The sequence below is a fragment of the Rhinoraja longicauda genome, chromosome 19 (assembly GCF_053455715.1).
Source record: "Rhinoraja longicauda isolate Sanriku21f chromosome 19, sRhiLon1.1, whole genome shotgun sequence".
NCBI lineage: Eukaryota > Metazoa > Chordata > Chondrichthyes > Rajiformes > Arhynchobatidae > Rhinoraja > Rhinoraja longicauda.
In genome coordinates, this window is record NC_135971.1 from 11131264 (window position 1) to 11202715 (window position 71452).

The 71452-nt window shown below is 49.6% G+C and overlaps 2 protein-coding genes and 1 pseudogene across 3 annotated transcripts in view; all 3 read right to left on the reverse strand.

Moving 5' to 3' along the window:
• Positions 1–2048: 2048 nt before the first annotated feature.
• On the reverse strand, positions 2049–36551 carry LOC144602832 (uncharacterized). The gene is given in 13 exon segments (XM_078415952.1): positions 2049–3319; positions 6623–6738; positions 6827–6849; positions 10363–10596; positions 10681–10776; positions 11702–12439; positions 22085–22626; positions 24658–24773; positions 27862–27881; positions 31816–32049; positions 32262–32357; positions 36152–36286; positions 36288–36551. Coding segments are annotated over 13 exon segments (3165 nt in total). The 3' UTR covers positions 2049–2768.
• Positions 36552–49037: 12486 nt separating this feature from the next.
• Positions 49038–59665, reverse strand: LOC144602833 (E3 ubiquitin-protein ligase TRIM69-like). The gene is given in 11 exon segments (XM_078415953.1): positions 49038–49386; positions 49388–49734; positions 50703–50821; positions 50909–50931; positions 51593–51685; positions 55926–56452; positions 57521–57639; positions 57727–57749; positions 58099–58332; positions 59190–59285; positions 59376–59665. Coding segments are annotated over 11 exon segments (1800 nt in total). The 5' UTR covers positions 59409–59665; the 3' UTR covers positions 49038–49200.
• Positions 59666–69166: 9501 nt separating this feature from the next.
• LOC144602834 (zinc-binding protein A33-like) overlaps positions 69167–71452 on the reverse strand; it is a 9441-nt pseudogene continuing 7155 nt past the window's right edge. The window contains exon 7 of the transcript XR_013548515.1: positions 69167–69207. The product of XR_013548515.1 is annotated as a zinc-binding protein A33-like (transcript). The remainder of the gene's footprint in view (positions 69208–71452) is intronic.

Sequence of the window (71452 nt, forward strand, 5' to 3'; positions counted from 1 at the left end):
GTTATAAGAACCAAGGTGGGGCAGCGGTAGAGTTGCTGCCTTACAGCGAATGCAGCGCCGGAGACCCGGGTTCGATCCCGACCACGGGCGATGTCCGTACGGAGTTTGTACGTTCTTCCCGTGACCGCGTGGGTTTTCTCCGAGATAGACAATAGACAATAGGTGCAGGAGTAGGACATTCAGCCCTTCGAGCCAGCACCGCCATTCAATGCGATCATGGCTGATCACTCTCAATCAGTACCCCGTTCCTGCCTTCTCCCCATACCCCCTCACTCCGCTATCCTTAAGAGCTCTATCCAGCTCTCTCTTGAAAGCATCCAACGAACTGGCCTCCACTGCCTTCTGAGGCAGAGAATTCCACACCTTCACCACTCTCTGACTGAAAAACTTCTTCCTCATCTCCGTTCTAAATGGCCTACTCCTTATTCTTAAACTGTGGCCCCTTGTTCTGGACTCCCCCAACATTAGGAACATGTTTCCTGCCTCTAATGTGTCCAATCCCCTAATTATCTTATATGTTTCAATAAGATCCCCCCTCATCCTTCTAAATTCCAGTGTATACAAGCCTAATCACTCCAGCCTTTCAACATACGACAGTCCCGCCATTCCGGGAATTAACCTAGTGAACCTACGCTGCACGCCCTCGGTTTCCTCCCACACTCCAAAGACGTACAGGTTATCCAACAAGAAAAGGTTGGCTGGGGTTATACTTGTATCTTGTGGGCATCAGAGAAGTTAGAAATGATTTAATTGAATTGAATTAGGTTAATTGGCTTGGTAAATGTAAAAAGTTGTCCCTAGTGGGTGCAGGATAGTGTTAATGTGCGGGTATCGCTGGTCGGCAGGGACCCGGTGGGCCGAAAGGGCCCGTTTCCGTGCGGTATCTATAAACTAAACCATCCAAGTTTGCATTCATAACCTTTTATTTTCCATGTAGATTAAGTTGTACAACATTGGTCCAGACTTGTACAATAAAGGTGCAGACAGAATAAATTGGCATTAACCTTTTGGTACATTGTTCAATTCCACAAAATGTAAGCAAAAATCATGTGCAATAATGTTCTGATCATAGCTGTGATCTAATCACAGAATGTCACAGCTATGCTTTTGATGGCTTCTTAATCCAATTTTTTTTTTGACACGAGTATCTGCAGATGTTGGTTTACCAAAATAAAAAGACCCAAAGTGCTGGAGTAAGTCCGTTGGCCAGGTAGCAGCTCTGGAGAACATGGATAGGTGACATTTTGGGTCAAGACCCTTCTCTCCACTGGCTCCCAGTACGATGCTGAATTGATTTCAAGCTCCTATTTGCATACAAAGCCCTAAACGGGCTTGCCCCCCACCCCCACCCAACCCATATCAAAAATCTTCTAACCCACCACTCAATCTCCAGGTCCCTCAGGTCGGCCGACTTGGGGCTACTGATTGTCCCGCGGTCTAGGCTTAAGCTCAGGGGTGACCGCGCTTTGTGGTGGCAGCTCCTAGACTGTGGAACAGCATCCCTCTCCCCATCAGAACTGCCCCCTCCATCGACTCCTTTACGTCCAGGCTCAAAACCTATTTATATTCCATGGCGTTTGAGGCCCTCTGAGGGGACGCTGTGAACTGTTTATGTATGTGCTGTTATGTTTGTGTGCCATTGTATGTTTGTTTTTAGTACCCCCACTGATGTACAGCGCTTTGGTCAACGTGGGTTGTGTTTAAATGTGCTATAGTAATAAAATTGACTTGACTTGACATCTTCAGACTCCGTACAGCAGCCGAAGTCAGAATTGAGCCCGGGTCTCTGATGCTAGAAGACAGCAACTCTACTGCTGTGCAACCCATGCCGCCCCACTTAAGCTACCAAAGTGGAAGACGAAGGTATCACAAAATGCTGGAGCAACTCAGCGGGTCAGGCAGCATCTCTGCAGAGAAGGAACCGGTCACCCATTCCCTCTCTCCAAGATGCAGCCTGACCTGCTGAGTTACTCCAGCATTTTGTGATTCCTTGGAGCTGCAAGATCACAACACAAACTGCAGCCACCTCCTTGCCTCTCCACGGACTGATTATATCATATCATGTCATATCATATATATACAGCCGGAAACAGGCCTTTTCGGCCCTCCAAGTCCGTGCCGCCCAGTGATCCCCGCACATTAACACTATCCTACACCCACATTTACCCAGCCAATTAACCTACATACCTGTACGTCTTTGGAGTGTGGGAGGAAACCGAAGATCTCGGAGAAAACCCACGCAGGTCACGGGGAGAACGTACAAACTCCTTACAGTGCAGCACCCGTAGTCAGGATCGAACCTGAGTCTCCGGCGCTGCATTCGCTGTAAAGCAGCAACTCTACCGCTGCGCTACCGTGCCGCCATATTACTCATATTAGTAATATTTAATATGAGAGGGGATCTTATCAAAACATATAAGATTATTAAGGGGTTGGACATGTTAGGGGCAGGAAACATGTTCCCAATGTTGGGGGAGTCCAGAACCAGGGGCCACAGTTTAGGAATAAGGGGTAGCCCATTTAGAACGGACATGAGGAAAAATCTTTTCAGTCAGAGAGTTGTAAATCTGTGGAATTCTCCGCCTCAGAAGGCAGTGGAGGCCAATTCTCTGAATGCATTCAAGAGAGAGCTAGATAGAGCTCTTAAGGATAGCAGAGTCAGGGGGTATGGGGAGAAGGCAGGAACGGGGTACTGATTGAGAATGATCAGCCATGATCACATTGAATGGCGGTGCTGGCTCGATGGGCCGAATGGCCTACTCCTGCACCTATTGTGTATTGTCTATACCACGGATTACCAGGGGTGCCGAGTTTTTCCCATCTTTATTCAACCCAGGGTTAAAAAAGGGAAAGACTCTGCCGTTGAAAGTGTGGTTGAAGGTGTAGAGGTGGGTCATGTTGTCTGCATTGTAAAATGACACTTGCCCGCCCTCGTGGTCCAGGTACACCCCAATTTTACAGGGTCTCGCCCTGGTGACGAGGGGGGTCTTTGGGGAGGTGAGGGCCACATAGGAGTTCCCAAACACAAGGCATATGGTGCAATATCCCGCGGCGGGCCGAAGGTTGACGTGGCCTTTGCGCTCGGCCGATTCCTGGGCCACCCCCAGCTCCCAGCAGGTCTTGCTTCCCACCTCCACCTCCCAGTAGTGTTTCCCCGAGGGGAATCCCTCGGAAGCCAGGACACAGGCCCGGCAGTCGTACCTCCCCGGAGCATCGCGAGTCTCCTTGCCTCGGTCCCCGAGGCTCACGCTGGTCCGGTCCTTGGACAGAACGAGGTAGGGGTGGGCCGTGTCGGCATCCAGAGTCAGGGAAGCGGGAGCTGGCAGAGACATTAAAACAACAGGAGATCGACACAAAAACTCGGCGGGACAGGCAGCATCTCGGGAGAATAGACAATAGGTGCAGGAGTAGGCCATTCGGCCCCCTCGACCCAGCACCGCCATTCAATGTGATCACGGCTGATCATTCTCAATCAGTACCCCGTTCCTGCCTTCTCCCCATACCCCCTGACTCCGCTATCATTAAGAGCTCTATCTAGCTCTCTCTTGAATGCATTCAGAGAATTGGCCTCCACTGCCTTCTGAGGCAGAGAATTCCACAGATTCACAACTCTCTGACTGAAAAAGTTTTTCCTCATCTCAGTTCTAAATGGCCTACCCCTTATTCTTAAACTGTGGCCCCTTGTTCTGGACTCCCCCAACATTGGGAACATGTTTCCTGCCTCAAACGTGTCCAACCCCTTAATAATCTTATATGTTTCGATAAGATCCCCTCTCATCCTTCTAAATTCCTAGTCGTTCCAGTCTTTCAACATATGACAGTCCCGCCATTCCGGGAATCAACCTAGTAAACAAACGCTGCACGCCCTCAATAGCAAGAATATCCTTCCTCAAATTTGGAGACCAAAACTGCACACAGTACTCCAGGTGCGGTCTCACTAGGGCCCTGTACAACTGCAGAAGGTCCTCTTTGCTCCTATACTCAACTCCTCTTGTTATGAAGGCCAACATTCCATTGGCTTTCTTCACTGCCTGCTGTACCTGCATGCTTCCTTTCAGTGACTGATGCACTAGGACACCCAGATCTCGTTGTACGTCCCCTTTTCCTAACTTTAGAATACAATATCTCTTATTGTCATTGTGTGGTACAATGAGATTTTTGAATGTCACTTCCATATCGATGCTATCAAATATATAAACAGATCACAGTGAAAATGAAAACAATAAAGGGGGGGGGAAAGGAAAAAAAGGGAGAACTAGGTAAAGTGCAAAGAAAAATGGTTCATGCAGGGGTCAGTTGTGCTAGGTGACCCTGGGGGCAGAGACAGTTCATGCCGGGCTCTCAGCAGGACCGATTCAGAGCAGTTATAGCTCTCGGGATAAAGCTGCAGGAGGAGGCCATTTGGCCCTTCGAGCCAGCACCGCCATTCATTGTGATCATGGCTGATCGTCCAAGGAGCAAAGAGGTCCTTCTACAGTTGTACCGGGCCCTGGTGAGACCGCACCTGGAGTACTGTGTGCAGTTTTGGTCTCCAAATTTGAGGAAGGATATTCTTGCTATGGAGGGCGTGCAGCGTAGGTTCACTAGGTTAATTCCCGGAATGGCGGGACTGTCGTATGTTGAAAGGCTGGAGCGATTGGGCTTGTATACACTGGAATTTAGAAGGATGAGGGGGGATCTTATTGAAACATATAAGATAATTAGGGGATTGGACACATTAGAGGCAGATAACATGTTCCCAATGTTGGGGGAGTCCAGAACAAGGGGCCACAGTTTAAGAATAAGGGGTAGGCCATTTAGAACGGAGATGAGGAAGAACTTTTTCAGTCAGAGGGTGGTGAAGGTGTGGAATTCTCTGCCTCAGAAGGCAGTGGAGGCCAGTTCGTTGGATGCTTTCAAGAGAGAGCTGGATAGAGCTCTTAAGGATAGCGGAGTGAGGGGGTATGGGGAGAAGGCAGGAACGGGGTACTGATTGAGAGTGATCAGCCATGATCGCATTGAATGGCGGTGCTGGCTCGAAGGGCTGAATGGCCTACTCCTGCACCTATTGTCTATTGTCTATTGTCCACAATCAGTAACCCGTGACTGCATTCTCCCCTTATTCCCTTGATTCCTCTAGCCCCTTGAACTCCATCTCACTCTCTTTTCAATTCAGAAAATCATAGAGAAGGAATGGGTGACCTTTCGGGTCGAGACCCTTCATCAGACTAGTTAGGGATAAAGGGGAACGAGAGAGATAGACGATGATGTGGAGAGATAAGGAACAATGAATGAAAGATGTTTCCAAAATGTAACAACGATAAAGGAAATGGGCCGTTGTTAGCTGTTTGATGGTAAAAACGAGAAGCAGGTACAACTTGGGTGGGGGAGGGATAGAGAGAGAGAGGGGGTTACTTGAAGTTGGAGAAATCAATATTCATACCACTGGGCTGTAAGCTGCCCAAGCGAAATATTGAGATGCTGTTCCTCCAATTTGCGTTTAGCCTCACTCTGGCAATGGAGGAGGTCCAGGACAGAAAGAGAACCCCGTTCCTGCCTTCTCCCCATACCCCCTGACTCCGCTATCCTTAAGAGCTCCATCTAGCTCTCTCTTGAATGCATTCAGAGAATTTGCCTCCACTACCTTCTGAGGCAGAGAATTCCACAGATTTACAACTCTCTGACTGAAAAAGTTTTTCCTCATCTCCGTTCTAAATGGCCTACCCCTTATTCTTACACTGTGGCCCCTTGTTCTGGACTCCACCAACATTGGGAACATGTTTCCTGCCTCTAACGTGTCCAACCCCTTAATTATATTATATGTTTCGATAAGATCCCCTCTAATCCTTCTAAATTCCAGTGTATACAAGCCTAGTCGCTCCAGTCTTTCAACATATGACAGTCCCGCCATTCCGAGAATTAACCTAGTAAACCTACGCTGCACGCCCTCAATAGCAAGAATATCCTTCCTCAAATTTGGAGACCAAAACTCCACACAGTACTCCAGGTGCGGTCTCACTCGGACCCTGTACAACTGCAGAAGGACCTCTTTGCTCCTATACTCAACTCTTCTTGTCACAAAGGCCAACATGTCATTAGCTTTCTTCACTGTGTGTTGTACCTGCATGCTTCCTTTCAGTGACTGATGAACAAGGACAACCAGATCTCGTTGTACGTCCCCTTTTCCTAACTTGACACCATTCAGATAATAATAATAGGAATTCTCTGCCTCAGAAGGCAGTGGAGACCGATTCACTGGATGCGTTCAAGAGAAAGTTAGATAGAGCTCTTAAAGATAGCGGAGTCAAGGGATATGGGGAGTGGGCAGGAACGGGGTACTGATTGTGGATGATCAGCCATGATCACGGTGAATGACGGTGCTGGCTCGAAGGGCCGAATGGCCTCCTCCTGCACCTATTGTCCATTGTCTATACATGCACCTGTATCTTTGAACTGCCTCAGCCTCAGCCACCTGCCTCAGCTACCTGTTCAGGCAGCTCCTTCCACATGCCCTGTGTGAAATGTTGCTCCTCAGGTTCCTATTAAACCTTACCTCTCTCACCTTAAACCAATCTGCCCTGCCCTGCCACTTCTGTGCCCTTTCGAGTGTCAGGGTTGTCGTGTAAAGTACCAAGAGCTTTACCTGGTTTAATAACGTTGCCCATTTCTCTCCAGAGTTTGTACTGTAAAAGACCATCGAGTTTGTCAATAGATAAGGCGGCGTCTACTAATGGTAGTGGTTCATCCCCAGAAATAAACCTGCAAGTTTCAAACAATTAGATATAAGTTCACCATCAATTGCTTTCTGAACTATTTTACCAATGCTTCAATAAAGGACATGTCTTACCTCCTCTTCTGACAGGTTTCCTCCTGAAAGAAATTGGACAGAAAGATGAGTTAATAGATGGATAGAAAATAGGTGCAGGAGGAGGCCATTTGGCGCTTCGAGCCAGCACCGCCATTCATTGTGATCATGGCTGATCGTCCACAATTAGTACCCCGTGCCTGCCTTCTCCCCATATCCCTTGATTCCACTAGCCCGAGAGCTCTATCTAACGCTCTCTTAACAGCTTTGCTTCCTGATTTTGGTGTCGTTAGAAAAACTACTCACTAACCCATCGATACGTACGTGTTGATCATGGAACCAGATGAGGCTTTCCTTTTCTTTAGACAACAAATCTAGCTGTGAGATTTTTTTTGGTTATTGCAAACTTAAAGATACCAAAGACAGACACAAAAAGCTGAAGTACGTAACTCAGCGGGGACAGGCAGCATCGCTGGAGAGAAGGGATGGGTGACGTTTCGGGTCGAGACCCTTCTGATACCACAGGCTGGCATGTTACATTGTCCAGCAAAGTTGCCCAAGTGTCAATAGAAACAAATACTTGTCAATTTCAATGAGTGCCCACAGTGGGACTGACAGGCTGTGTTCTCAAGAGTCAAGAGCATTTTATTGTTATATTAGAGCAAGTGGACCTGTTGGGCCCAGACCTCTCATGTATTGTTGCAGCCCCCTATCCTCCTCTTCCCTCTCACCCTCCCTCTCCCCCTCCCACTTCACCCCCCCCCTCCCATCCCCGCTCCCCCTCCCCCCCTCCCTTCCTCCTCCCTCCCCCTCCCATCCCCTCTCCCCCTCCCCCCCTCCCTTCCTCCTCCCTCCCCCTCCCTGTGAGGATAGATTGAAAAGACTCGGCTTGTATTCACTGGAGTTTTGAAGGATGAGAGGGGATCTTTCAGAGACATATAAAGTTATAAAAGGACTGGACAAGCTAGATGCACGAAAAATGTTCCCAATGTTGGGGGAGTCCAGAACCAGGGGCCATACACACAGTCTTAGAGTAAAGGAGAGGCCATTTAAAGTCTGAGGTGAGAAGGAACTTTTTCACCCAGAGAATTTGTTGTGAATTTGTGGAATTCTCTGCCACAGAGGGCAGTGGAGGCCAATTCACTGGATGAATTTAAGAGAGAGATAGATAGAGCTCTGGGGGCTAGTGGATTCAAGGGATATGGGGAGAGGTTGGGCACAGGTTACTGATTGTGGATGATCAGCCATGATCACAATGAATGGCGGTGCTGGTGCGAAGGGCCGAATGGCCTCCTCCTGCACCTATATTTTCTAAATTTCTGTTTCTAAGTAATGTAAATAGTGGTGCCAAATTCATCACTCGCGTTATGTCTAATTCGTCGGACGGAAACCCGTGGTACAGCAGAGCCACGTGTAGAAACAACGAATTGCAAATGTTGGCTTGCAGCAAAGATAGACACAAAGTGCGGGAGTAACCCAGCGGGTCAGGCAGCAAGTCTGGAGAACATGGATAGGTGACATTTCAGGTCGCGAACCTTCACCACCAACCTCCACCCCTCACTTTCAGTCCGACGAAGGGTCTCGACCCGAAATGTCACCTATCCTCTTTCTCCACAGATGCTGCCCGACTCGTTGAGTTACTCCAGCACTTTGCGGTCCATCTTCAGCAGTACTACTTGTCATGTTTGGAAAGTGACTGATTAGTAAGGGGCCTGCCCACTTAGGCGTTTTTTTTAGGCGGCTGCAATAGTCGCGGCAGTTCGCCAAAAAACGGCCGTTAGTCCGACTGAACGGCCGTTAGTCCACTAGAACGGCCCCTACGACAATGTCTACGACAAGCTACAACAACCTACCACCTAGTCGACGTCAAGCTACGGCCAGCGACCGACAACCCAATCGTCGCGCCCGAGGACGTCCACCTACGACTGCAAGTTCGACAACCTACGACCACACAGGCGGCAACCTACGACAACCGAAGTCAACCCACGTCCACCCGCGACAAGCTACGACCGTGTCGGCGACAACAAAAGACAATTCACGTCATTTTGCCCTCCGGTTTTGACGCCGGTACCTGTCGCCGGTTGACGTAGGTAGTCGCCAATGGAATTCAATGAAGTCAGCACCGACGACAACCTACGTCACCTGGAGACAACCTACGACAGCGCCCACGTCAGGGGACGTCAAGCTACGATCATTGGCGTCAAACCAACAGTCGACAAAAAATTTTAAACATTAAAAAATCCAGCGGCGACCAGAAAAACGCTACGACTCTTCGGAGACGACTCAAGACCGTACAGGTGACACTTTGGCGACCATGTGGCGACCATGTGGCAACAGCCTAGTCGCCTTCAGTCGTCTAAAGAATCGCCTCAGTGAGACAGGGGTTTAAGTGTGTCAGGGGTAATGGGCAGAAGGCAGGAGAAAGATAGATCAGCTACGATCAGTCTGAAGAGGGGTCTCGGCCCCCAAACGTCACCCATTCCTTCTCTCCAGAGATGCTGTCTGTCCCGCTGAGTTACTCCAACATTTTGTGTCCATCAGCCACCATTGAATGGCGGACTAGACGTGATGGGCCGAACGGCCCAATTCTGCTCCTGTAATTTGTGAATCTACGAGCTGCGGGAAGCCACAGGGCCACGGGGCGGATGGGCAAACACCTTGTGGTCGGAATCGGAACCCGGGCCACCGCGTGAAAGCCAAAAACTCGGCAACGCTCCCAACTCTCGTGGGAGAGAGGAGGATGTTGGCAAAGTTATCATCACTGATGGACGACTCCTCCCACCCCATGCAGGACACTGTCACTGCGCTATGTAGCTCCTTCAGTGACAGACTTCTTCACCCCAAGTGTGTGAAAGAGAGATATCGAAGGTCCTTCCTTCCTGCTGCCGCCCAGACTGCACAACCAGCACTGCTCCCAGCAGACCAGTATATAAAGATAATGGCCGTTATTTATTTTTTTAATGAATGCTTATTTATTTTTGCTATACACTTTGCTGCTGTAACCTTGCAAATTTCCCCGTCGTGGACCGAATAAAGTACTTACATAGAAACATGGAAAACAGGGGCAGGAGGAGGCCAATCGGCCCTTCGAGCCAGCACCGCCATTCATTGTGATCATGGCTGATCGACCACAATCAATAACCCGTGCCTGCCTTCTCCCCATATCCCTCGTTTCCACTAGCCCCTGGAGCTCTATCCAACTCTCTTTTAAATCCAACCAGTGATTTGGCTTCCACTGCCCTCTGTGGCAGAGAATTCCACAAATTCACAACAAATTCTCTGGTGAAAAAGTTTTTTCTCACCTCAGCTTAAAATGGCCTCCCCTTTATTCTAACACTGTGTGTCCCCTGGTTCTGGACTCGCCCAACATTGGGAACATTTTTCCTGCATCTAGCTTGTCCAGTCCTTTTATGTCCTTTTATAATTTTATATGTTTCTATAAGATTCCCTCTCATCCTTCTAAAGTCCAGTGAATACAAGCCTCATAATACTTATTATTATTATTAATATTATTATTATTATTATCATTTCCGCGGCCTAAACTTTCAAACTCCTTCCTGATAGTTACAGCGCCTCACCTTGAGAAATTTCACTCCGTCGCTTTCCCCCATTTGTTCAAGCAGCCTGGAGAGCTCTCTCTGAACGGAACTTAAATACTTGTCAATCCCGACGAGATTCCCCTCCATTGTGTCCAGAATCCTCTGCTCCTGTTGCCTGACGTCTCCGTTGAAACGCTGCTCCTTCTCCCGGAGGCTCTGGTAGATTCCCGCGAAATCTGCCGAGACCAGCGACTGCAAACTCCGCGATTCTTCCTGCAAAAAGCGACGGGTTGATTCATGCGACAGCCTGCAGGGTTTGCGGGGGGGGCGAAACTAAAGCAGGACTCCACTGCCTACCTTCACTCCAGATATCCGCTGACCCTGAGCCTGTCTTACCCTCAGCGCCGCCACTTTCTTCACCGTGAGCGAGTCGAAGGACGACCTGACCCGATCCTTGAAAACCAAAAGGATTAACCACACAATACGCCATCAAAACACATCAACGTCATTTATATACTAAAACTCTTGTTTGTTTGTTTGTTCCTGAACTACAGCCAAAACGGTACACGATAGCCCGGCAATTTTAGGCCCACCTTACTCACCGTCGTCCCTTTGGTGCTAATGGAAGAAGTTTCATTGAAATTGGTGTTATATTTTTTAAAGTTATTCACGTTTTAAAGTTTAAATCTATCTCCTACGGAGGGAGGGGGAGGGGTGGAAGTAGGGGGAGGGGAGGGAGGGAGGAGGATAGGGGGGGTTGAGGGGAATGGAGTGGAGGGGGAGGGGGGAGGGGAGGGGGGAGTGAGGGGGGGAGGGAGAGGGGGGGAGGAGGGAGAGAGGGGGAGGAGGGAGAGAGGGGGAGGAGGGAGAGAGGGGGAGGAGGGAGAGAGGGGGAGGAGGGAGAGAGGGGGAGGAGGGAGAGAGGGGGAGGAGGGAGAGAGGGGGAGGAGGGAGAGAGGGGGAGGAGGGAGAGAGGGGGAGGAGGGAGAGAGGGGGAGGAGGGAGAGAGGGGGAGGAGGGAGAGAGGGGGAGGAGGGAGAGAGGGGGAGGAGGGAGGGGGATTGAGGGGAATAGAGTGGAGGGGAGGGAGGGGAGGGGGGGGATGGAGAAGGGGGGATGGAGAAGGGGGGATGGAGAAGGGGGGATGGAGAAGGGGGGATGGAGAAGGGGGGATGGAGAAGGGGGGGAGGAGAAGGGGGGGAGGAGAAGGGGGGAGGGGAAGGGGGAGGGGAAGGGGGAAGGGGGAGGGGAAGGGGGTAGGGGAAGGGGGTAGGGGAAGGGGGGAGGGAGAGGGGGAGGGGGGGAGGGGGTGCTGTACCAATGCAGGAGGTGGTCCTCTTGGTCTAGTCAGATGTTAAAAAACCGGTTTGTTCTTTACCTTGTAGATGACAACAGCCTCTTTGATCGGCATGAAGCTGTGGGACTTGTGTTCCCTCGCGTCTCTGCAGACCAGGCAGATCAGTTCCTGGTCAGTCTCACAGAACAGCTTCAGTTCCTCCTGATGTTCCCCGCAGCGAAGCTGACCCCCCGGCCCGCTGTTGGGCTTCTCGTTCAATTCTCGGGTCTTCTGGGCCAGCTTTGCCAAGGCCCAGTTTATGCTGAGGTTTTTGTCTCGAAACTCCTCCCGACATTCGGGGCAGGCCCTTTTGTCCGACCGTTCCCACGACAGGGTGATGCAGCGGCGGCAGAAGGAGTGGCCACAATCCAGGGACACCGGTTCGGTGAAGAAATCCAGACAGATAGAACAATTTAACTCCTCGGTGAAGCTCTCGGTTTGAAATAGTTGGGAGGCCATACTTGCACTCGCACACGCCACTTCCTGTTGCAGACTACTTTCACTTTGCAGCCTTTTCAGCAGCAACCGGCGGGGGGGGGGGGGGGGGAGGGTTGTTTTATTTGTTCCTTCAGAGTTCAGTACCGTACAGAACTTTATTGTCATTCGGTACAGATACCGAACGAAATTACAGCAGTCACAGAGCACAACAAAAAAAGAAAAGAACACAGGACACACGACCCCAACACAAACATCCATCACAGTGACTCCAAACACCCCCCTCACTGTGATGGAAGGCAACAAAACTTCCACTCTCTTCCCCCCCCCCCCCCCCCCCCCCCCCGCGCCCACGGACAGGCAGCTCGACCCCTACCGAGGCGACCGACCCGCACAGCCCCCGCAAGGGGATGGAAGGCTTTGTGGCCGAGCCGCACCGGGCACTGTTAGGTCCCGCAGCCGAGCCGAGCCGCGCCAGGCGATGGAAGGTCCCGCGGCCGAGCTGCGCCCCGGGGAAGAGACCTAATAAAAGAAAGGCTTCCCACCCCCACCCCCACACCACACACACACACACACAGCCAAAAACAGAAACAAAAACCATCCCAACACCGACACACTAACAAACAAAAAAAGACAAACAGACTGCCAGCGAGCCGCAGTTGTTAGGCGCAGCCACACGTGACTTCCTAAAGCCACTTCATTGCAGGTAGATAGGGTGGCACATCTTCAAGTCAAGTCTATGTGACACCTGCATATGTGACACCTGCATATGTGACACCTGCATATGTGACACCTGCATATGTGACACCTGCATATGTGACACCTGCATATGTGACACCTGCATATGTGACACCTGCATATGTGACACCTGCATATGTGACACCTGCATATGTGACACCTGCATATGTGACACCTGCATATGTGACACCTGCATATGTGACACCTGCATATGTGACACCTGCATATGTGACACCTGCATATGTGACACCTGCATATGTGACACCTGCATATGTGACACCTGCATATGTGACACCTGCATATGTGACACCTGCATACATACATAGTGTAAGAAAATAACTGCAGATGCTGGTACAAATCGAAGGTATTCACAAAATGCTGGAGTAACTCAACGGGACAGCCAGCATCTCAGGAGAGAAGGAATGAAGTCTGAAGAAGGGTCTCGACCCCGAAACATCACCCATTCCTTCTCTCCCGAGATGCTGCCTGACCTGCTGAGTTACTCCATCATTTTGTGAATAAATACATACATACATACATACATACATACATACATACATACATACATACATACATACATACATAGAAGATGTGCAGTGAAATGAAAGTGGCAACGCCTGCGGATTGTGCTAAACTACAAAACAAAATAGAAAAAAAAAAATTTAACACAAAAAAAATGAATACAGTAGATTAAATTAATCCCTGGTGATATGAGAGTTAACAGTCCTGATGGTCTGTGGGAAGAAACTCCGTCTCATCCTCTCTGTTTTCACAGCGTGACAGCGGAGGCGTTTGCCTGACCGTAGCAGCTGGGACAGTCCGTTACTGGGGTGGTACGGGTCCCCCATAATGTTGCTGGCTCTGGATCTGCACCTCCTGATGTATAGGTCCTGCAGGGGGGCGAGTGTAGTTCCCATAGTGCGTTCAGCCGAACGCACTACTCTCCGCAGAGCCTTCCTGTCCTGGGCAGAGCTGTTCCCAAACCAGATTGTGATGTTCCCGGACAAGATGCTTTCTACAGCCCCAGAGTAGAAGCACTGAAGGATCCTCAGAGAGACTCTAAATTTCCTCAACTGTCTGAGGTGGTAAAGGCGCTGCCTTGCCATACTCACCAGTGCGGCAATGTGTGTTGTTCATGTCAGATCATCTGTGATGTTGACTCCCAGGTATTTAAAGCTGCTCACCCTATTCACAGTAGACCCATTTATCTCCAGTGGCGTGTACGTCCTCGGATGTTGAGCCCTTCTAAAGTCCACAATCAGCTCCTTAGTTTTTGTGACATTCAAGAGGAGGCTGTTGTCCTGACACCAGAGTGCCAGATCAGCCACCTCCTCCCGGTAGGCCTTCTCGTCGTTGTCGGAGATCTGGCCCACTACCACAGTGTCATCAGCAAACTTGATGATGGAGTTGGAGCTGAACCTGGCCCCACAGTCATGTGTGTACAGAGAGTACAGTAGGGGGGTAAGGACGCAACCCTGGGGGGGATCCTGTGTTCAGGGTGAGGGGGTTAGAAGTATGTCTCCCCATCTTGAACAATTGGGGCCTGGCGGTGAGAAAGTCCAGGACCCAGGCACACAGAGGGGTGTGCCCCAGTTTCAGCAGATTCTCAGCCAGTCTGGTGGGGACTATTGTATTGAAAGTTGAACTAAAATCAATGAACAGCATCCTCACAAAGCCCACCTTCTGGCTGTCAAGATGCGAGAGAGCGGTGTGCAGAACCTGGGAGACCGCATCATCCGTGGATCGGTTCGGACGGTATGCAAACTGTAGTGGGTCCATATTGCGAGGGAGGAGGGCACTTATGTGGTTCTTGATTAGCCTCTTGAAGCATTTCATGACAACCGAGGTGAGGGCCACCGGTCGGTAGTCATTTAAACAAGCTGGAGAGGTATTCTTTGGCACTGGTACGATGATGGATCTTTTGAAGCACCATGGACTTGGCCAAGGAAAGGTTGAATATTGTGGTGAGCACTGGAGCAAGCTGAGTGGCACAAGACTTTATAACTTGGCACGTTAGCCATTATCATTCAGAATATTGAGTGCAGACTGGGCGATTGTGCCCCTGAATACCTTCGCCCGGTCCGCCTGGACCTACATGATCTCCCGGTTGCCAAACACGTTAACTTCCCCTCCCATTCCCATGTTGGCCTTTCTGTCCTGGGCCTCCTCCACTGTCAGAGTGAGGCCACATGCAAATTAGTTTGGAGATACAGCCCCTTTCGGCGATCCCCGCACATTCAAAGAATCATAGAAAATAGGTGCAGGAGGAGGCCATTCGGCCCTTCGAGCCAGCACCGCCGTTCATTGTGATCATGGCTGATCGTCCACGATCAGTAACCCGGTGCCTGCCTTCTCCCCATATCCCTTGATTCCACTAGCCCCTAGAGCTCTATCTAACTCTCTCTTAAACCCATCCAGTGATTTGGCCTCTACTGCCCTCTGGGGCAGAGAATTGCACAAATTCACAACAAATTTTCTGGGTGAAAAAGTTCCTTCTCACCTCAGTTTAAATGGCCTCCCTTTTATTCTAGTCAAGTCAAGTCAAGTCAATTTTATTCATATAGCACATTTAAAAACAACCCACGTTGACCAAAGTGCTGTACATCAGTTCAGGTACTAAGAACGAACATACAATGGCACACAAACATAACAGCACATACATAAACAGTTCACAGCACTCCCTCAGAGGGCCTCAATGCTAGGGAGTAGGAATAGGTTTTGAGCCTGGACTTAAAGGAGTCGATGGAGGGGGCAGTTCTGATGGGGAGAGGGATGCTGTTCCACAGTCTAGGAGCTGCAACCGCAAAAGCGCGGTCACCCCTGAGCTTAAGCTTAGACCACGGGATAGTGAGTAGCCCCAAGTCGGCCGACCTGAGGAATCTGGAGATAGAGTGGTGGGTTAGAAGATTTTTGATATGGGGGGGGGAGGCCGTTTAGGGCTTTGTGTGTGAATAGGAGGGGGTTAAAGTTGATTCTGTACCGTACTGGGAGCCAGTGGAGAGAGGCCAGAATCGGGGTGATGTGGTCCCTTTTACGGGTACCAGTCAGGAGTCTCGCTGCGGCGTTTTGGACCAATTGAAGGCGGGACAGGGATGATTGGCTGATCCCAGTGTATAGGGAGTTGCAGTAGTCTAGGCGGGAGGAAATGAATGCGTGGAAATGAATGTATTCTAAGACTCTGTGGCCCCTGGTTCTGGACTCCCCCAACATCGGGAACATTTTTCCTGCCTCCAGCTTGTCCAGTCCTTTTATAATTTTATACGTCTCTACAAGATCCCCCTCTCATCCTTCTAATCCCTAGTATCTCTAGTTGCTTTAGAGTCTTTGATTAACACTACCTAGACCCACTTGGTTCAAATTTTACATTTACCAAGCCAATTAACCTACATACCTGTACGTCTTCGGAGTGTGGGAGGAAACCGAAGATCTCGGAGGAAACCCACGCAGGTCACAGGGAGAACGTGCAAACTCCGTACGGACAGCACCCGTAGTCGGGATTGAACCCGGGTCTCCGGCGTTGCATTTGCTGCATGGCAGCAACTCTACCGCTGCGCCACCGTGCTGCCCTTAATTGGAGTAACAGCATCTCATAGTTAGCCTGGGCAGCTTACTACCTACCCGGCGATATACAATACAATACAATACAATACAATACAATATATCTTTATTGTCATTGTACCCAGGGGTACAACGAGATTGGGAATGCGCCTCCCATACGATGCAATAATTTAAGTAATTTAGACAACAGCAACACAAACGAAACGAAACAATTGTAACAGTTTTAGACAGGGTAAAGTGCAAGTTGATCTATGCGTTGTGGCCATCCGGCTCAGCAGGATTGGTTCATAGCAGCTATGGCCCTGGGGATGAAGCTGTTCCTGAGTCTGGAGGTGCGGGCGTAGAAAAGGCCTTGTATCGTCTGCCCGATGGAAGGAGTTCGCACAGACTGTTGCAGGGGTGTGAAGAGTCTTTGTGGATGCTGGTGGCTTTTCTGAGGCATCGTGTGTTGTAGATGCCCTCCAAGTCTGGTAGCTGTGTTCCGATGGCCCTCTGAGCTCTATGGACTACCCGCTGTAGAGCTTTCCTTTCTGCCTCCGTGCAGCTGAGGTACCACACAGGGATGCCATGCGTTAGGATGCTCTCCATGGTGCAGCGGTAGAAGGTCGTCAGCAGCTGTTGGGGTATGAATATTGATGTCTCTAACTTCGAATAACCCTTGCATCCCCGCTCTCTCCGCCACTCCCCAGCACAAGTCGTTCTACTTATTTCACTGTCGTCCTGTTGAGTGAGGTTGAATGTTTTGATCGCTCGTCATGACCTTCCCCACAGCCATCGTTGGCCCATTGTGGGCTCCGCCTGTCCCTTATCATCATTGCTTTATCTGTATCTCTCTCATTTATTTGTTCAAACCACCTTTTCATATCTCTCGTTTCCCTCTCCCCTGACTCTCAGCCTGAAGAAGGGACTCGACTCGAAACATCGCCTATTAGAGTCAAAGAGTTGTAGAGTGATGCAGTGTGGAACCAGGCCCTTCTGCCCAACTTGCCCACACCGGCCAGCATGTCCCAGCTACACCAGTCCCATCTGCCTGCGTTTGGTCAACATCCGTCCAAACCTGTCCTATCCATGCCACACTGTTTCTTAAGCGATGGAATAGTCCCAGCCTCAACTACCTTCTCTGGTGGGTATATGGTTCCATACACCCACCACCCTTTGTGTGAAAGAGTTACCCCTCAGATTCCTGTTAAATCTTTCCCCCTTCATCTTAAACCTATGTCTTCTACTCCTCCATTCACCTACTCTGGGCAAGAGACCCTGTGCGTCTATCCGACGAATTCCTCTCATGATTTTCCCCAGCGATGCTGCCAGACCCGCTGAGCTACTCCAGATTTTTGTGTTTATATTGAGTAGAGAGGTTGGGAGGTCACGTTGCAGTTATTTAAGATGCTGGTGAGGCCACATTTAGAGTATTGTGTTCAGTTCTGCGCACCATGTTAAAGAAAATATGTTGTAACGTTAGAGAGGGTGTGGAGAAGAGTCAGGGGAGAGGGAAACTAGAGGTGTGAAAAGATACCCATGACAAGGGAAATGTTCTGCGCTTTTTCATACCTCTCGTCCTCTCGCCCTGACTCACTCTGAAGAAAGGCCTTGACCCGAAACGTCACCATTTCTTTTGCTCCAGAGCTGCTGCCTGACATACTGAGATACTCCAGCGTTTTGTGTCTTCAGTGTAAATCAGCATCTGCAGTTCCTTCTCACGCATTTTGTCCGCTCCATTGCGAAATCTCCTCAAGGTATGCCTACGCTGAAAGAGCCCTCAACGTCTCTTCGACGAGATTTCCACCGCATCCTCTCTCGCTGCTGTCTGTCGTTTCCGCTCCTTAACCCTCCCGTATCTTGGATAGATTAGGAGAGTGGGCAAATGCATGGCAGATGCAATATAATGTGGATAAATGTGAGGTTATCCACTTTGGCGGCAAGAACAGGAAAGCAGAGTATTACCTGAATGGTGGCCAATTAGGGAAAGGGGAGATGCAACGTGACCTGGGTGTCATGGTGCACCAGTCATTGAAAGCAAGACTGCAGGTGCAGCAGGCAGTGAAGAAAGCGAATGGTATGTTAGCATTCATAGCAAGAGGATTTGAGTATAGGAGCAGGGAGGTTCTGCTGCAGTTGTACAGGGCCTTGGTGAGACCGCACCTGGAGTATTGTGTACAGTTTTGGTCTCCTAATCTGAGGAAAGACATTCTAGCCTTAGAGGGAGTACTGAGAAGGTTCACCAGATTGATCCCTGGGATGGCAGGACTTTCATATGAAGAAAGACTGGATAGACTGGGCTTATACTCGCTGGAATTTAGAAGACTGAGGGGGGATCTTATTGAAACATATAAAATTCTTAAGGGGTTGGAGAGGCTAGATGCGGGAAGATTGTTCCCGATGTTGGGGAAGTCCAGAACCAGGGGTCACAGCTTAAGGATAAGGGGGAAGTCTTTTAGGACCGAGATGAGAAAACATTTCTTCACACAGAGAGTGGTGAGTCTGTGGAATTCTCTGCCGCAGAAGGTAGTTGAGGCCAGTTCATTGGCTATATTTAAGAGGGAGTTAGATGTGGCCCTTATGGCTAAAGGGATCAGGCGGTATGGAGAGAAGGCAGGTACAGGTTACTGAGCTGGATGATCAGCCATGATCATATTGAATGGCGGTGCAGGCTCGAATGGCCGAATGGCCTACTCCTGCACCTATTTTCTATGTTTCTATGTTTCTATGTATCCCTTCCATCACAGTGAGGAGGGGACTGGAAGAGACTCACTGTGATGGATGTTTCTTTTTTTTGGTGTGTTTTGTGTTGGTTGGGGTTGTGTAATTTGCTTATTTTATTGCTCTTATTGTTGGACTGTGGGTGACGAAATCTCGTCCAAAAGACTTGTTTTTTGGATGACAAATAAAGATATCCTGAATCCTGAATCTCTAGTCTCCCTCTCCCCTGACTCTCAGTCTGAAGAAGGGGTCTCGACCCATTCCTTCTCTCCAAAGATGGTGGCTGGAGTTACTCCAGCATTTTGTGTGTGTCCCCTGGAGATGCTGCCCGACCCGCTGAGCGACTCCAGCATTTTGTGTCACCCAGCGTTTGTGAGTGCAAGGTTTTTTTGTTAATCTTACAATCCCTGATAAAAAAGCTGACCCATGGCAACATTCAATGATGTTCATGACTTTATCAATAGTTGCTACAATAAAGTTACATCTGGCAAATTGCTGACGAACCGAAGCTTACCCAAAGCGTCACCCCACGTGTTAAAACAAACAGTTGAATCCTGGACCGATGGGATGCAAGTGGGCGGCCATTCGGCCCATTGACTCTATGGTATGGTATGGTACTTTATTTGACACATGTACCACTGAAATTAACTTTTGTATGCCATTCGGTACAAGTATCACTATACATAAGCACTTAGATACATCTACATACTAAAACTCTCGTTTGTTTGTTTGTTTGTTCCTGAACTACAGCCAAAACGGTACACGATAGCGCGACAATTTTAGGCCCACCTTACTCACCGTCATCCCTTTGGTGCTAATGCAAGAAGTTTCATTGAAATCGGTGTTATATTTTTAAATTTTATTCAAATTTTAAAGTTTAAATCGATCTCCTAGGGAGGGAGGGAGGGAGGAGGGAGGAAGGGAGTGGGGTGGAGGGAGGGGGAAGGAGGAAGGATAGGGGAGTTGAGGGGGATGGAGTGGAGGGGAAGGGGGAGGAGGGGAGGGGAGGGGGAGGGAAGGTGGGAGGGAGAAGAGAGGAAGAGCGGGGAGGGAGGGAGGGGGGAGGAGGGAGGATAAGGGGGGGTGAGGGGGATGGAGTGGGGGGAGGGGAAGGGGAGGGGGAAGAGAGGGGGGTAGGGGAGGGGGAAAGGGAGGAGGGCGGGGAGGGGGAGGGGAGGAAGAGAGGGGGTGTGGGAGAGGGGAGGGGGGAGGAGGGCGGGGGAGGGGGAGTGGAGGAAGAGAGGGGGTGTGGGAGAGGGGAGGGGGGAGGGGGAGGATAAGGGGGGTTGAGGGGGATGGAATGGGGGGTTGAGGGAAGGAGGAGAGGGGGAAGGGAGGAGGGCGGGGGAGGGGGAGTGGAGGAAGAGAGGGGGGTGTGGGAGAGGGGAGGGGAGGGGGGGGGGAGGAGAGGGTGCTGCACCAATGCAGGAGAGGATTGGGCCCAACAGGTCCACTTGGTCTAGTCTTAGATAAGCATCTGAGATATAGTACAAGTGCACAGCAGTAGCACACTGAGACGGTGTGTAGGAAGGAACCGCAGATGCTGGTCAGGGCCTCCAGTTTGGGACCATTTTTCTCACTGCGCCAGCACTTTGATTAGAGTTGATCTGATTTCCCGTCGCCTCAGTTACCCCCGGGCAGCGCGTTATAAGTTACAATAACCGCAGTGATATTGTGCGAGTTACTAAGGTCTCTCGTTGTCCCAGTGATTTGTGAGGTTGTTGAATGTTTGTTTCATGTTAGAGGAGTGGTAGCCAGGAGTGGGACGAGTGTAGCTGGGACACGTTGGCCGGTGTGGGCAGGTTGGGCCGAGGGGCCTGTTTCCGCGCCGTATCGTTCTGTGAGTGTTGTCCGACTGTATTGATCAAACAAAGGGCAAGTCACTGCCTGGGGTAAGACACACACTGGCTACATCGCTCTCTGTTTGCGGCTAGACACAAAAAGGTGGAGTTACTCAGCGGGACAGGCAGCATCTCTGGAGAGGAGGAATGGGTGACTTTTTGGGCGAAACCCTTCTTTCTTCTGAAGTAGGGTCAGCCATTCCTTCTCTCCAGAGACACTGCCTGACCCTTCTTCGGCCTGAAGAAGGGCCTCGACCCAAAACGTCACCCATTCCTTCTCTCCTGAGATGCTGCCTGACCTGCTGAGTTACTCCAGCATTTTGTGTCTTGTGATTGAGAATGATCAGCCATGATCACTTTGAATGGCGGTGCTGGCTCGAAAGGCCGAATGGCCTACAACAGACAATAGGAGCAGGAGGATGCCATTCGGCCCTTCGAGCCAGCACCGCCATTCAATGTGATCATGGCTGATCATTCTCAATCAGTACCCCGTTCCTGCCTTCTCCCCATACCCCCTGACTCCGCTATCCTTAAGAGCTCTATCTAGCTCTCTCTTGAATGCATTCAGAGAATTGGCCTCCACTGCCTTCTGAGGCAGAGAATTCCACAGATTCACAACACTCTGACTGAAAACGTTTTTCCTTGCCTCCGTTCAAAATGGTCTACCCCTTATTCTTAAACTGTGGCCCCTGGTTCTGGACTCCCCCAACATTGGGAACATGTTTCCTGCCTCTAACGTGTCCAACCCCTTAATAATCTTATACGTTTCGATAAGATCTTCTCTCATCCTTCTAAATTCCAGCCTACTCCTGCACCTATTGTCTATTGTGAAATAAATACCAGTTTTTCTGTGTCTATCTTCGGTTTAAACCAGCATCTGCAGTTCCTTCTTACACTGTGTTGGAAGGGGGGTCGCTCGGAGGATAGGCAAGTGGTCAGTGTGAGTTTGGTGTAACGGGAGGGACCAGAGACAAAAGATGTCAGATGAGGGAAAAAAAAGACTGAACTATAAACCCAGTGAGAAATTTACTTTTTACTTTAGAGAAACAAACTCTTCAGCCCACCGACTCCACGCTGACCAGCGATCGGGACCCTCCCCTCCCCTCCCCTCCCCTCCCCTCCCCTCCCCTCCCCTCCCCTCCCTCTAGTGAATCTTAACCCCGCGGATTCTCAGCGGGGCAGAGTTGTCCCCGGCGTCGTTCCGACCCGGACTGAAGATGGGGAAGACCTTGTCGGCGAAGGCGTGGGTGTAGGTGTGGAGGTGGGACAGGTCGTCGGCGTTGTAGAAGGACACCTGGCCCACCTCGAAGTCGAGGAAGACCCCGATCTTCCTGGGGTTGACGGCGGGGGTGAGCGGCCCGCGGGGCGGGAAGGTGAATTCCACGTAGCCCTTCCCGGGGAGCAGGCAGATGGTGAAGAACCCCGTCTCGGGCTTCAGGTCGGCGCTGCCCTTGCGGTTGGCGGACTCCTCCACCACCCCCAGGCCCCACCAGATCTTGTCGCCCACCTCCACCTCCCAGTAGTGGCGTCCCGACACGAAGCCCTCCGACGCCAAGACGTAGGCTCTGCGGTCGAACCGGGCCGGGGTGTCGGGCAGCTCCTGCCGCCTCTCCCCGCATCTCACGCTGGTCCTGTCCTTGGAGACCACGAGCCAAGGGTTGGCCGTCTTCGGGTCCAGAGTCAGAGCGGCCGGGGCTAAAAGAAAATAAATGACACCGTCAATCTTTCCGTGAAGACAATAGGCAATAGGTGCAGGAGGAGGCCTTTCGGCCCTTCGAGCCAGCACCGCCATTCAATGTGATCATGGCTGATCATTCTCAATCAGTGCCCCGTTCCTGCCTTCTCCCCATACCCCCTGACTCCGCTATCCTTAAGAGCTCTATCCAGCTCTCTCTCGAATGCATTCAGAGAATTGGCCTCCACTGCCTTCTGAGGCAGAGAATTCCACAGATTCACAACTCTCTGAAAGAAAATGTTTTTCCTCATCTCAGTTCTATTCTTATTCTTAAACTGTGGCCCCTTGTTCTGGACTCCCCCAACATTGGGAACATGTTTCCTGCCTGTAACGTGTCCAACCCCTTAATAATCTTATACGTTTCGATAAGATCCCCTCTCATCCTTCTAAATTCCAGTGTGTACAAGCCTAGTCGCTCTAGTCTTTCAACATATGACAGTCCCGCCATTCCGGGAATTAACCTAGTAAACCTACGCTGCACGCCCTCAATAGCAAGAATATCCTTCCTCAAATTTGGAGACCAAAATTGCACACAGTACTCCGCCCCTCGATGTAGCCGATCCCCCTTCGCCGGGCTGCTGCCTCACCACGCCAGAGATCCCGACCTCGGGTGCTGTCCGTGCGGAGTTTGCACGTTCTCCCCGCAACACAAAATGCTGGAGTAACTCAGCGGGGACAGGTGGCATCTCTGGATGGAGGGAACGGGCGATGTTTCGGGTCGAGACCCTTCTTCAGGCTGAGAGTCGGAGGGGGGGGGGGGGGGAGGGAGACACAGAGATAAGGACGTACAAGGTGTGAAAACGAGACCTCCGCTCCCCTGACTCTCAGTCTGAAGAAGGGTCTCGACCTCAAACGTCGCCCGTTCCTTCTCTCCAGGGATGCTGCCTGTCCCGCTGAGCTACTCCAGCATTCTGTGTTTCTCTTCCGTGTAAACCAGCACAAAGGGTGGTGGTTGTAAGGAACGGGCTGCCGTAGGAGGTAGTTGAGGCAGGTGCTATCATAACGTTTAAGAGACATTTGGACAGGTACATGGGTAGGATAGGTTTGGAGGGATGTGGGCCAAAAAAAGGTAGGCGGGGCTAGTGCATGTTGGTCATCGTGGGCAAGTTGGGTCGAAGAGCCTGTTTCCTCGCTGTTTGGCTCCATGACTCAACGACACCATCCCAGAAATATCTAACCGCACTGCAGCCACTTCGTACCAAGGATGCTCTCCCTGGAATGCAACCTAATCTGGAATCACATGTAGAGCATTGAGTAGGAAAGAACTGCAGATGCTGGTTTAAATCAAAGGTAGACACAAAATCCTGGAGTAAATCCTGAAGTAACTGTGGCAGAGAATTTGTGGAATTCTCTGCCACAGAGGGCAGTGGAGGCCAAATCACTGGATGGATTTAAGAGAGAGTTAGATACAGCCCTAGGGGCCAGTGGAATCAAGGGATATGGGGAGAAGGCAGGCACGGGTTATTATCATATCATATCATATATATACAGCCGGAAACAGGCCTTTTCGGCCCTCCATGTCCGTGCCACCCAGTGATCCCCGTACATTAACACTATCCGACACCCACTAGGGACAATTTTTTTAAATTTTTTTTTTTTACATTTACCCAGCCAATTAACCTACATACCTGTACGTCTTTGGAGTGTGGGAGGAAACCGAAGATCTCGGAGAAAACCCACGCAGGTCACGGGGAGAACGTACAAACTCCTTACAGTGCAGCACCCGTAGTCAGGATCGAACCTGAGTCTCCGGCGTTGCATTCGCTGTAAAGCAGCAACTCTACCGCTGCGTTACCGTGCCGCCCTATTGATTGTGGACGATCGGCCATGATCACAGTGAATGGCGGCGCTGGCTCGAAGGGCCGAATGGCCTCCTCCTGCACCGATTTTCTATGTTTCTATGTAACTCAGCGGGAGAGGCAGCATCTCTGGAGAGAAGGAATGGGAGGCGTTTCGGGTCGAGAGTGTTGGGTCAAAATCAGGTGCATTACCAGAATTAATGTGATCGATCATCTCTCTCCATGTCATGTACTGTATGGGACCGTTAAATTTTTCAATGGCCAGGCTGACTTCCTCCAACGTTGGTTGAGTGTCCTCTTCGTTAATCCTGCAAACATCAAACAGTCGGTGAACGAATTGACATCAGGACTTTTCTACTGAGCAGACATAAGGCCCTCTCCACTGCTTTCTCTGAACCAGAATCATCGGAGCACAGTAGGTTGAAGGGGCGATCATCTACAGGTGTGTAAAATTACGAGGGGAATAAGCAGGCTGAAAGCATTGGGGTTTTTTTTCCTCAGCTTAGCGGGAATCAGCAACCAGAGAGCATAGCTTTAATGTGAGAGGGGAAAGATTTAATAGGACCCTGAGGGGCTACTTCCGTAGGTCAAATAACGGGGAATACGCCCCGATCTTTATCAACGGGGACAGTGTGGGGAGAGTGTCCAGCTTCAAGTTTCTGGGCACTCACATTTCGGAGGACCTAACATGGTCCAATAACACTGCTGCGCTGGTCAAGAAGGCACAGCAACGACTGTTCTACGTAAGAACACTGAAGAAGTCTGGTCTACCCCAACAGCTGCTGACGACAATAGACAATAGACAATAGACAATAGGTGCAGGAGTAGGCCATTCAGCCCTTCGAGCCAGCACCGCCATTCAATGCGATCATGGCTGATCACTATCAATCAGTACCCCGTTCCTGCCTTCTCCCCATACCCCCTCACTCCGCTATCCTTAAGAGCTCTATCCAGCTCTCTCTTGAAAGCATCCAACGAACTGGCCTCCACTGCCTTCTGAGGCAGAGAATTCCACACCTTCACCACCCTCTGACTGAAAAAGTTCTTCCTCATCTCCGTTCTAAATGGCCTACCCCTTATTCTCAAACTGTGGCCCCTTGTTCTGGACTCCCCCAACATTGGGAACATGTTATCTGCCTCTAATGTGTCCAATCCCCTAATTATCTTATATGTTTCAATAAGATCCCCCCTCATCCTTCTAAATTCCAGTGTATACCGCTGCACCATAGAGAGCATCCTAACACATGGCATCCCTGTGTGGTAACTCAGCTGCACGGAGGCAGAGAGGAAAGCTCTTCAGCGGGTTGTCCATAGAGCTCAGAGGACCATCGGAACACAGCTACCAGTCTTGGAGGGCATCTACAACACACGATGCCTCAGAAAAGCCACCAGCATCCACAAAGACTCTTCACACCCCTGCAACAGTCTGTTCGAACTCCTTCCATCGGGCAGACGATACAAGGCCTTCTACGCCCGCACCTCCAGACTCAGGAACAGCTTCATCCCCAGGGCCATAGCTGCTATGAACCGGTCCTGCTGAGCCGGATGGTCACATCGCACAGTGATCCGGCACAGATCTACTTGCACTTTATTCTGTCTTAAAACTGTTACAATTTGTTTCGTTGGGTTGTTGTTGTTTAAATTAATTAAATTATTGCATCGTATGGGAGGTGCATTCCCAATCTCGTTGTACCCCTGTACAATGACAATAAAGATATATTGTATTGTATTGTATTGTATTCATATGGAGGGTGGTGGGTATGTAGAAGGAACTGTCAGAGGAAATCAATGAGGCAGCTACATAGAAACATAGAAAATAGGTGCAGGAGGAGGCCATTCGGCCCTTTGAGTCAGCGCCACCATTCTTGTGATCAAGGCTGATCATCCAAAATCAGTAACCTGTGCCTGACTTCTCCCCATATCCCCTGATTCCACTACCCCCAGAGCTCTATCTAACTCTCTCTTAAATCCATCCAGTGAATTGGCCTCCACTGCCCTCTGTGGCAGAGAATTCCACAAATTCATAATACTCTGGGTGAAAAAGTTCCTTCACGCCTCAGTTTTAAATGGCCTCCCCTTTATTCTAAGACTGCGTGGCCTCTGGTTCTGGACTCCCCCAACATTGGGAACATTTTTCCTGCATCTAGGTTGTCCAGTCCTTTTATAATTTTATATGTTTCTATAAGATTCCCTCTCATCCTTCAAAACTCCAGTGAATACAAGCCCAGTCTTTCCAATCTTTCCTCATATGACAGTCCCGCCATCCCAGGGATCAACTCTGTACTGCCTCAATTACAAGGATGTCCTTCCGCAAATTAGACCAAAACTGTACACATTACTCCAGATGTGGTCTTACCAGGGCCCTATACAACTGCAGAACCACTTTAATCCTATACTGAAATCCTCTCGTTATGAAGGCCAACATGCCATTAGCTTTCTTCACTGTTTGCTGTACCTGCACGCCAACTTTCAGTGACTGGTGTACAAGGACACCCAGGTCTCACTGCACTTCCCCCTTACCTAAACTGACACCATTGAGACAATAACAACATTTAAAACACATTTGTACCTCTGATGTTCCTCGGACTATCCTTGACTGCCTTTACCTTGCACTAAACGCTATTACCTTATCATGTATCTATAGATATCTATACACTGTAAGTGGATTGATTGTAATCATGTACCGTCTTTCTGCTGACTGGGTAGCAAGCAACAAAAAACTTTTCACTGTACCTCAGTCCACGTGACGATAACCTACACTGAAAGTGAACTGAACTGCAGGGGTACATTTATAGGAAAGGTTTAGAGGGGTACGGGCAAAACTCCGACAAAGGGGACTAGCTTAGTTTGGGGCATCTTGGTCGGCATGGACGAGTTGGGGCGCCGAGCCTGTTTCAGTGCTGCATGACTCAGGGTGGTGCCGCGGTTGAATTGCTGCCTTACAGCACCAGAGACCCTCGTTCAATCCTGACTACGACTGCTGCCAGTACGGAGTTTGTACGTTCTCCCTGTGGCTGCGTGGGTTTTCTCTGGGTACTCCGATTTCCGTCCACATTCCAAACACGTGCAGGTTTGATGGTTAATTGGCTTCGGCAAATTGTAAGTTGTGCCTAGTGTGTAGGACAGTGCAATTGTACGGAGATCGCTGGTCGGCGTGGACTTGGTCGGTCGAAGGGCATGTTTCCATGCTATATGTCAGAAGAAGTGTCTCGACCCGAAAGGTCACCCATTCCTTCTCTCCAGAGATGCTGCCTGTCCCGCTGATTTACTCCGGCTTTTTTGTGTCTCTCTTCGGTGACCAGCATCTGCAATTCCTTCTTACACACATCTCTAAAGTCTGGTCTAAAGTCTAAAGATTTTAAACTTGACAGAGGTTCGGCGAACAGGTTGTCTTACCTCCTCTTCTGAGTTTCCTCCTGCAATAAATAAAACACAAAATAAATATTACACGGAGGGAGATGCTTTGCACACGACAGCAGGAATCACGCTTAATTATTTCCACTTTAGACAATGGACAATAGACAATAGGTGCAGGAGTAGGCCTATCGGCCCATCGAGCCAGCACCGCCATTCAATGTGATCATGGCTGATCATTCTCAATTAGTACCCCGTTCCTGCCTTCTCCCCATACCCCCTGACTCCGCTATCCTTAAGAGCTCTATCTAGCTCTCTCTTGAATGCATTCAGAGAATTGGCCTCCATTGCCTTCTGAGGCAGAGAATTCCACAGATTCACAGGTTTTTCCTTATCTCCGTTCTAAATGGCCTGTCCCTTATTCTTAAACTGTGGGCCCTGGTTCTGGACTCCCCCAACATTGGCAACATGTTTCCTGCCTCTAACGTGTCCAACCCCTTAATAATCTTATATGTTTCGATAAGATCCCCCCTCATCCTTCTAAATTCCAGTGTATACAAGCCGAGTCGCTCCAGTCTTTCAACATACGACAGTCCCGCTATTCCGGGAATTAACCTAGTAAACCTACGCTGCACGCCCTCAATAGCAAGAATATCCTTCCTCAAATTTGGAGACCAAAACTGCACACGATACTCCAGGTGCTGTCTCACCAGGACCCTGTACAACTGCAGAAGGACATCTTTGCTCCGATACTCAACTCCTCTTGTTATGAAGGCCAACATTCCATTGGCTTTCTTCACTGGCTGCTGTACCTGCATGCTTCCTTTCAGTGACTGATGCACTAGGACACCCAGATCTTATTGTATGTCCCCTTTTCCTAACTTGATACCATTCAGATAATACTCTGCCTTCCTGTTCTTACCACCAAAGAAGAAGGGTCCCGACACCGAAACACTCTCCAGGGATGCTGCCTGACCTGCTGAGTCACTCCAGCACATTGTTTCCTTCCTTGATAAACCAACGTCGGCAGTTGCTTGTTCCCACTCTGTGCAGTCGTACGATTTGACTGCGTAGCACACAAACATTTTTTTTCTCACAACACCTCAGTACACGTGACGGCAATAAAACAATGCCGATAAATCCCAAGAGTACAACAACTTTGGCCGAAGATGTCCTGGTTGGGTTTGCTCCTGGGCCGGGCCCAGCTGGCCATCCGTGAGTCACGGCGCCAGGGGGAAGAGGGCTCTGCCCGAGCCGGCTGCCTGCCCCTTTCCCAGGGTTACGTCCGCACCCGGGTGGTACTAGAGTGCTGTCCACGGGCACCCTGGGGGATATCCGGGACCGCTGGCGGGGGGTGGTGGAATGCATCCTTGACAAGGAGTGTAAGATAGTTGTATAATAGTTTATTGTTTGTCTTGTATTATGGTGGTGGGTTCTGTTTTGGTTTTATTGTATTGTATGTATTATTTTAATATTTTAATAAATATTTTTGATTTTTAAAAAAGAGTAAAAAAAGGATTGGACACGTTAGAGGCAGGAAACATGTTCCCAATGTTGGGGGAGTCCAGAACCAAGGGCCACAGTTTAAGAATAAGGGGTAGGCCATTTAGAACGGAGAAGAGGAAAAACTTTTTCAGTCAGAGAGTTGTGAATCTGTGGAATTCTCTGCCTCAGAAGACAGTGGAGGCCAATTCTCTGAATGCATTCAAGAGAGAGCTAGATAGAGCTCTTAAGGATAGCGGAGTCAGGGCGTATGGGGAGAAGGCAGGAACGGGGTACTGATTGAGAATGATCAGCCATGATCACATTGAATGACGGTGCTGGCTCGAAGGGCCGAACAGCCTATTCCTGCACCTATTGTCTATTGTTTATTTTAATATTTGAATAAATATTTTTGATTTTTTTAAAAGAGTAAAAAAAGGACTGGACAAGCTAGATGCATGGAAATTTTTCCCAATGTTGGGGGAGTCCAGAACCAGGGGCCACACCGTCTTAGAATAAAGGGGAGGCCATTTAAAACTGAGATGAGAAGGAAATGTTTCACCCAGAGAATTTGTTGTGAATTTGTGGAATTCTCTGCCACAGAGGGCAGTGGAGGCCAAATCACTGGATGGATTTAAGAGAGAATTAGATAGAGGTCTAGGGGCTAGTGGAATCAAGGGGTATGGGGAGAAGGCAGGCACGGGTTATTGATTGTGGACGATCAGCCATGATCACAATGAATGGCGGTGCTGGCTTGAAGGGCCGAATGGCCACCTCCTGCACCTCTTGTCTATGTTTCTTTTATGTTGCTAGTACAACAATCACTTCCACGTCAGCTGCAGGTATTCCTGGTTTTTTGTAGATATTGTGGTTAATTCATTTTAAAGATGAATCCCTGTTTGCACTGGGTGCAGCGGTAGAGTTGCTGCCTCACGGCGCCGGAGACCCGGGTTCGATCCTGACTACGGGTGCTGTCTGCACAGAGTTTGTACGCTCCCCCGGTGACCTTGTGGGTTTCCTCCGGGTGCTCCAGTTTCTTCCCACATCCCAAAGACATGCAGATTTGGGAAGTGAATTGGCTTCTGCAAAAATGGTCCCTCGTGTGTAGGATAGAACTAGTGACAATAGACAATAGACAATAGACAATAGGTGCAGGAGTAGGCCATTCAGCCCTTCGAGCCAGCACCGCCATTCAATGCGATCATGGCTGATCACTATCAATCAGTACCCCGTTCCTGCCTTCTCCCCATACCCCCTCACTCCGCTATCCTTAAGAGCTCTATCCAGCTCTCTCTTGAAAGCATCCAACGAACTGGCCTCCACTGCCTTCTGAGGCAGAGAATTCCACACCTTCACCACCCTCTGACTGAAAAAGTTCTTCCTCATCTCCGTTCTAAATGGCCTACCCCTTATTCTCAAACTGTGGCCCCTTGTTCTGGACTCCCCCAACATTGGGAACATGTTATCTGCCTCTAATGTGTCCAATCCCCTAATTATCTTATATGTTTCAATAAGATCCCCCCTCATCCTTCTAAATTCCAGTGTATACAAGCCCAATCGCTCCAGCCTTTCAACATACGACAGTCCCGCCATTCCGGGAATTAATCTAGTGAACCTACGCTGCACGCCCTCCATAGCAAGAATATCCTTCCTCAAATTTGGAGACCAAAACTGCACACAGTACTCCAGGTGCGGTCTCACCAGGGCCCGGTACAACTGTAGAAGGACCTCTTTGCTCCTATACTCAACTCCTCTTGTTACGAAGGCCAACATTCCATTGGCTTTCTTCACTGCCTGCTGTACCTGCATGCTTCCTTTCATTGACTGATGCACTAGGACACCCAGATCTCGTTGTACTCCCCCTCCTCCTAACTTGACACCATTCAGATAATAATCTGCCTTTCTATTCTTACTTCCAAAGTGAATAACCTCACACTTATCTACATTAAACTGCATCTGCCATGTATCCGCCCACTCACACAACCTGTCCAGGTCACCCTGCAGCCTTATTGCATCTTCCTCACAATTCACACTACCCCCCAACTTAGTATCATCTGCAAATTTGCTAATGGTACTTTTAATCCCTTCGTCTAAGTGTATAGTGATCAACGGTTGGTGCGGAATCGGTGGGCCGAAGGGCCCGTTTTTGCACCATATCACTAAACAAAACTGATGAGCAATCTACTGGTTGAAGGTATCACAAAATGTTGAAGTAACTCAGCAGGTCAGGCAGCATCTAGGAGAGAAGGAATGGGTGACGTTTTGGGTCGAGACCCTTCTTCAGTCTGAAGAAGGGTCTCAACCCGAAACGTCACCCATTCCTTCTCTCCAGAGATGCTGCCTGACCTGCTGAGTTACTCCAGCATTTTGTGATACCTTCGATTTGTACCAGCATCTGCAGTTATTTTCCTACACATCTATCGGTTGAGTTTCCTTTTGACTAATTACATAAAAGATGCTGCATTCATCTCAAAGTTCATTCGAAAAGGTGCAAAACTAAAACTGGATCCTCACCTTCAGAATTGCAAAACTGTCCTTCAGATACATTCTGTGTTGCAACCGTAATAATTTCTTATCAACAGAACTTAAGTAGCCTTGGATTCCATGAAGATTCTGTTCAATTGTTTCCAGCACAGTCTCCTCTTGTTTCTTAAGCTCACGGACTAAGCGTCGCTCTCTCTCCGTGAGGAACTGATGCATTTTTCCATATTCACTGTTGATGTTGCTCTGCAAGTTCATGGACAGATCCTGCAGATTGAAATGTCAGAACTTACAAACAGAGCGGGGGCAGGGGAAATCTACAGACAACTCATCAGTAATCATCAGTGGGTAGGACAGCTTGGGAGGGGATATGGGCCAAGCGCAGGCAGGTGGGATTAGTGTAGATGGGGCATGCTGGTCAGCGGCGGCAAGTTGGCCAGAGGGCCTATTTCCAAACTGTGAGCGCATCGAGAGCTTACCTTAATTTTGATCAACTTCAATTTCTGCTGCCGCTCCATTTCAAGCATGGTCGATTGCCTCTCTGTCAGCATAGAGAACGATTTTTTCAGCTGATCCTAGGAGTGGCACAAAAACACAGAAGTCCGGTTTAGCAATGGTAAATTGTATTGCCCAGGGGCACAATGGCCGCAGCGGCAGACTTGCTGCCTCATAGCGCCAGAGACCGCACGGAATTTGTACCTTCTCCCTGTGACCCAGGGCCATTTTTACAGCATTATGGGCCCCCGGGCAAAGCAGTGTACTGGGGCCCCTACCGTTACTCTCCCCCACCCCCCTTTCCCTACCAGCCCCCCCCTGTTGTGCTGGCGAAAAGCACTTAACGAAAAGCACTTAGCGATGGACTTAGGGTGCTACATTGTTACGAAAAGCACTTACAGATCGCTGTGAGAAGCACTTAGTGACCGAAAATGGTGCGAAAAAAGCACTTATTGAACCTACATTTTTAAAGTAGTATTTATTTATTGCAAATCACTTAACATACACAGGTCAGCATGAGGCCCCTATGCTCGTGGCCCCCCGGGCAAGTGCCCATCAGGCCCATGCGTTAAGACGGCCCTGCTGTGACCGCGTGGGTTTTCTCCAGGTGCTCCCCTTTCCTCCCACACTCCAAAGGCGTACATATTTGCAGTTTAGTTGCCTTCTGTAAAATGTAAATTGTCCCTCGTGTGTACGACTGTGTTAGTGAATCGCTGACTCGTTTGTTTCCACGCTGTGTCTCCAAAGCCAAGCTAAGCTTGCAAACCGTGCTTACAAAAAACTGACACTTGACACCGAGACGAAATGCAAAGCGCTCCAGTAATTCAGCGGGTGGAACGAATTAAGAGACGATTTTTAAGGTCGTGGCCTTCGACAATAAACAATAGGTGCAGGAGGAGGTCATTCGGCCCTTCGAGCCAGCACCGCCATTCAATGTGATCATGGCTGATCATTCTCAATCAGTACCCCGTTCCTGCCTTCTCCCCATACCCCCTGACTCCGCTATCCTTAAGAGCTCTATCTAGCTCTCTCTTGAATGTATTCAGAGAATTGGCCTCCACTGCCTTCTGAGGCAGAGAATTCCACAGATTCACAACTCTCTGACTGAAAAAGTTTTTCCTCATCTCTGTTCTAAATGGCCTACCCCTTATTCTCAAACTGTGGCCCCTGGTTCTGGACTCCCCCAACATTGGGAACATGTTTCCTGCCTCTAATGTGTCCAACCCCTTAATAATCATACGTTTCGATAAGATCCCCTCTCATCCTTTTAAATTCCAATGTATACAAGCCTAGTCGCTCCAGTCTTTCAACATACGACAGTCCCGCCATTCCGGGAATTAACCTAGTGAACCTACGCTGCACGCCCTCAATAGCAAGAATATCCTTTCTCAAATTTGAGACTGTTCAGAGACATTCAGACTGTTTGTCGTTGGCGGAGAAAGCCGGGCGGGACAGCGCCTGCCAAGTGATAGGTGGAAGACCCAAAATGCTGGAGTAACTCAGCGGGCCAGGCAGCGTCTCTGGAGAGAAGGAATGGGGGACATATTTAAGGCACAGATAGATAGATTCTTGATTAGTATGGGTGTCAGAGGTTATGCTGTGAAGGCAGGAAAATGCGGTTCAGAGGGAGAGATAGATCAGCCTCGATTGAATGGTGGAGTAGACTTGATGGGCCGAATGGCCGTTCTACTCCTATTTCCTATCAACGAGATCTGGGTGTCCTAGTGCATCAGTCAATGAAAGGAAGCATGCAGGTACAGCAGGCAGTGAAGAAAGTCAATGGAATGTTGGCCTTCGTAACAAGAGGAGTTGAGTATAGGAGCAAAGAGGTCCTTCTACAGTTGTACCGGGGCCCTGGTGAGACCGCACCTGGAGTACTGTGTGCAGTTTGGTCTCCAAATTTGAGGAAGGATATTCTTGCTATGGAGGGCGTTGCAGCGTAGGTTCACTAGGTTAATTCCCGGAATGGCGGGACTGTCGTATGTTGAAAGGCTGGAGCGATTTGGCTTGTATACCACTGGATTTAGAAGGATGAGGGGGGATCTTATTGAAACATATAAGATAATTAGGGGATTGGACACATTAGAGGCAGGAAACATGTTCCCAGTGTTGGGGGAGTCCAGAACAAGGGGCCACAGTTTAAGAATAAGGGGTAGGCCATTTAGAACGGAGATGAGGAAGAAGTTTTTCAGTCAGAGAGTGGTGAAGGTGTGGAATTCTCTGCCTCAGAAGGCAAGTGGAGGCCAGTTCGTTGGATGCTTTCAAGAGAGAGCTGGATGGAGCTCTTAAGGATAGCGGAAGTTGAGGGGGGTATGGGGAGAAGGCAGGAACGGGGGGTACTGATTGAGGAGTGATCAGCCATGATCGCATTGAATGGCGGTGCTGGCTCGAAGGGCTGAATGGCCTCCTCCTGCATCTATTGTCTATTGTTTATTGTCTATTGTCCATCTTACGCTCTCATTTCCTCCCCCCTCCCGCCACCCTACACGTCCTACTCATTCCATTATTCGCATCCTTGTGTCTCTTCGTTATCACATCTTCCCCACCAACAATGGGCCATTATGAGCTCCACCTTTCCTGCTCATCTGTTGCCAATCCTGATTTGTTCCGGCCTTTGCCTACCTCATTTCCACAACCACCCCACCCCCCTTACTTTTCGTCTGAAGGGTTCCGACCCGAAGCGTCACCCGTCCCTTTCGCCAGAGATGCTGCCTGACCCGATGAGTTACTAAAGCACTCCGTGTCTATCTTCAGCATCTCTGGAGAACATGGATAGGTCTCGTTTCAGGTTGAGACCATTCCTCGGACTCTGCAAACCGGCGCCTGCTGTTGCTTGTTTCTAAGTTTAGGTTAAGTTCCAGTTTGGAGATACAGCGCGGAAACAGATCCTTCGGCCCATCGACTCACCGCACACTAACACTACCCTATTGCAATTTTTAGCGAGGCCAATTGGCCTACAAACCCCCACGTTTTTGTGGGGGTTTTTTGAGTGTAGAAGGAACCGGTGCACCCGGAGAAAACCCACGCGGGTCACGGGGAGAACCTGCCAAACTCCGTAAGACAGACAGCACCCGTGGTCAGAGTGTCGAACCCGGGTTCTCTGGCGCTGCGAGGCCGCAGCTCCCACCGCTGCGCCACCGTGCCGAGGTCGATAGGCGTCGGAAGGGAACTACAGAAGCTGCTTTACACCGACGATGGACACAAAACGACGGAGTAGCGGATGATCAACCCATGATTGTGGACGATCAGCCATGATCACAGTGAATGGCGGTGCTGGCTCGAAGGGCCAAATGGCCTCCTCCTACACTTATTGTCCATGTTTCTATGTAACTCAACGGGGACAGGCAGCATCTCTGGAGAGAAGGAATGGGTGACAACAGACAATAGGTGCAGGAGTAGGCCATTCGGGCCCTTCGATCCAGCACCGACCCTCAATGTGATCATGGCTGATCATTCTCAATCTCGTTCCTGCCTTTTTCCCATACCCCCTGACTCGCTATCATTAAGAGCTCTATCTAGCTCTCTCTTGAGAGCACCTAGAGAATTGGCCTCCACTGCCATCTGAGGCAGAGAATTCCTCGTTTCGGGTCGAGACCCTTCTTCAGATCGATAGGTCGACACATTTTAAGGGGGGGGGGGGGGGGTGTGATCATTGGCAGATGGGTGGGCAAAGGCGACAGTTCAGTCTGAAGAAGGGTCTCGACCCGAAACGTTGCCTATTCCTTTTGTCGAGAGATGCTGAGTTTACTCCAGCATTGCGTGCCCATTTTCTGTTTCAACCAGAGCATCTGCAGTTCCTTCCGAGGGAATACAGGGAGGTGGGGGGGGGGGGGGGGGGGGGGTAAGGATTAGGAGGCCGGGTAGTGGCATTTACCTTGTAGGTCTCGGCGGCCTCGTTAATGGACATGAAGCGATGGTCTCCGTGCTCCGGCGCGGCCACGCATTTCAGGCAGATCACCTCCTTGTCGTTCTCGCAAAAGAGCATCCCCTCTTCCTCGTGTGCCTTGCAGTGGGCCTTGGCCCCCCTTCTGAGAGAAGTCCTCCTTGAAGTTCCTGGCCTTCTCGGCCAAGGTGGCGACGGCCCGACTCACCACGAAGTTTCTGGCCGGAAAGACCTCTCGGCACTCGGGACAAGCGTTCAGCCCTTCCTTGTCCCACATCTCGGTGATGCAGGAGTGGCAGAACGTGTGCCCGCAGCCCAGCGAGACCGGCTCGGTGAACAACTTCAGGCAAATCGGACAATTCAAAACCCCCGTCTGCACTCCAGAAGCCATCTTTACAAACGCAGCTTCACACTGCGCCAGGCTTCCGCCAGAGGAGTTTGCAGGCAGAAGTTCAAGGGACGATTGTCAATGGGGAGGGGAAAGGAGGGGGTGAGGGAGGGAGGGAGGGGGGGGGGTGACAGGGCGAAGCAGGGTGGGGAGGGAGGTAGGAAAGGCTGCCTGAGATTTAAGTCTCCAGCTCGTTTCACACTCGGACCGCTCTTGACCCAGGCAAAAAACGGTCACGTTAACGCTGCGGGAAACGCCAAGCACCGCAGCAAAACGTCGAGCCGCTGCCTCCCAGATTGGAGGGACTGGAATGCAGGCACAGAGAACTGACGTCGCCGGTTTACACCGACGATAGACACAAGGAGCTGGGGTAACTCAGCGGGTCAGGCAGCATCTGTGGAGGACGTGGATAGGTGACGTTTCACAGAGTGCTGGATGGAGTAACTCAGCGGGTCAGGCAGCATCTGTGGAGAACATGGATAGGTGACGTTTCACAGAGTGCTGGAGTAACTCAGCGGGTCAGGCAGCATCTGTGGAGAACATGGATAGGTGACGTTTTGGGTCGGGACCCTTCTTCAGACTCATTCTCTCTCTTCTACCTTCGAGGGACCTAGGTTCGAGGTTGACCTCCGGTGCTGCCAGCGTGGAGTTTGCACGTTCGCCCTGTGATCCGAGTGGGTTTCCTTCGGGTGCGCCGGGATTCCTTCGCACGTCTCAATGAAGGTGAGTTAAATGGCCGCGAGAAACAGACCCCCCCCCCCCCCCCTCCCCCCCCAATGTGTACGCGAGTTGTAAAGTCTTGGGGAGCTGATGGGTTGAAGATATTACAGACAGCACTAGAAACAGCCTGACAGGTACTGAACGGAGCAAAGAGGTCCTTCTGCAGTTGTACAGGGCCCTAGTGAGACCGCACCTGGAGTACTGTGTGTAGTTTTGGTCTCCAAATTTGAGGAAGGACATTTTTGCTATTGAGGTTCATATTTATATTTCATATTATTATTTCATATTTCAGATACAGCGCTGAAACAGGCCTTTTCGGCCCACCAAGTCCGCACCGCCCAGCGATCCCCGCACATTAACACTATCCTACACACACTAGGGACAATTTTTTACATTTACCCAGTCAATTAACCTACATACCTGTAAGTCTTTGGAGTGTGGGAGGAAACCGAAGATCTCGGAGAAAACCCACGCAGGTCACGGGGAGAACGTACAAACTCCTTACAGTACAGCACCCGTAGTCAGGATCGAACCTGAGTCTCCGGCGCTGCAAATCAAATCAAATTGCTTTTATTGTCATTCAAAGTGAATTTGAACGAAATTGTCGTTACCAAGCAGTCACAAACAATAAAGAGCACAAGGTTAACTCCCCGAATGGTGGGACTGTCGTAAGTTGAAAGACTGGAGCGACTGGGATTTAGAAGGATGTGAGGGGATCTTATTGGAACATATAAGATTATTAATCGGTTGGACACGTTAGAGGCAGGAAACATGTTCCCAATGTTGGGGGAGCCCAGAACCAGGGGCCACAGTTTAAGAATAAGGGGTAGGCCATTTAGAACGGAGATGAGGAAAAACTTTTTCACTCAGAGAGTTGTAAATCTGTGGAATTCTCTGCCTCAGAAGGCAGTGGAGGCCAATTCTCTGGATGCTTTCAAGAGATAGTTAGATAGAGCTCTTAAAGATAGCGGAGTCAGGGGGTATGGGAGAAGGCAGGAACGGGGTACTGATTGTGAATGATCAGCCATGATCACACTGAATGGCGGTGTTGGTTCGAAGGGCCGAATGGCCTCCTCCTGCACCTATTGTCTATTGTCTATTGAACTCCCGATCCATCCAGGGGACCTACGGAAGGCGCTGCATCAACAAGGCGGCCAATATCATCCAAGACCCAAGATAGACACAACCAGCTGGAGCAACTCATCATAACGAGAGGATTTCAGTATAGGAGTAAAGAGGTTCTTCTGCATTTGTATAGGGCCCTGGTAAGACCACATCTGGAGTATTGTGTACAGTTTTGGTCTCCTAATTTGAGGAAGGATATCCTTGTAATTGAGGTTCACGAGATTGATCCCTGGGATGCCATATGAGGAAAGATTGAAAAGACGAGGCTTGTATTCACTGAAGTTTAGAAGGATGAGAGGGGATCTTAGAGAGACGTATACAATTATAAAAGGACTGGACTAGCTAGATGCAGGAAAAATGTTCCCAATGTTGGGCGAGTCCAGAACCAGGGGTCACACAGTCTTAGAATAAAAGGGAGGGCATTTAAAACTGAGGTGAGAAGGAACTTTTTCACCCAGAGAGTTGTGAATTTGTGGAATTCTCTGCCACAGAGGGCAGCGGAGGCCAAATCACTGTATGGATTTAAGAGAGAGTTAGATAGAGCTCAAGGCGCTAGTGGAATCAAGGGATATGGGGAGCAGGCAGGCACTGGTTTATTGATTGTGGATGATCAGCCATGATCACAATGAATGGCGATGCTGGCTCGAAGGGCCGAATGGCCTCCTCCTGCACCTATTTTCTATGTTTCTACGAGGCCCAGACTACGAGGCTCTACGAGCATCTCTGGAGAAAATGAAAAGGGTCGAGACCCTTCTTCAGACACCCACAGCGCCCTGGCCACGCTCTCATCTCACTGCTACCATTGGGAGGGAGGTACACCACGGCGGTGTAGGATTGATGGGCCAAGTGGCCTGATTCTGCTCCCATCACTTGTGATCTTACAGGAGCCTGAGAACCAGTGACCACCGGATTCAAGAAGGGTTTCCCCCCAACAACCATCAGGCCATTGAACTCAGCTCAGCGCTCACCTCAGCAGGCATGAACCTCTATGGGCTGTGTTTTTGGTTCCTTCTCTCTCTCTCCATCCCCCCCCCCCCCCCCCCCCCCCAGTCGTCCTGGTAGTTTCACTGTTTGTATCGCCACGTTATCACTTCCCTCTTTGGTCATCGGTGCCGCCTCTGACTTGTTCTGCACCTTTTCATACCTCTAGTTTCCCTCTCCGCTGGATCTCAGTCTGAAGAAGGGTCTCGACCCGAAACCTCACCTGTTGCTTTTCTCCAGAGACGCTGCCTGACCCATTCAGTTACTCCAGAACTATGGACTGTGGTGTCTGCTGTGTGATGGTTATGTTGTAGCTGTGAACATTACATCTGTATGTTATTACAAACAGAGAAAATAGGTGCAGGAGGAGGCCAATCGGCCCTTCAAGCCAGCACCGCCATTCATTGTGATCGTGGCTGATTATCCACAATCAGTAACCCGTGCCTGCCTTCTCCCCATATCCATTGATTCCACTAGCCCCCAGAGCTCTATCTATCTCTCTCTTAAATCCATCCAGTGATTTGGCCTCCACTGCCCTCTGTGGCAGAGAATTCCACAAATTCACAACTCTCAGGGTGAAAAATGTCCTTCTCACCTCAGTTTTAATAAGGCCTCCCGTTTATTCTAAGACTGTGGCATTATTGCGTTAACAGGCCTGTTAAGCAGCAGCAAAGAAGGTCTCGTTGTTTTTTTTTTGGTACATATGACAATTAAATGCTCCTGACTTGACTCTCTTAACTCTTGACTCTTGAATGTAGGAAGAGGAAGGCAGACCTGCGTTCGTGGGTAGAAGTGTGTTGATGTTGGTCCATACCGATCATTACTGGAGGACTGTACTGGGTAAGAAAGGTTTTCAGAAGTTTGTATTGTTTATTCTCATTCGTAAATGGGAAGTTACGCTCATATTGGGCAGCTTACAGCCCAGCGGTATGAACATTGACTGCTCTAACTTTAGATAGTTCCTCTGTCCCTCTCTTCCTCCCCTCCCCCTTCCCAGTTCTCCCACTGTCTCCCTGTCTCCACCTGTATCCTTTCTTTGTCCCCTGACATCAGTCTGAAGAAACATCACCCATTCCTTCTCTCCAAGATGCTGCCTGACCTGCTGAGTTACTCCAGCATTTTGTGATACCTGTGATACCAGCAAATAGGAAGATTGGTTCAGGATGCGTGTTTTAAACTTTAGAAAAACAGCGCGGAAACCGCCCCTTCGGCCCTCTGGCACAATCCTGCACACGAGGGACAATTTCCAAATTTACCAAAGCCAGTCAGCCCACCATCCTGTTGGTGTTCGGAGTGCAGGGGTAAACCGGAACACCCGGAGAAAACCCTCGTGGTCACAGGGAGAACGTGCAAACTCCGTACGGAGGGCATCCGTAGCCAGGATCGAACCGGGTCCCTGGCGCTTGCTCTATCAGCAGTGCATTGTTTACCACTGTGCTGCTGGGACAACGTCGACAATTATTTTGAATGGTTTAAAATCACTGTCAGACGTTACTGATATTGGTATCAGTTTATTGTTGGCAATTGAAAACTGTATTCGTGTTCTGTCCAGTCAAATCAGAATACCGGCACGGTAGCGCAGCGGTAGAGTTGCTGCTTTACAGCGAATGCAGCGCCGGAGACTCAGGTTCGATCCTGACTACGGGTGCTGCACTGTAAGGAGTTTGTACGTTCTCCCCGTGACCTGCGTGGGTTTACTCCGAGATCTTCGGTTTCCTCCCACACTCCAAAGACGTACAGGTATGTAGGTTAATTGGCTGGGTAAATGTTAAAAAAAATTTTAAAATTTTTTTAAAAAAATAAAAAAATTGTCCCTAGTGGGTGTAGGATAGTGTTAATGTACGGGGATCACTGGATCACTGGGCGGCACGGACTTGGAGGGCCGAAAAGGCCTGTTTCCGGCTGTATGTATATGATATGATATGATGATAATCAACACACACACACACAAGTGCAGCAGAGAGAGAGCAAAGGGTTAAACACCAGCGTGCAGAATACAGCGTTACAGTCAGAGCGTTACAGTTACAGAGAAAGTGGAGATAAAAATGTGCAAGGTCCGCATAGTTAGAATATTAACGTCAAATCAAATAAGTGTGGCGAGGGACAGTTAGTTAATTACATTTATCTTGGAACACTTTGTGTTCTTGTCTCTGAACAATTTAAATTAATTGCACTTGATAGCAATGTGTAGGAAGGAACTGCAGATGCTGGTTTAAACCGCAGATTAGACACAGGAAGCTGGAGTAACTCAGATGGAGAGGCGGCATCTCTGGAGAGAAGGAATGGGGTCTTGACTTGAGTCTGAAGAAGGGTCTCGACCCGAAACGTCACCCATTCCTTCTCTCCAGAGATGCTGCCCGACCCGCTAAGTTACTCCAGCATTTTGTTTCTTTCGTGCATTTGATAACTGGATATGAAGAGATAAAATTGGAACTTCAGATCGTTCTGCCCCTTTGCAGACTGCTTGGAAAATGAAGGCATTAGGAACTGTAGATGTCCTCCGGAGATGTTGCCTGACCCTGTGTTACTCCAGCACTTTGTATATATTTTTTGGTAAACCAGCATCTGCAGATCCTTGTGCCGGCACACAAACCTTAACCATGAACTACTTTGACGGAAGATGAACGCAAAATGCTGGAGTATCTCAGCGGGACACGCAGCATCTGTGGAGAGAAAGAATGGGTGACGTTTCGGGTCGAGGCCCTTCTTCAGACCTACAATGACAGTCTTTGGTTGCGATAAGGCCTACGGTTTTATTTTTCAAGAGATATGGATATTTTTCTAGAGTTCCCATGAATGAGTAGGTTAACCTATGATGAGCGTTTGTCACCACCGGGCCTGTACTGGAGTTTAGATGTGGGGGGGGACCTCATTGAAACGTACAGAATGGTGAAAGGATTGGATAGAGTGAATGTGGAGAGGAGGTTTCCACTAGTGGGAGAGTTTCGGACCAGAGGTCCTAGCTTCAGAATTAAAGGGCATTCTTTTAGGAAGGAGATGAGGAGATATTTCTTTAGTCAGAGGGTCGTGAATCGGTGGGATTCTTTGTTGTAGTAGGTTGTGGAGGCCAAGTCGGTGGATATTTTTAAGGCAGAGATACTGTAGATAGATTCTTGATTAGTACGGGTGTCAGTGGTTGTGAAGAGAAAGTAGGAGAATGGGGTTAGGAGGGAGAGATAGATCAGCCATGATTGAACTGCGGAGTAGACTTGAAGGGCCGAATGGCCTAAATCTACTCCTTTTCCTTATGACATAACAGGTTTGGGGGGATATGGGCGAAACGCAAGCAGATGGGATTGGTGTAGCTGGGACATGTTGGCCAGTATGGGCAAGTTGGGCCGAAGGGCCTGCGGGCACGCTGTATCACTCTATGATTCTTAAGAGTCAAGAGTGTTCAATCCTGGTGTGTCTCAAAGTGAAACAATTACATTTCTACTTGCAGCAGCACAACAGATATGTAAACATGTGCAGGAAGGGACTGCAGATGTCGGTTTACAGCGAAGATAGACGCACAATGCTGGAGTAACACAGCGGGCCGAGCAGCATCGCTGGAGACGTTTTGGGTCGAGATCAGACAGGAAGCAGATCCTCAGACTGAGTCAATGGACAATAGACAATAGGTGCAGGAGTAGGCCATTCGTCCCTTCGAGCCAGCACCACCATTCAATGTGATCATGACTTAGACGAAGGGATTAAAAGTACCATTAGCAAATTTGCAGATGATACTAAGCTGGGGGGGTAGTGTGAATTGTGAGGAAAATGCAATAAGGCTGCAGGGTGACTTGGACAGGTTGTGTGAGTGGGTGGATACATGGCAGATGCAGTTTAATGTAGATAAGTGTGAGGTTATTCACTTTGGAAGTAAGAATAGAAAGGCAGATTATTATCTGAATGGTGTCAAGTTAGGAGGAGAGGGAGTTCAACGAGATCTGGGTGTCCTAGTGCATCAGTCAATGAAAGGAAGCATGCAGGTACAACAGGCAGTGAAGAAAGCCAATGGAATGTTGGCCTTCATAACAAGAGGAGTTGAGTATAGGAGCAAAGAGGTCCTTCTACAGTTGTACCGGGCCCTGGTGAGACCGCACCTGGAGTACTGTGTGCAGTTTTGGTCTCCAAATTTGAGGAAGGATATTCTTGCTATGGAGGGCGTGCAGCGTAGGTTCACTAGGTTAATTCCCGGAATGGCGGGACTGTCGTATGTTGAAAGGCTGGAGCGATTGGGCTTGTATACACTGGAATTTAGAAGGATGAGGGGGGATCTTATTGAAACATATAAGATAATTAGGGGATTGGACACATTAGAGGCAGGAAACATGTTCCCAATGTTGGGGGAGTCCAGAACAAGGGGCCACAGTTTAAGAATGAGGGGTAGGCCATTTAGAACGGAGATGAGGAAGAACTTTTTCAGTCAGAGAGTGGTGAAGGTGTGGAATTCTCTGCCTCAGAAGGCAGTGGAGGCCAGTTCGTTGGATGCTTTCAAGAGAGAGCTGGATAGAGCTCTTAAGGATAGCGGAGTGAGGGGGTATGGGGAGAGGGCAGGAACGGGGTACTGATTGAGAGTGATCAGCCATAGTATCATCTGCAAATTTGCTAATGGTACTTTTAATCCCTTCGTCTAAGTCATGATCACATTGAATGGCGGTGCTGGCTCGAAGGGCTGAATGGCCTACTCCTGCACCTATTGTCTATTGTCTATCATTCTCAATCAGTGCCCCGTTCCTGCCTTCTCCCCATACCCCCTGACGTCGCTATCCTTAAGAGCTCTATCTAGCTCTCTCTTGAATGCATTCAGATAATTAATTGGCCTCCACTGCCTTCGGAGGCAGTGAATTCCACAGATTCACAACTCTCTGACTGAAAAAGTTTTTCCTCATCTCCATTCTAAATGGCCCACCCCTTATTCTTAAACTGTGGCCCCTGGTTCTGGACTCTCCCAACGTTGGGAACATGTTTCCTGCCTCTAACGTGTCCACCCCCTTAATAATCTTATACATTTCGATAAGATCCGCTCTCATCCTTCTAAATTCCAGTGTATACACGCCTAGTCGCTCCAGTCTTTCAACTTACGACAGTCACGCCATTCCGGGAATTAACCGAGTAAACCTACGCTGCACGCCCTCAATAGCAAGAATATCCTTCCTCAAATTTGGAGACCAAAACTGCACACAGTACTCCAGGTGCGGTCTCACTAGGGCCCTGTACAACTGCAGAAGGAGTCAATCTGAAGAAGGGGGGGACCCTGAAAAGGCACCAATTAATTTTCTCCGGTCTGAAGGGTATGTTTCCACATTTCCTCAATTTATCAAGTTTCAAGTAACCCTTGCAGCTCCTCTCTCTCCACCCCCCCCCCCCACCCTGCTAGTTTTACTGTTCGTATCCCCCCCCCCCATCACCTCATCCACATCCAACAATGGACCATTGTGGGCTCTTCGGTCAACAGTCTCGCCTCTGGTCTGTTCTGTGTCTTTTCATACCTCTAGTTTCCCCGCCCCCCCCCCCCTCAATCTGAAGAAGGGTCTCGACCTGAAACGTCGCCTATTCCTTCTCTCCAGAGATGCTGCCTGTCCCGCTGAGTTACTCCAGCATTTTGTGTCTATCTTCAAAGGGAAACATGTTGCTGGTTTTCAGCGAAGATAGACGCACAATGCTGGAGTAACACAGCGGGCCGGGCAGCATCGCTGTAGACGTTTTGGGTCGAGATCAGACAGGGAGCAGGTCCTCAGACTGAGTCAGATGTGATTTCACTGGCTGTTTGTTTCACACTTCCCACATTTACATCTCCGCTGGTTTTATTTCCACACGGTTTTTTTTACGACGCGGGACTTGGGGATTAAAGGGGAGCCGTTCAGCGGCGACCTGTTGTCCACCGGGTTTCTGCCCCACACAGCCCCGCTACTCACTCACATCGAAGGGGTCGAACATGTCACTTAAACCCACCTCAGGGGGGCCGGGGTTGATTCTCATCCAGTTTCCTCCCAAAGTCCCGAAGAAAGGATAAAGTTTCCCCGCGAATTTGTTCCCAGTGAAGGCGTGGAGATGGGACTTGGCGTCCGCGCCGTAAAATGAAACCGTCCCGAACACGTAACTGAGATAAACTCCCACCCTCCCGGGGTGGAGGTCGGCGGGGAGACCCAGCAAAGGGGTGGAATCCCCCCCCAAAAAACTCTTCGCCCCCCCCTCCCGAAGCTCCAGACCCCATTCTCCGATCTCAGTTCGGCTCCGGCCTTCCTCTACGCGGACTCGGCGGCCACTCGCAGGCTCCACCACCGATTTTTTCGCCACGTCCACCTCCCAGTAGTGCCTCCCCAACGTGAATCCTTCCACCCCCAGCACGCACGGGTAGACGGCATAATCGCCTCCCGGTGACAGGCAGATCGCTCCACACCTCGGCCCGCCTCACGCCTTTCTCGGTCGTGCACGCCTGTTTCCGCATCCAGGGCGACGGGGACTGCAGGGGCAGAAGCAGAGAATCAGAGAGTCCCACAGGGGTCGGGCGGGGGCGGGGGCGGGGAGACTCAGGCAGTCATAATAATAATATCTATAATACTAAAACTCTCGTTTGTCTGTTTGTTTGTGATCGAACTACAGCCAAAACGGCACACGACAGTGCAACAATTTTAGTCCTACCTTACTCACCATCATTGCTTTAATGGTAATGCAAGTAGTTTTGTTGAAATCGGTGTTACATTTTTAAAGTTATTCACATTTTAAAGTTTAAATCTATCTCCTAGGGAGGGAGGGTGGAGGATAAGGGGGTTGAGGAGGATGGAGTGGGGGGAGGGGAAGGGGAGGAGGGAGGGAGGATAAGGGGGTTGAGGAGGATGGAGTGGGGGGAGGGGAAGGAGGGTGGAGGGAGGGAGGGCGGATAAGGGGGTTGAGGAGGATGGAGTGGGGGGAGGGGAGGTGGTTGGAGGGAGGGAGGGAGGGCGGATAAGGGGGAGGGGGATTGGAGGGAAAGGGGGAGGGGCAGGGGAAAGGGGGAGGGGCAGGGGGGGAAGAGGGAGGGGGGGGGGGAGACAGGGTGCTGGACCAAAGCAGGAGAGGTTTGGGCCCAAAGGGTCCACTTGGTCTAGTATTCCTTTATTTGTCCCACACCGGGGAAATTTACAGTGTTACAGCAGCAAAGTGGAGAGCAAGAGGTCATTCATTATAAATAAAAGTAAAGACAAGGATAAATTGTTTACTGTGTATTCCTTAACTGTTACTGTTGACTGGTCTGCTGGGAGCAGTGCTGGTTGTGCAGTCTCACAGCAGCGGGAAGGAAGCACCTCCTATATCTCTCCTTCACGCACTTGGGGTGAAGGAATCTGTCACTGAACGAGCTACTCAGCGCAGTGACAGTGTCCTGCATGGGGTGGGAGTCGTTGTCCAGCAGCGATGTTAACTTGTGTATAAGTGTGTGCGTCTGTTTCTGCATGTGTATATGTGTGTGTGTGTGTTTCTGCATGTATATATGTGTGTGTGTGTGTGTTTCTGTGTTTGTGTTTCTGTGCGTGTGTATTTCTGTGTGTGTGTGTGTATTTCTGTGTGTGTTTCTGTGTGTGTGCGTCTCTGTGCTTGTGTTTCTGTGTGTGCGTCTTTGTGCTTGTGTTTCTCTGTGTGTCTCTGTGCTTGTGTTTCTATGTGCTTGTGTGTTTCTGTGTGTGTGTGTGTGTTTTTGTGCGTGTGTGTGATTCTGTATGTGTGTGTTTCTGTGTGTGTGTTTCTGTGTGTGTGTGTCTGTTCCTGTGTGTGTGTTTCTGTGTGTGTGTGTTTCTGTATGTGTGTATTTCTGTGCGTGTACGTGTCTGTGCTTGTGTGTTTCTGTGTGTGTGTGTGTGTGTGTACGTCTCTGTGCTTGTGTGTTTCTGCGTGTGTGTGTGTTCGTCTCTGCTTCTGTGTTTGTGTGTGTGTGTGTTTCTGTGTGTGTACATCTCTGTGCTTGTGTGTTTCTGTGTGTGTGTGTGTTTCTCTGTGTGCGTGTATGTCTCTGTGCTTGTGTGTTTCTGTGTGTGTATGTCTCTGTGCTTGTGTGTGTGTGTTTCTGTATGTGCGTCTGTTTCTGTGTGTGTCTGTGTGCGTGTGTTTCTGTGTGTGTGTATGTGTGTTTCCGTGTGTTTGTGTTTGTGTCTGTGTGTTTCTGTGTGTGTGTGTGTTTGTATGTATGTATGTGTGTGTGTGTGTATGTGTGTGATTGTTTTGGTGTGTGTGCATGCATGTGTGAGAGAGAGGGAGGGAGGTAGTGAGAGAGAAAAAGAGAGAGAGAAAGAGAGCGAAAGAGGGAGAGAGAGGGAGGGGGCGAGAGAGAGGGAGAGAGAGAAAAAGAGAGGGGGGTTTAGAGAGAAGGGGAGAGTGACACTAAACATGCCTCAATAAAAAATAAACCGGTGTGAAGTGCCCTGGACAATCTGAACGCAGGACAGAAAGGGAGCGGAGATAACACAGAGGGTACAGAGGAGATTTACTAGAATGTTGCCTGGGTTTCAGCACTTAGGCTACAGAGAGAGGTTGAACAGGTTGGGTCTTTATTCTTTGGAGCGTAGACGGTTGAGGGGGGACTTGATAGAGGTTTTTAAAATTTTGAGAGGGACGGACAGAGTTGACGTGGGTAGGCTTTTCCCTTTGAGAGTGGGGAAGATTCCAACAAGGGGACATAGCTTCAGAATTGAGGGACAAAGGTTTAGGGGTAACATGAGGGGGAACTTCTTTACTCAGAGGGTTGTGGCTGTATGGAATGGGCTTCCGGTGGAAGTGGTGGAGGCTGGCTCGATTTTATTATTTAAGAGTAAATTGGATAGGTATATGGATAGGAGGGGATTGGAGGGTTATGGTCTGAGTGCAGGTAGATGAGACTAGGTCAGGGAGGATGGTCGGCGTGGACTGGTAGGGCCCGACAGGCCTGTTTCCATGCTGTAGATGTTATATGTTATATATGTTATATGTTAACACGTTAGAGGGACACAAGACAATGTAGGAAGGAACTACAGATGTGTAAAAAGGAACTGCAGACGCTGGTTTAAACCGAAGATAGACACAAAAAGCAGGAGTAACTCAGCCGGTCAGGCAGCATCTCTGGAGAGACGGAATCACTGACGCTTCGGGTCGAGACCATGAAGAGACACTTAAACCGCGAAGAGCTTTTGCACAGTTGTTGTTTTTGTTTATTTACCTGAAAACGAGTTTATTCCAAGCAAAAAAAAAAAAAAAAATCATCCCATTCTCCATCGGAATTCTACAGGGGGACAATAAATACCGGAATAAGGCAGCAGCCTCGGAAAAGAATGGACAGGGAACCTTTCAGGTCGGGACCATTCTTCATCCAGAGATGCTGCCTGTCCACACGAGTTACTCCAGAATTTTGTGTGTATCTTCGGTATAAAGCAGCATCTGCAGATCCTTCCTAAACACCACCCACTCCATCCATGTAACTCCCATTCCAACACTCGGCACTATATATTTTTTCTCCACAATGGACTGTAAAGTTTACACGGCGGACTTTAGACCCCGGGGGAGGCCGGAGCTCAGGACCCGCCGCCCGCGGCCGCTGCTGAACCCGCGGGAAGGACGATTGTTTCAATCTTTATATTTTCACAAAAGTAATTTCTGTTCCGGACGCGGTTAACGCGTTGAAACGAACGGATCGACAGCTCTGATTTCAGTTGCTGTTTATTTCTCTCTTCCCACATTTACATTCCCCCTGGTTTTATTTCCGCGCTCACTGGGGTTTTTACGACGCGGAATTTGGGGATTAAATGGGAGCCGTTCAGCGCCGACCTGTTGTCCACTGGGTTTCTGCCCCACAGCCCCTGAGCCCCGCTCCTGACGCCGGTCCCGGGACCCAACCCTTTTACACACCTGGAGCGGAACCGGAGCAGATTCTCAGCCAATGGTCTTTCTCCAAAATCCAGAAGAAAGGATAAAGTTTCTCCGTGAATTTATTCCCAGCGAAGGTGTGGAGATGGGACTTGGTGTCCGCGTCGTAAAATGAAACCGTCCCGGACTCGTAACTGAGATAAACTCCCACCCTCCCGGGGAATGGGACGGGCGGGGAGAGGGGATGGAGGGGAGGTGACTGCATCAAACTGGTCATTCCACCGCCTGATGCTCCAGACTCCAGTCTCCGGGGTCAGCTCGTCCTCTCCCTTCCTCTCCACAGACTCTGCGGTGACTCCCAGACTCCAGCCCACACTCCCCGCCACCTCCACCTCCCAGTAATGTCTCCCCGATGTGAATCCCTCTGATCCCAGCACACACTCCCTGCCTGTAAACCTCTTCCCGGTGTCAGGGAGACTCCTCCGTGTCCGGGTCCATCTCACACTCTTCCGATCCTCAGACACCCCGAGCTCCGGACTCGCTGTTTCCACATCCAGGGTGACGGAGACTGGGGGGAGAAGCAGAGAATCAGAGAGTCCCCGGGGGTCGGGGGGAGACTCAGGCAGCGCGGCCCCCGGACCGGGGGAGAGGCCGCTCGGCCTCAGGCACAGGCGGGCGGACAACTGAAACCCTGCCCGGGGTTTCACCCACAAACATATCGGGTGGACAACAGACATCTTTACCGTCGTTTGTAACCGGGATGGAGAGGGGAAATCCCGCGGGTTATCGTGAACGGGAGGGGGTGGTGCATGCGGACGGGGAAAACGAATGCGGAAAGTGAGGATGAACGAGAGATTGCGGGTGGGGATGGAGAAATCAGGCGGGCAGTCAAGGGACAAGCAGATTGGAAGATGAGGAGACTGGAGTGAGGGGTAATTGGAGATGGTTAAAGAGGAGGTCGAGATGTGGGGTGGAGTTGCCGTGAGCACGCTGAACGGGAGTGGACTGGACGGGCGAGGCAATCTGCTACTGGTTACTTGCTTTATTTTTTGGACGGTGGATTTGATGCGTCTGTGCAACCAAGAACACTCTGATCTCATTGTGAACCAATATATGAACTTCACTGAGGGACTTGACAATGTTCCGCGTGTAAGGCTGGTCCAGAAAGCGAAGGCAGGTGGGATCCAAGATGTGTTGGTAAAATGGACCCATAATTGGCTTGGTGATTGGAGGTGGAAGGTAGCGGTAGGAGGATGATTTTTCTGCCTGGAGGTCTGTGACTGATGGTGTGTATCACAGATCGGTGCTGCAACCTTTGCTGTTTAGTTTATATTTTCGTGGCCCGGATGTGAATGTAGGAGGTGTGTATAGTACGTTTGTGGAGAATGGGAAATGTTATGGGTTGCGAGGAAGTCTGTCAAAGTTTGCAACAAGATCTAGGCTAGGTCATCGAAACATTATTTTCATGCGGGGATATCAATTCTGGAGGACACAGTTTTCTTCACACAAAGAGTTGTTAAGAGGTATCAGTTTTACCTCGTTTGATGATATCAGATGTTTCTCTCAATGCCTTGTTGTAGAAAAAGGTGTGATCAAACTTTTCATTCGGCAACTTGCCACCGACCACCAACATTGGTTTGGCTTCATCACTGAACCTGCAAATATTTAACAACTGGTTATAAACTGAGCATTTGAGCTGTTCTTTTAAAATATACATTGTTTCAGTCAAAAGCATGTCCTACCTCGTCTTGCGATCAGCTACCTCCTGAAATAAATAAAACACAAATGTCAATAGACTGAGATGGATCGTCATGATCCTGACAGCAGGTGTTTATCCAAATTGCTACAAAAAAAACCACTGATAATTCCCATTTCCCAACTCTTTGCCTGTGCCACACAGACAGAAAGTGGATATTATGGTAAAGACATCGAACACGGGGCAAAGCATTAGGAATGTCGATGAAAATAGGCGCGATCATGCAACTTACGAATAAGACCGAGCAGGTTGTGGGATTTTACCTGGAGAAGATGTCAGAGAAAATGGGATGAAAAGTTTTAGGATCAGCGTCGGATTTAAATGGGTGGGGGATGGAAATATTATCATTGCTTGCGGGGGGAACAAAATTCAAAGCTGAAACTTAAGATGACGTTTTGACAAATTCCATTAAAAATGCAGTAAAGAGAACGTGGAACTCACCGGACGGCCTGAAGACAATATTGCAGATAAATTTAAGTTGAAGTGGGATGAATACATGAGGATTCCTGGAATTTGGGGCATTGATGGCAGAAGTGGTGAGTAGTTGGAACAGACGGAACATTGACCAAGTTCTGAATTACTAATAAATGCGGCATTTATTTCAGAAATGTAACCCACCATTTTGTGACAGTGCATTTTCACGTCGCCAATCTGTAGTGTAACCCCTCACCTTCAGAATTATCACACAGTCCTTGTGATCTATCTGTTCCTGTAACTTTGAGATTTCCTCCTGAATGGACTTTAAATTCTCTTGAATCTCTTGAAGATTTTTGTCCATTGTTTTTACAATTTTCTTCTCTTCCTCCCGGATCTCTCCCAGTAAGCACTGCTCTTTCTCAATGAGAATCTGGTGCAGTTCAGCAAACTGGGATGTGATCTGTGACTGAAGGTTGTGTGACTCTTCCTGTCAGATGAAAGTTTAAAATCAATATATTGTGTTACTCTGCTGTGTTTCCACATGGCATGGCAGGTGACATTTGGCTAGTCAATGACAGGTCCTGCAGTGCAGAAATAGGCCCTTCGGCCCAACATGTCCATGCTGGGCTCTGTACGTATCTACACTAACTCCATTTACTTCTATTTAACCCGTAGCTTTCATTTCCCTAATGTACGGCAATTTAAGAGCTCGTCTTGATAATTCTGAAATATTTTGTGAAAGTAATGTGCAAGCACATCATTCCCATTTTCCCAGTACAATTCCCTGCAACCTGTTCCATTCCGTGTGTCCATTAACCCTCAGTGGACAGAACCAGGTCACCAGAACTGGCAGACAGCAGCACCTCTTGGAATGACAGACTTCACAGAGTCATACAGCAAGGGGTGTTAGATACAGACCAAGACGCCCCATCTGCGCTATTTCCTACAGTCCGCATTTGGCCCAGATAGTTCTAAAATAGTTCTCCTAAGAATTTGTTCAAAGACTTTTTAACTGTAGTCAGTAGAGCGCCAAGAGGACGCGAGTTGTCTGTCAGTCAGAAAAGGTAGGGTGCAGGGCAAGGACGACCGTTGGCTGAGAGCAAAGTAAGTGGTAATTGCAGTGTGAAAAGGCAATTTAAAAAGAGTGCCAAGAGGACGCGAGTAGTCAGTCAGAAAAGCTCATAACAAAAAATAAAGTGGATGAGCTTGAGGCTAAGTTGGACATTGGCAAGTATGATGTTGTGGGAATCACTGAGACATGGCTACAAGAGAAACAGCGCTGGGAGCTGAATATTCAGGGGTACACAACATATAGAAAAGACAGACAGGTGGGGAGAGAGGGTGGGGTCGCTCTGTTGGTGAGGAATGATATTCTCTCCCTCGCAAGGGGTGACATAGAATCAGGAGATGTAGAATCAGTATGGATAGAAATGAGGAATTGCAAGGGTAAAAAGACCCTAATGGGTGTAATCTACAGGCCTCCAAACAGTAGCCTCGACATAGGGTGCAAGTAGAATAAGGAGCTAAAATTGGCATGTCGTAAATGTAATGCTCCAGTGGTTATGGGAGATTTCAACATGCAGGTAGACTGGGAAAATCAGGTTGGTAATGGACCCCAGGAAAGAGAGTTTGTGGAGTGCTTCCGAGATGGATTCTTAGAACAGCTTGTACTGGAGCCTACCAGGGAGAAGGCAATTCTGGATTTAGTGATGTGTAATGAACCTGATCTGATAAGAGGAAAAAAATAGTCAAGGCAAATGTGGGTTCCTTGAAGACAGAAGCAGGGGAATTTATTGTGGGGAACAAGGAAATGGCAGACGAGTTGAACCGGTACATTGGATCTGTCTTCACTAAGGAGGATACAAACAATCTCCCAGATGTTCTAGTGGCCAGAGATTCTAGGGTGACGGAGGAACTGGAGGAAATCCACATTAGGCAGGAAAAACTTTTGGGTAGGCTGATGAGACTGAAGGCTGATAAATCCCCAGGGCCTGATGGTCAGCATCTCAGGGTACTTAAGGAGGTGGCTCTAGAAATTGTGGATGCATTGGTGATCATTTTCCAATGTTCTATAGACAATAGGCAATAGACAATAGGTGCAGGAGTAGGCCATTCAGCCCTTCGAGCCAGCACCACCATTCAATGCGATCATGGCTGATCACTCTCAATCAGTACCCCGTTCCTGCCTTCTCCCCATACCACCTCACTCCGCTATCCTTAAGAGCTCTATCCAGCTCTCTCTTGAAAGCATCCAACGAACTGGCCTCCACTGCTTTCTGAGGCAGAGAATTCCACACCTTCACCACTCTCTGACTGAAAAAGTTCTTCCTCATCTCCGTTCTAAATGGCCTACCCCTTATTCTTAAACTGTGGCCCCTTGTTCTGGACTCCCCCAACATTGGGAACATGTTTCCTGCCTCTAATGTGTCCAATCCCCTAATTATCTTATATGTTTCAATAAGATCCCCCCTCATCCTTCTAAATTCCAGTGTATACAAGCCTAATTGCTCCAGCCTTTCAACAAACGACAGTCCCGCCATTCCGGGAATTAACCTAGTGAACCTACGCTGCACGCCCTCAATAGCAAGAATATCCTTCCTCAAATTTGGAGACCAAAACTGCACACAGTACTCCAGGTGCGGTCTCACCAGGGCCCCGTACAACTGTAGAAGGACCTCTTTGCTCCTATACTCAACTCCTCTTGTTATGAAGGCCAACATTCCATTGGCTTTCTTCACTGCCTGCTGTACCTGCATGCTTCCTTTCAGTGACTGATGCACTAGGACACCCAGATCTCGTTGAACATCCCCTCTTCCTAACTTGACACCATTCAGATAATAATCTGCCTTTCTATTCTTACTTCCAAAGTGAATAACCTCACACTTATCTACATTAAACTGCATCTGCCATGTATCCGCCCACTCACACAACCTGTCCAAGTCACCCTGCAGCCTTATTGCATCTTCCTCACAATTCACACTACCCCCCAGCTTAGTATCATCTGCACATTTGCTAATGATTCAGGATCAGTCTAGATTCAGGGTCAGTTCCTGTCGATTGGAGGGTAGCTAATGTTATCCCACTTTTTAAGAAATGAGGGAGAGAGGAAACGGGAAATTATAGACCAGTTAGTCTGACATCAGTGGTGGGGAAGTTGCTGGAGTCAATTATAAAAGACAAAATTGCAGAGCATTTGGATAGCAGTAACAGGATCATAGAAACATAGAAAATAGGTGCAGAAGTAGGCCATTCGGCCCTTCGAGCCTGCACCGCCATTCAATATGATCATGGGTGATCATCCAACTCAATATCCCGTACCTGCCTTCTCTCCATACCCCCTGATCCCTTTAGCCACAAGGGCCAGATCTAACTCCTTCTTAAATATAACCAATGAACTGGTCTCAACTACTTTTTGTGGCAGAGAATTTCATAGATTCACCACTCTCTGTGTGAAAAAAAACGTTCTCATCTCGGTCCTAAAAGACTTCCCCGTTATCCTTAAACTGTGACCCCTTGTTCCGAGTAAGCATGGATTTACGAAGGGGAAATCATGCTTGACTAATCTACTGGAATTTTTTGAGGATGTAACGAGGAAAATTGACAGTGTACCTCGACTTTCAGAAAGCCTTCGACAAGGTCGCACATAGGAGATTGGTGGGCAAATTTAGAGCACATGGTATTGGAGGTAGGGTACTGGCATGGATAGAAAATTGGTTGACAGACAGAAAGCAAAGAGTGGGGATAAATGGGTCCCTTTCAGAATGGCAGGCAGTGACTAGTGGGGTACCGCAAGGCTCGGTGCTGGGACCGCAGCTATTTACTATATATATCAATGACTTGGATGAAGGGATTAAAAGTACCATTAGCAAATTTGCAGATGATACAAAGCTGGGTGGCAGTGTGAACTGTGAGGAAGATGCTATGAGGTTGCAGGGTGACTTGGACAGGTTGTGTGAGTGGGCGGATGCATGGCAGATGCAGTTTAATGTGGATAAGTGTGAGGTTATCCACTTTGGTGATAAGATTAGGAAGGCAGATTATTATCTGAATGGTGTCAAGTTAGGAAAAGGGGATGTAATTTTGCAAGTAATTTTGAGTTTATTTAAATTACAGTATTGGAAGCAACAATGCACATCATTCAAATAAACGCGATCTTTCAATTAGCTTGTCGTGTGTGTCAATGGTTGTGTACATTTTCCAAATCACTAAAGTAACATGAAATGTATTTATTACATTGAACTAGTCATTGAACGGAGTTAGTAATACCGTGACGACTTTTGACCAGAAGGGTCCAATGCCATTACATTTAAAAAATATTTTCACAAAAATAATTTATGTTCCGTTGCCAGACGCGGTGAACTCGTTAAAATGAACGGATCGACAGCTCTGATTTCAGTTGCGGTTTATTTCTCTCTTCGCACATTTACATTCCCCCCCTGGTTTTATTTCCGCTGGGGTTTTCACGACGTGGAATTTGGGGATTAAATGGGAGCCGTTCAGCGCCGACCTGTTGTCCACCGGGTTTCTGCCCCACAGCCCCCGAGCCCCGCTCCTGATGCCGGTCCCGGGACCCGACCATTTTACACACCCGGAGCGAAACCGGAGCAGATTCTCAGCCACTGGTCTTCCTCCAAAGTCCAGAAGAAAGGATAAAGTTTCTCCATGAATTTATTCCCAGTGAAGGTGTGGAGATGGGACTTGGTGTCCGCGTCGTAAAATGAAACTGTCCCGGACTCATAACTGAGATAAACTCCCACCCTCCCGGGGATGGGACGGGCGGAGAGACGGAATGGAGGGGAGGTGAGTGCATCAAAATCGTCATCCTGCCGCCTGATGCACCAGATCCCAGTCTCCGGGGTCGATGTGACCCGTCCCTTCCTCGCCACAGACTCTGCAGCGACTCCCAGACCCCAGTCCCCACACCCCGCCACCTCCACCTCCCAGTAATGTCTCCCCGATGTGAATCCCTCCGATCCCAGCACACACGCACGGCCTGTAAACCTCTTCCCGGTGTCAGGGAGACTCCTCCAGGTCTCGGTCCATCTCATCCTCTTCCGATCCTCAGACACCTCGAGCTCCGGACCCGCTGTTTCCACATCCAGGGTGACGGAGACTGGGGGGAGAAGCAGAGAATCAGAGAGTCCCCGGGGGTCGGGGGGAGACTCGGGCAGCGCGGCCCCGGGACCGGGGGAGAGGCCGCTCGGCCTCAGGCACAGGCGGGCGGACAACTGAAATCCTGCCCGGGGTTTCACCCACAACCACATTGGGTGAACAACAGACATCTCCCCCGGAGTTTTTAATCCAGAGATGGCGAGGGGAATTTCGTGAGGTGGGGAGGGTGGACGGTGAGGACGAGTGCGGAGAGTGAGGTGGATTGCGAGATTGCGGTGGTGAAGGAGAAACGAAGGGAGGGCGTGCTACTCACATATGGAGGCAGATCGGAGCAAAAGGATATTGAGGTTAGCGGTAATTTGAGGTTGTTAAAGAGGAGGTAGAGGTGCGTGGTGGGGTCATCATGATCACAGTGAAAGGGGACAGACACGAGGGGCCACACGACCTGCCCCTGTTTCTTTGAGTGGAGGGTGAGGGAGAGGGAGGGGTGGCTTGGACCATGGAAGGAAGCAGAGGTTGAATGATCGGGTGTTGGACAGAATGGGTGGAGACTTGTGGTAGTGGGGTTGCTGAAAGTGAGCGGATTCACAGGGTGGATTTGATGGGTATGTACAACTAACACACTGATCTCATTGTAAACCAATATATGAACTTCACTGAGGGACTTGACAATGTTCCGCGTGTAAGGCTGGTCTAGAAAGCGAAGGCAGATGGGATCCAAGTCGAGTTGGTAAAATGGACCCATAATTGGCTTGGTGGTTGGAGGTGGAAGGTAGCGGTAGAAGGATGATTTTTCTACCTGGAGGTCTGTGACTGGTGGTGTGTATCACAGATCGGTGCTGCAACCTTTGCCGTTTATTTTATATTTTCGTGGTGTGGATGTGAATGTAGGAGGTGTGTATAGTACGTTTGTGGAGAATGGGAATTGTTATGGGTTGCGAGGATGTCTGTCAAAGTTTGCAACAAGATCAAGGCTGGATCATCGAAACATTATTTTCATGCGTGGATATCAATTCTGGAGAACGCATTTTTCTGCACACAAAGAGTTGTTAAGAGGTATCAGTTTTACCGCGCTTGATGAAACCAGATGTTTCTCTCAATGCCATGTTGTAGAAAAAGGTGCGATCAAACGTTTCAATCGGCAACGTGTAATGTTCCACCACCATTGGTTTGGCTTCATCACTAAACCTGCAAATATTTAACAGCTGGTTATAAACTGAGCATTTGAGCTGTTCTTTGAAAACATACATTGTTTCTGTCAAAAGCATGTCCTACCTCGTCTTGCGACCAGCTACCTCCTGAAATAAATAAAAACAAATGTCAATAGACTGAGATGGATCGTCATGATCTTGACAGCGGGTATTTCGCCAAATTGCTACAAAAACCCCAAATGCAGTAAAGGGAACGTGGAACTCACAGGACGGCCTGAAGACAATATTGCAGATAAATTTAAGTTGAAGTGGGATGAATACATGAGGATTCCTGGAATTTGGGGCATTGTTGTCGGATGTGGTGAGTAGTTGGAACAGACGGAACATTGACCCAGTTCTGAACTACTGGTAAATGCGGCATTTATTTCAGAAGTTTAACCCACCATTTTTGGGAATGTCCACTTTCACTTCGCCAAACTGTAGTGTAACCCCTCACCTTCAGAAATATCACGCCGTCCTTTTGATATATCTGTTCCTGTAACTTTGAGAGTTCCTCCCGAATGGACTTTAAATTCTCTTGAATCTCTTGAAGATTTTTCTCCATTGCTTTTACAAGCTTCTTCCCTTCCTCCTGGATCTCTCCCAGTAAGCACTGCTCTTTCTCAGTGAGAATCTGGTGCAGTTCAGCAAACTGGGATGTGATCTGTGACTGAAGGTTGTGTGACTCTTCCTGTCAGATGAAAGTTCAAAATCAATATATTGTGTTACCTCATGACATGGAATGTGACATTTGGCTAGTCAATGTCGAGTCCTGCAGTGCAGACCAACATCTCCATGCTGGACTCTGTACGTATCTACACTAATTCCATTTACATCTATTTAATCCATAGCTTTCATTACCTTGGCAATTCAAGTGCTCGGCTTAATAAGTCTGCTATAGTTGGTGAAAGTAATGTACAAGCACATCATTCCCATTTCCCCAGTACAATTCCCTGCAACCTGTTCCATTTCATGTGCCCATTAACCCTCATTCGACAGAACCAGGTCACTAGGACTAGCAGACAGCAGCACCACTTAGAATGACAGACTTCATAGAGTCATACAGCAAGGGGTGTTAGATACCGACCAAGACGCCCCATCTGCGCTATTTCCACCAGTCCGCATTTGGCCCAGATAGTTATAAAACTTTGCTCTCCAGGAATTTGTTCAAAGACGTTTAAACTGTTGTTGTGGTACCAGACTCAACTACCTCCTCTGGCAGCTTGTTCCATATACCCACTACCAAAGTTGCCCTTAATGTTCGTATCAAATCTGTTCCCTCTCACCTAAAACCTATACCCTCACTTTCCCGATCCTCCTACTAAGGGTAACAGACTGACCATCCAACGTATCATTCCGTTTCGTGATATTATACACCTGCCACAGTCCATTCTTCAGACTACTGCGCTCCAGGGAATAAAGTCCTTGGCTGCTCAACCTCTCCCACGAGTTTTGGCCCTCGACTACTGAGCTCTATAGAGGTGCCATATTATTACACACATCGCAGGGATGAAATGTACACAAGAGCATTAAATCGACAGTACAAACCTTAATTTGAGAAATGCTGTCTTTCTGTCCCCTCTCCTTTTGCCAGATCACTGCATCTTTCCTTCCGAGAGATTCGAAGGTAGATTTCACCTGAGCCTGGGTTAGGGTTTTAAATCAGAGAATAAAATTGTGAGAAAATAAAAAAGACTTGACACAATGAAGTGATCAGAATCGGTTTGCTTTTACCTTGTAGATTTCAACAGCTGCTTCTATCTTCATGAAGCTGTGAGACTTGTGTTCCCGCGCAGCTGCACAAACCACACAGATCAGTTTCTTGTCCGTTTCACAAAACAGCTTCAATTCTTCCTGATGTTCCTCGCAGTGAAGTTTACTTCCCTTTGTCCGATTCGGGCTCAGTTTTCGAGCTTTCTCAGCCAGTCTCGCCAAGGCCCGACTAACCCTGAGGGTGCGGTCTGTAAACTCCTCTCTACATTCCGGGCAGGAGTTTCTCTCCTCCCTGTCCCATCTCTGTGTGATACAGGGGCGGCAGAAGTAGTGGCCGCACTCCAGTGCCACCGGATCGGTGAAGAAATCCATGCAGATGGGACAAACTGCCTCCTCGGTCCAACTCTCGACCTGGTCTTTCGCAGCCATTGTAACTCCGCCTCTTCCTGGTTCAGTGTTTTCCACTGCGCGCGCTGCCGTCTCCGGCAATGACCTTATTTGGCTGCAAGTGTTCAGTGTGAAGGTGTCCTGGCCACTTCCAACTAATCACTCGAGGGAGGGGTCACTTAGACATTAAAAACCGGCCTGAATATAGACGAAAGCGGAGAGATTGCCCTGGGATTGTGTAAGGCGGGACAGGGACCAGCGCTAAGGAGGTGTAACTGAGGAGGCGTTGCACCTGTTGGGCAGTGGAACCCGCCGCCCGCATCTCCGTTCACAGCCCGGGATCAAGATTGAACGAGACTTCTACCCGGTCTCAGAGGGTCGTCTGGCATAGGACCCGAGGGCCACAATCATGGCGACCACTTTTAAGAAATTGGACATACGCACCTGCGGCGCCAACAAGGGTGGGGTGGGGGGTTCCCCCGCTGTCAACCACAGGGCAAGTGGTTCACGGGTTCCTCTCAACCACCACCTCCCTGTCACTGGAAACCTGCCACTGTTGAAGGTGTAGGAAATGCAGTCGCCAATTTGTAGAAAGGACAACTCAAAAACAATGTTCAAAAGATTAAGGGGTGGTAGCGGTAGAGTTGCTGCCTCACATCGTCAGAGATTCGTCAAAAGGCCGAATGGCCTACTCGTGCAATTATTTTTTACGTTTCGCCGTTTCTATGGTGACGTTTTGGAGAGTGAATCCATTCATCTGGGATGGAGCAAGATTTCCATGAACTGGGCCAATGGGCGAATTAACGGCTGATTTATTTGACTCGGATAAAGGTGATGCAAGTTGGTAAGACAGGCCAGGGCAGTTTGTCTGTCTGTCGTAACAATATAACTGCAGATGCTGGTACAAATCGAAGGTATTTATTCACAAAGTCCTGGAGTAATTCAGCAGGTCAGGCAGCATCTCAGGAGAGAAGGAATGGGTGACGTTTCGGGTCGAGAGCCTTCTTCAGACTGATGTGGGAGGGGAGGGTGGGAGGAGCAGAGAGTGGGGGGGGGGGGGGGGTGGGAGAGTGGGACTGGGGAGGGGGCAGCGTGGGTGGTGGGGGGAAGATAGAGTGAGAGTGGGAGGGAAGGGGGAAAGTGGTGGTCAGGGAAGAGTGGGGGAGGGAAAGGGGGGAAGGTGGGTGGGGGGGAAGGGGACAGTGAGAGTGAAAGGGGGAGGAGGGGCTGTGGCTAACATTCTTGGAATGTTTGAGAGATGGTTTTCTAAACCAACATGTCGAGGAACCAACGAGAGAACAGGCCATTCTAGACTGGGTATTGAGTAATGAGGAAGGGTTAGTTAGCAGTCTTGTTGTGCGAGGCCCCTTGGGCAAGAGTGATCATAATATGGTAGAGTTCTTCGTTAGGATGGAGAGTGACAAAGTCAATACAGAAACAAGTGTTCTGAACTTAAAGAAAGGTAACTTTGAGGGTATGAGGCGTGAATTGTCCAAGATAGACTGGCGATTGATGCTGAAAGGGTTGATGGTGGACATGCAATGGAAGGCATTTAAAGGTCGCATGGATGAACTACACAAGTGTTCATCCCAGTTTGGCAAAAGAACAAACCAGGAAAGGTAGAGCATCCGTGGCTAACAAGGAAAATCAAGGATAGTTTAAAACAAAAGATGAAGCATACAGATTAGCCAGAAAAAGTAGCATACCAGAGGACTGGGTGAAATTCAGAGTCCAGCAGAGGAGGACAAAGGGCTTAATTAGGAAAGGGAAAATAGATTATGAGGGAAAACTGGCAAGGAACATAAAAACTGACTGCAAAAGCTTTTATAGATATGTCAAGAGAAAAAGATTAGTTAAGACAAATGTAGGTCCCTTGCAGTCGGAAACAGATTAATTGATCATAGGGAACAAGGAGATGGCAGACCAATTGAACAAATACTTTGGTTCTGTCTTCACTAAGGAAGACATAAACCGTCTGCCGGAAATAGTCGGGGACCGGTGGTCTAATGAGATGGAGGAACTGAGGGAAATCCAGGTTAGTCGGGAAGTGGTGTTAGGTAAATTAAATGGATTAAAGGCAGATAAATCCCCAGGGCCAGATTGCATCCCAGAGTGCTTAAGGAAGTAGCCTCAGAAATAGTGGATGCATTAGTGATAATTTTTCAAAACTCTTTAGATTCTGGAGTAGTTCCTGAGGACTGGAGGGTAGCTAATGTAACCCCACTTTTTAAAAAGGGAGGGAGAGAGAAAACAGGGAATTATAGACCAGTTAGCCTAACATCGGTAGTGGGGAAAATACTAGAGTCAGTTATTAAAGATGTGATAGCATCACATTTGGAAAGTAGTGAAATCATCGGACAAAGTCAGCATGGATTTACCAAAGGCAAATCATGTCTGACGAATCTTATAGAATTTTTCGAGGATGTAACTAGTAGAGTGGACGAGGGAGAACCAGTCGATGTGTTATATCTGGACTTTCAGAAGGCCTTCGACAAGGTCCCACATAGGAGATTGGTGTACAAACTTAAAGCACACGGTATTGAGGATTCAGTGTTGAGGTGGATAGAAAACTGGTTGGCGGACAGGAAGCAAATAGTAGGAATAAACGGGTCCTTTTCGGAATGGCAGGCAGTGACTAGTGGGGTACACAAGGCTCAGTGCTGGGACCCCAGTTATTTACAGTGTATATTAATGATTTGGACGAGGGAATTGAATGCAACATCTCTAAGTTTGCGGATGACACGAAGCTGGGTGGCAGTGTTAGCTGCGAGGAGGATGCTAGGAGGCTGCAGAGTGACTTGGATAGATTAGGCGAGTGGGCAAATGCATGGCAGATGCAATATAATGTGGATAAATGTGAGGTTATCCACTTTGGCGGCAAGAACAGGAAAGCAGAGTATTACCTGAATGGTGACCGATTGGGAGAAGGGGAGATGCAACGTGACCTGGGTGTCATGGTGCACCAGTCGTTGAAAGCAAGCATGCAGGTGCAGCAGGCAGTGAAGAAAGCGAATGGTGTGTTGGCATTCATAGCAAGAGGATTTGAGTTTAGGAGCAGGGAGGTTCTGCTGCAGTTGTACAGGGCCTTGGTGAGACCGCACCTGGAGTATTGTGTGCAGTTTTGGTCTCCTAACCTGAGGAAAGATGTTCTTGCCTTAGAGGGAGTACAGAGAAGGTTCACCAGATTGATCCCTGGGATGGCGGGACTTTCATATGAGGAAAGACTGGATAGACTGGGCTTGTACTCGCTGGAATTTAGAAGACTTAGGGGGGATCTTATAGAAACATATAAAATTCTTAAGGGTTTGGAGAGGCTAGATGCGGGAAGATTGTTCCCGATGTTGGGGGAGTCCAGAACCAGGGGTTACAGCTTAAGGATAAGGGGGAAGTCTTTTAGGACCGAGATGAGAAAACATTTCTTCACAGAGAGTGGTGAGTCTGTGGAATTCTCTGCAACAGAAAGTAGTTGAGGCCAGTTCATTGGCTATATTTAAGAGGGAGTTAGATGTGGTCCTTTTTGCTAAAGGGATCAGGGGGTATGGAGAGAAGGCAGGTACATGCTACTGAGCTGGATGATCAGCCATGATCATATTGAATGGCGGTGCAGGCTCGAAGGGCCTAATGGCCTACTCCTGCACCTATTTTCTATGTTTCTATGTGACAGGAGGGGGATGCTGGGGGAGAGAGGGGGTGTGGGGGGGAAGGGGGGGGGGTGGTGGTGGTGGGGTGGGGAAGGGGACAGTGGGGGTGGGGAAGAGGAGACAGTGGGCGTGGGGAAGAGGGGACAGTGGGGGTGGGGGTAAGGGGACAGTGGGGGTGGGGAAGAGGGGACAGTGGGGGTGGGGGGGGCAGTGAGAATGGGGGTGGGGCGAGTGTTTGGAGGGAGGGGTGGGGGTAGGAGGGACTGCGGGTGGGGGGAGGAGAGGAGCGGGAGATGGGGGAGGAGGGGTGGAGGAGAGAGGGGGATGAGAGAGAGTGAGAGTGGGGCTGGGGGAGGAGAGAATGGAGGAGAGAATGGGGGGAGGGGGAGGAGCAGAGAGTAGGGGTGGGATTGGGAGGGTGGGACTGGGGAGGGGGACAGTGGGGGAGGAGGGTGGTGGTGGGGGGAAGAGAGAGTGGGGGTGGTGGGGAAGGGGGACAGTGGGGGTCAGGGAAGAGGGGAGTGTGGGGGTAGGTTGGGAGGAGCAGAGAGTGAGGGTGGGAGGGAGAGTGGGACTGAGGAGGGGGACAGCGGGGGAAGGGGGATAGTGGTGGGGGGAAGAGAGAGTGGGGGTGGGAGAAGGGGGACAGTTGGGGTCAGGGAAGAGTTTGGGGTGGGGAAGAGGGGAGAGTGAGTGGGGGTGAGGGGAAAGGGGGAGGGGGACAGTGAGAATGGGGGTGGTGCGAGTGGGTGGATGCGAGGGTGGGGGTAGGAGGGGGGTGACGGTGGGGGGAGGAGAGAGCGGGGTGGAGGAGAAAGGGGTTGGGGAGAGTGAGAGTGGGGCTGGGGGAGGAGAGAATATGGGGGTGGGGAGGGTGTGGGGGTGGAGAGAGTGGGGGAAAGGGGGTGGGGGAGTGAGAGTGCGGCTGGGGAGGAGAGAATGGAGGGGAGGGGGAGGGGGGAGGAGCAGAGAGTAGGGGTGGAAGGGAGAGTGGGACTGGGGAGGGTGACTGTGGGGGAGGAGGGGATGGGGGGAGAGAATGGGGGGTAGGGGAAGGGGAAGGAGTGAGTGGGGAAAAGGGGGGTGGTGGTTAATGGGGATGGGGGAGAGTGGGGGTGGGAGGGAGAGTGGGGAGGAATGGGAGGGGGAGGGGACAGCAGGGGTCGTGGAGAGGGGGTGGTGGGGGGGGGGTGAGAGAGTGTGGGTGGGGGGGAGGGGGCGGTGGGGGTCAGGGAAGATGGGAGAGTGGGGGTGGGGAGCGGGGGATAAGGAGGATTGAGTAGAGGGGTTGAGGGTGCTACACAAATACAGGAGAGGCTTTGGATCCAGGGCTCCTCGGTCACACCCTCTACGAGGAACTTGGTCTCCCACTTGTCTTTTAATGACAATTAAAAACTCATACCCACTTACATTATTATATATTAATAGGTTCGAGCAATAGATAAATGAAATACCCTCTGGTTGAATTTGGATAATTTCCACGACTAGTAAGGTTCACAAGAACCGAATAGAAAGTTTGTGTTTATTAGAACATGTGCTTGGTGCTTCTAGACCCGAAACGTCACCCATTCCTTCTCTCCAGAGATGCTGCCGGTCCCGCTGAATTACTCCTGCATTTTGTGTCTACCTTCGATTTCAACCAGCATCTGCAGGTCTTTCCAACACATCAACACAAATCTGTTCGGATAGTATAACTTGCTTTTAAAGTCTGTTCGTAAATGTTCCTGTCTGCAAATCGACTTCTCCATTCTTTTTACAGTTCACGGCTGCACTTCAATGTGATTTATGCAGGTAAAGCACTCTGGGGTCTCCTAAAAGAAATGCGAGGACATTGTATAAATGTTAGCGGGTTGTGACGCTGCAATGCTGAGAACTGATATGCTCCACATTGTAACTTCCCCTTTCCCCTATCTATTGTACTTGTGTTTGACTTGATTGCATTTATCTTTGGTATTATCTAATTTGATTGGATAGTTTGCAAACGTTAGTGTACATGTTAAAATAATCAACCTAAACCGGTTTGGGACTGGAGACACTGCGGCAGGTGGGGCCGGGTGGTGGGGGGTGTGAGTGCCGGGAGTGGGAGGCGGGCGGGGGGGTATCACACCCTCCAGTGTTTGTGTTCGTCCCCCGTGCTGTCCGTGATCCGGAGGGCCGCCGATACTGAAGGTGGCCACACGCACAGAGACTTTGGGAAATTCTGTGAAGAAAGACACATATCTGGAATATAAATCGATACCGATTTATTTGGGTGCTGTGCATCTTATTTAGTCGGTAAATTCGCTGCACTGCCCCATCACAAACGCTGCCGTGGCTGGCGGGGTGTTCCAGTGATTACAGCTGCCGCCAGCGAGATCCAACGACCAGGGTCCGATCCTGGCCTCCGGTTCTGCCTGTGTGGACTTTGTTCATTCAACCCGTCACCGCGCGCTTTTCCCGCGGGTGCTCCGGTTTCCTGCCACTTCCCGAGGGCGTGAGGGGCTCTCGGTGAACCGGCTGCTTGATGTGACCCCAGCGTAGGTTAATGTGGGGGTGGAGGCAAGGGGGAATAGGGTAGGGTAGGGTGAGGGGGGGTGATGGTACGAGTGCGAGAAATGAGTGCAAGCAGTGGGGCTGATGGGAATACATTGAGTGGCGGCAGAGAGTTGACTCACAAGAGCCAGGAGTTGCTGGAATCTCGAACAAAATTTTAAAAATCCGCTCGACTCAACGGGTGAGGCAGCATCTGTGGAGGGACATGGATATTTCACGTTTCCACTCGTGATCCTCAGGCTTGATGGACGATTGGCTTCTCGTCTTTAAAATCGTGCGTAAAAAAGAACGAGCCTTTACAGAATTTCACTTTTCGAACTTGAATTTCCCCTTGAACCGCGCGGCCGCTGGTACGACTTGGTACATCTAGATTGTGCTCATGGACAGTATGATTTGAATGAACAGCACGTAAGCAAAGCTTTTCACTGTACCTCGGTGCACCAGAATTCATAAACCATACCAAACCAATACCACCATGTTGTTGTCAGCGTGTCAGTGAATGAATGAATAAATAAATGAATGAACGAATAATACTTTATTATCACATGTGAAATGTCACGGTGTGATTCTTTGTTTTGCATACACAAGTCTACAAAGAGCCGTCGCGTAAAGGGCGCCGATAGAGTTACAAGTTATTCCACTTAGTCCCCAATGGTCCCTCTGTTCTCGCAGACCCCCCCCCCCCCCCCCCCCCCCCCCCTCACCACGCCGGTGCCTCTCTGTTCTCGGCCGCGCGTCCAGCCTTCTGCGCGCACACGAGCCTGTCGACCTCATGGCGCCCTCTGCAGGCCTGTCCTCGACCGCCGACGCCCGTCCTCGACCAGCGGCCCCTTCCTCGACTTCGACCACCGGCCCCGTCCTCACCGCCGCTGGGTCCTCTCCAGAAGACTCCTCGGCGCCTGCCGGGAGCTTCCCCAATGACTTTTCCCTGTACCTCAGTACACGTGACAATAAACTACATCGCTGTATAACGTTAAAATGCCGGCCAGTCTTAATCCCGGTTTTAAGTATGACTACTAACTAAAGGGCCGCAATTCCATAGAAACTGGCGAACTCAAGGCAGTCGGCGTGGGGTGTTGAGGCAGCGATTTGTTTATTGAATGAGGAACCCAGAGACACAATTTCAAGTCTCCTAACGCACCTTAAATACAGTTACTCATAAGTGATAGGAGCAGAATTGGGCCATTCGGCCCATGAAGTCCGCTCCGCCACTCAATCATGGTTGATCTTTCTCTCCCTCCTAACCCCATTCTCCTGCCTTCTCCCCATATCCTCTGACACCCGTACTATACAAGAATCTAGCTTTCTCTGCCTTCAAAATATCCATTGAAATATCATCTCAGAAATATCATCTCAAATCCTTTAAAAATAAACTAGTCCGAGGAGCGATGACCACAACGCTGCTGAGACACGCATCAAGTTCAAAGTGCTTGAAGGAACCACTCAGGGGATAATTAGGGATGTGCAGTAAGTGATGTACCTGCAGCGACAACCAAACCCTGAACCCCGATCAAGATCATCCATTTAAAGTATTCCTCTATAGGAAGATGGAGTAGTGTTTATGGAAGATGTTATCTTATTAACTGTTCAAGTTAATTAACAATTAACACTAGTAATGGCGCAATTTTCATCAAATTTAGATATCCAGGCAGCTTGTGGCCTCCTCTGCTCTTTTCTCCGCAACAGATTAATTTAATACCCTGTTGGTGAATTTCCATAATTTGCACGACCAGTAACATTCACAAGAATTGAATAGAAAGATTGTGTTTTTGCACCTCACACCTGATGGCCAGATTTTTCCCCGTGATGGAGAGGGAGCGCTGCTTCCATAGCTCCAGCTTCTTCCCCACCTTGGCTATCCGCTCCAGCCAATTCCTGTTACATGCCTCAGCCTTCCTGAACCAGATCCCCAGCACCTTCAAGAAGTCAGGCTTGATGATGAAGGGGATGGAAGATCGGTCGGGTCAGTTGCCAAAGAGCATGGCCTCGCTCATCCTGCGGTTTACCCTGGCACCCGTGGCCGACTCAAACTGGTTGCAGACGCTGATCAGTCTGCGGACTGACCCTGGATCAGAGCAGAAGACGGCGACATCGTCCATGTACAGGGAGGCCTTGACCTGAGTGCCCCCACTGCCTGGCAATGTCACTCCTCTTATGCTTGTGATAGATTCGGCAAAGGGCTCAATGCAACAGACGAACAAGACAGGGGAGAGAGGGCAACCCTGCCTGACTCCAGACCTGACGGGGAAGCTGTCTGATTCCCACCCATTAATTTGGACTGCACTACAGATATCAGTGTAGAGCAGTTGTATCCACTTCCTGATTCCCTCCCTAAAGCCCATTTTGGAGAGCACGTCCCTCATGTACATGTGCGATATCCTGTCGAAGGCCTTCTCCTGGTCCAAGCACACCAAGCAGGCATCCACCCGTCTGTCCTGCACGTAGGCAATGGTATCTCTCTGCAGCACCAGGCTGTCTGAGATTTTCCTGCCAGGTACAGCACAGGTTTGGTCCGGGTGGATCACCTGTCCCAGAGCAGACTTGACCCGGTTGGCGATGGCCTTAGACAGGATCTTGTAGTCTACATTCAACAAAGTGATGGGTCTCCAATTCCTTATATCATTCATCTCTCCCCTCTGCTTGTAGATTAGGCTGATGCTGCCCTTCCTCATAGAGTCTGACATGCTGCCGGCTAGAAGTATGTTGTTGTACACTTCCAGCAGGTCCGGGCCCACCCAGTCCCACAGAGCCCAATACAACACTGCCGGTAAGCCATCGCTTCCGGGATTTTACTCGAGTCAAAGGAACGGATGGAGCCAGCCAGTCAGCTCCTCCAGGGTCAGTGGTTGATCCAGACTCTCCTGCTTGCTGTCGTCCAAGACCTCCGTGATGGAGGCAGGAAGTTCTGGGAGGCGGTGCTGTCTGTGGTCTTTTTTATCGTACAGATCCTTATAAAAGGATCTGCAGATCCTCAGCATGTCTGTCTGCAAGGATGTTACCGAGCCGTCCTCCTCCCTAAGGCTGTTGATCACAGAGCTCCCCCTGTGAACCTTATGGAAGAAGAAGCGTGAGCACGTCTCATCCTGCTCAACGTGGCGGACCCTGGACCGGAAGATGATCTTGGAGGATTCAGAGGTAAAGAGCCGAGCTTGCCGGCCCTTCAACTCTCTCAGTTCCTCCCTCACATCAACCCCTCTCTTCTGCAGAAGGAGCAGTTGCTGCAAATCTGTCTGGAGTTGACACAATTCCCTCTTACTCTCTCTTGCTCTCTGAACGCCTTTGGAGGCGAAGAACTTCTTGATGTTCTCCTTGGTTGCTTCCCACCGGAGTGTCGGGGAGTCAAAGAGGGGCCTCAGTTCTCCAACATGCGTAGTTCCTCTTTAGCTCCTCAACGTTCTCCAGGGTCAACAGCTCCACATTTAACTTCCATGTCTCTCTGCCCGCCTTCCGGTCCTCCTGTAGGTGACAGGAGACCTGAAGGAGGCAGTGGTCAGAGAAGAACACCGGCGCGAGGCCGGTGTGTCTGACCGTGACGGCCCTCGATGTGAAGAGGAAGTCTATCCGGGACTGGGCTGAACCGTTCGGTCCTGACCAGGTGAACCGCGGCTGGGCCCCGCCTGCAGGGTCGCTGAAGGGGTCGCGCAGCTTTGCATCTTTGACCGTCTCCACCAGGAGTTTGGAGGTGCCGTCCAGTCTGTGGTTGGCACTGCCGGAGCGTCCAGCCGCATCGATGATGCAGTTGTAGTCACCGTTCCTCGTCAGTAATCCGCGACTCAATACTGGTACTGCTCTTATAAGAACATTAGGGTTGTAGCCAATCCAAATCGATCCAATCCAACTCGTCCTGGGAGAACCTCCTTAGTGATCAAGGTGTATACCCTGCCAGGTAAATGGTTGTGTACTATGTGTTGGGGGGGGGGGGGTGGGGGCTGTAAAATTGTCTCTTCCAAATGGTGACGCGACCTTTTATTCTGGTTGTGTCTCCGTTCCCGCTGCGCCCTACCATCGGCCAAACACCTGGAGCTGGCGGCCTCCACCTGGGACCACCTGGGCTCTGGTTCACAGAGCCCGCGGACCGGACTGCACTTACCATCTGCGGAGCTGGCTGCCTTTGGAGGCTGCGGTGGCGCTGCGGGAGCGGCTGCGACTCGCCTTCAGAGGCTTCTGCCGCGGGCCGCGTGGATATCGGAAGCTCGCAGGCCTTGCCCGGGGGGGGGGGGGGGGGGGGGGGGGGGGGGGGGGGCGACATCGGGAGCTGGGTTGGCCCGCCGCAGAGCTTTCACGTCCGGCGCGGCCTGGAACGGGGCAACTTCAACAGCCTGACCTCGGAGAAGACGGCAGGGGAAGAGAAAATACATTCTGGCCTTCCATCACAGTGAGGAGGTGACTGGAGGAGACTCATTGCGATGGATGTTTCTTTTTGTTTGGTGTTGGTTTGTGATTGTGTGTGTTATTGCTTATTTATATTGCTCTTATTGTTGGACTGTGGGTAATGTTTCATTCACTGCGCATTTATGTGTATGTGACAAAATATAATTGACTATTGAGGCAGGTGAAACGTTAAAGCGATGAACGAGAGCAGGAAGCAGCACCGATACAGACATGATGTGCCTGAGAGAGAGATGTGGGAGATGAAGCGTTAAATGCTGAGACTCTAAAAGGCGCTGGTCTGGCCGCATTTCAAATATCGTGAGCAATTCCTGGCACCATATCTGAGGAAGGATGTGCTGGCTCTGGAGAGGGTCCAGAGGACGTTTACATGAATGATCCCAGGAATGAGAAAGTTAACATATGATGAGCATTTGACTGCACTGGGCCTGTAATCGCTGGAGTTTAGAAGAATGAGGGGGGACCTCATTGAAACATACAGAATAGTGAAAGGTTTGGATAGAGTGGATTGTGGAGAGGATGTTTCCACTAGTGGGAGAGTCGAAGACAAGTGGTCACAGCCTTAGAATTAAACGACGGACTTTTAGGAAGGAGATGAGGAGGAATTAATTTCGTCAGAGGGTGGTGAATCGGTGGAAGTCTCTGTCACAAAAGGCTGTGGAGGCCAAGTCAGTTAATATATTTTACGCAGAGACAGATAGATTCTTGATTAATGTGGGTGTCAGGAGTTATGAGGAGAAGGCAGGAGAATGGGGTTAGGAGGGAGAGATAGATCAGCCATGATTGAATGGCGGGGTAGAATTGATGGCCGAATGGCCTAATTCTACTCCTATCGCTTATGACCTTAATGCGGTGAACAAAAGCAGAAGCAGCAGCGATACAGACGTGATGTAACTGAGGGAGAGGTGGGGGAGGGGTCTGGCGGCGACTGAATGAAGAAACATCTATGTATCGACGTCGAACTACAAACTTTAGAACTCGGGGGAGCCCGGAGCTCAGGACCCGCCGCCCGCGGCCGCTGCTGAACCCGCGGGAAGGGCGATTGTTTCAATCTTTATATTTTCACAAAAGTAATTTCTGTTCCGTTGACGGACGCGGTTAACGCGTTAAAATGAATGGATCGACAGCTCTGATTCAACTTGCTGTTTA